The sequence below is a fragment of the Lithobates pipiens genome, unplaced genomic scaffold, assembly GCF_037356315.1.
Source record: "Lithobates pipiens isolate NorthernLeopardFrog02 unplaced genomic scaffold, aLitPip1_a1.2 Scaffold_22, whole genome shotgun sequence".
NCBI classification, from domain to species: Eukaryota; Metazoa; Chordata; class Amphibia; order Anura; family Ranidae; genus Lithobates; species Lithobates pipiens.
Genome location: NW_027507784.1, coordinates 262,149,130 through 262,216,313, shown reverse-complemented (window position 1 = coordinate 262,216,313; position 67,184 = coordinate 262,149,130). Strand labels below are relative to the sequence as shown.

The 67,184-nt window shown below is 43.3% G+C and overlaps 1 protein-coding gene across 1 annotated transcript; it reads right to left on the bottom strand.

The window, feature by feature from the left end:
• Nucleotides 1-22,960: 22,960 nt before the first annotated feature.
• Nucleotides 22,961-65,145, bottom strand: LOC143925723 (vomeronasal type-2 receptor 26-like). Its single transcript, XM_077450177.1, has 6 exons — nt 64,931-65,145; nt 55,231-55,522; nt 39,801-39,937; nt 39,024-39,036; nt 24,128-24,251; nt 22,961-23,868 (listed from the first exon to the last, which is right to left on the bottom strand). Exons 1-6 carry the CDS (start codon nt 65,143-65,145, stop codon nt 22,961-22,963), a joined length of 1,689 nt encoding a protein of 562 aa, XP_077306303.1.
• Nucleotides 65,146-67,184: the final 2,039 nt, after the last annotated feature.

The window sequence follows — 67,184 nt, the reverse complement described above, 5'->3', positions numbered from 1 at the left end:
AAATATTATTTATTTTTTTTCAAAATTGTTGCTCTTTTTTTGTTTATAGCGCAAAAAATAAAAAAAGCAGAGGTGATGAAATAACACCATATGAAAGAAAAAAAAGGATGTCAATTTTGTTAGGGTAAATCCTTCCGGGGTTGAAATAAGGGGTTAACTGACAATTGCGCAACACTGCAACGTTGTGCCCAAATAAAACTGGTATATATATATTTTTTTTTATTTTACTTTCTGCTTATAAAAAATATCCAATAAACAAATGTCAAATATCAAATTTCTTCCTCAGTTTAGACCAATATGTATTCTGCTACATATTTTTGGTAAATAAAATCCCAATAAGTGTATATTGATTGGTTTGTGCAAAAGTTACAGTGTCTACAAACTATGGGATAGTTTTATTTATTTATTTTTTAATAGTAATGGCAGCGATCAGCGATTTTTTGTGGGACTGCGACAAATCGGACACCTAACTGACACTTTTGGAACTTTTTGGGGACCAGTCATACTGGTCACGTATATACTGTATGTTAATTTTGTGATACCTTGTATGCTAGAAATTGTTTTTCCTGAAGTTATATGTGCAGCCTGTATTGTAAAGCAAATATTAATATACTACACAGTTTAATTGTTTTCTTGGATCATACCACAAAGTAACCTTAATAGACAAAGCAAAACAAACAGCTGTTTATCAAACACATATTTTCAGTAAAAAATGCACACACATGAATTTTAGGGCAAACAAACATAATATTAGAACTATTTTTTTTTTTTTTTGGCTAAAACATAAAAGATTGGGTTGTGTTAATTAAATAGATATCATACAAGTCAAGCCTTAAAATTTTGCAAGCTCGTGAAGTTACATAAAATTGTTGGTATCCAAATTTGAACATAGATGTGATGCTTAACCACTTCAGCCCCGGACCAATTGTCATCCTAAGGACCAGAGGTCTTTTTACAATTTCGCACTGCACTGCTTTAACTGGTAATTGCGCGGTCATGCAATGTTGTACCCAAACAAAATTTGCATCCTTTTCTTCCCACAAATAGAGCTTTCTTTTGATGGTATTTGATTGTCTCTACGATTTTTTTTGTGATATAAATGGAAAAAGACCGAAAATTTTGAGAAAAAAATAGATATTGATCTGTTCAGATTCTATACCACTACAGGAGGTTTATGCTTTGCGCGTGGGTGTTAGCGGTACTGGCACTAACCTAGCGCTGCCTGAAACCTAATTGATATCACCCGCCGGGTGACCAGGGGGTTAAACCTTTATTGGGTAATAAATGGTGGGTGCCCTGATGCTATAAAAAGCAAACTAACTAACCAGAGTCAACCATAACACTTATACAGTGATCACTGGTGAAAGGATTAACTAGGGGCAATCAGGGGGTTAAAATCTTTATTAGGTAGTATATGGGGGTCCCTGGCGCTATATAAAAACCTGACGGGGAACCTAAATAACTAACTGGCTAACCAGCGTCACCAGTGGCACTTATACGGTGATCGCTGGTGAAAGGGTTAACTAGGGGCAATCAGGGGGTTAAAACTGTTATTGGGTAGTATACGGGGGTACCTATGCTATAAAAACCTGGCGGTGAACCTAAAAAAATAACTAGCTACCTAGCGGCACCAGTGACACTAATACAGCGATCAGAAAAACAATCGCTTAGTGACACTGGCAAAAGGGGTGAAAGGGTTAACTAGGGGCAATCAGGGGGTTAAAACTGTTATTGGGTAGTATATGGGGGTACCTAGCGCTATAAAAACCTGGCGGTGAACCTAAAAAATAACTAGCTACCTTGCGGCACCAGTGACACTAATGCAGCGATCAGAAAAACGATTGCTTAGTGATACTGGCAAAAGGGGGTGAAAGGGTTAACTAGGGGCAATCAGGGGGTTAAAACCATTATTGGGTAGTATATCGGGGTACCTAGCGCTATAAAAACCTGGCGGTGAACCTAAAAAAATAACTAGCTACCTAGCGGCAACAGTGACACTAATGCAGCGATCAGAAAAACGATTGCTTAGTGACACTGGCAAAAGGGGGTGAAAGGGTTAACTAGGGGCAATCAGGGGGTTAAAACCATTATTGGGTAGTATATCGGGGTACCTAGCGCTATAAAAACCTGGCGGTGAACCTAAAAAAATAACTAGCTACCTAGCGGCACTAGTGACACTAATGCAGCGATCAGAAAAACGATCGCTTAGTGACACTGGCAAAAGGGGCTGAAAGGGTTAACTCTAGTTGCAATCAGGGGGGTTAAACCTTTATTGGGGGGGTAGGGGGCTACCCTGGACCTAACACTAACTGCCCTGACAGTTTTTACTGTCACAACTGACACTAAATGCAGTGATCAGTAAATAAATGATCACTGCAATCAGTGACACTGTGACTGGGAGGAGGGGGGCGGGGGGGATCGGGGGGCGATCAGGGGGGGATTTGTGTGCCTATGTGTACCTACATGTCAGTGTAGTGTTTGGTGCACTTACTTTCTGTGTTCTCCTCGCAGTCCGGTCAAAAAGACCGCCCCGAGGAGAATGACATCACTTCCTCCCTGCCTGTGTTTACAATACACAGCGGGGAAAGCTTCTCATTCGCCAGGAGCGATCGAGAGGGGATGGCCAGAAACCAACGGCCATCCCCTCATCCCGGATCGCTCCTGAAACGGACCACCGCATCCAGCAGGAGGGGGTCCGAACGTGCTTGTGCCTGTCGGTGCCATTGCGCCGACGTACATTGCCATGCGGCGGTCCTTAAGTGGTTAACTACATCGGCAGAATGGCACGGACAGGCATATTGGCGTACAGGTACGTCCAATTTTAAATGCCGCCCTGCCAACGCGAGCGCACCGTCGTTGTAAGCAGCATCTCCCTGTTCTGCCTAGCAACAAATGATGCTGATCTCTGCTCCATGTGATTGGAGCAGAGATCAGTGTTCACTAAAACAAAGCCCAGCCCCCCACAGTTAGTAACACGCCCCTAGGAACACTTACCCCTACACTGCCAGTGTCATTTACACATTAATCACTGCATTTGTATAGCAGTGATTGCTGTATAAATGACAATGGTCCCAAAAATGTGTCAAAAATGTTCAATGTGTCCACCCTAATGTCGCAGTCACAATAAAAATCGCTGATCGCCGCCATTACTAGTAAAAAAAAAAATATTAATAAAAATGCCATAAAACTATCCCCTATTTTGTAAACGCTATAACTTTTGCGCAAACCAATCAATAAACGTTTATTGCGATTTTTTTTTTTACCAAAAATATGTAGAAGAATATGTATCGGCCTAAATTGAGGGAAAACATTTTTTTTATATATTTTTGGGGATATTTATTATAACAAAAAGTAAAAAATAATGCGTCTTTTTCAAAATTGTCGCTCTATTTTTGTTTATAGCGTAAAAAATAAAAAACACAGGGGTGATCAAATACCACCAAAAGAAAGCTCTATTTGTGGGAGCCACGTCGCACAACCGCGCAATTGTCAGTTAAAACGACGCAGTGCCGATTTGCAAAAAGTGGTCTGGTCTTAAGCCAGCAAAATGGTCCGGTCTGTAAGTGGTTAAGACCACATGGATCTCCAAACTTCGGCCCTCCAGTTGTTCAGGAACTACAATTCCCACCATGCCTAGTCATGTCTGTGAATGTTAGAGTCTTATGCCGTGTACACACGACCGTTTTTTTTCCTCGGAATAAACGCTGACGGTTTTTCCAATGGAGTTCCGACAGAATTCCGCTCAAGTGGTCTTGCCTGCACACGATCACACCAAAGTCAGACCGTCTAGAACGCAGTGACGTACAACATGTACGATGGGACTAGAAAAAGGAAGTTCAATAGCCAGTAGCCAATAGCTGCCGTCTCATACTTGCTTCAGAGCATGTGTAGTTTTTGGTCTGTCGGAACAGCATACAGACGAGCGATTTTCCCGATAGGAATTGGTTCCGTCGGAAAATATTTTAAAAATTTTCTATTTCTAGGTCCTTCAGAATTTTTTTTTAAAAAAGTCAGATGAGGCCCACACATGATCGGAATATCCGATGCAAAGATTACTTTTTCTGCCGGAAAGTCCGACCGTGTGTACGTGGCATTACAATGCCTCATGGGGCGTGTAGTTCCACAAAAGCTGGAGGGCCGTAGTTTAGAGATACCAAGTTATCATGCCATGCCAACCTACACCAGGCCTGATGGAACATTGGTAATTGTTACACCTTGGACGCTCTTATGACCATTTAGGATACAATTTTGGTGCAATTGGTGGTTCGATTCATGTCTTTTAGGTAATATACATATTGTGGAGTTTTTTAAGCAATGTTTGTTTATTTTCTTTTATGAAAATGTTTTTTGTTTGCGATAAAGATATTTAACTTTTAATCATGTGAATCTCATTCAGGGCTGTCTTTAATATTGATTGGACCCTGGGCAAAACATTTCTCGGGCCCACCCCATGCAGTTTCGCTCTCCACCTGCTCTGAGACATACAATAAATAGCAACTAGACTCAAAATCAGTTTACTGAATCAGATCAGGCAGCTATTGCGATTGGTTGCCAGAGGTTACAGTGTATCGTTACCGCTCACTGACTGGTTGCTAGAGGTTACAGCACACATCACGGCTCACTGATTAGTTGCTAGAGGTTACAGCACATGATTTCTGCTTGTTCATTGGTTGCTAGAGATTACTGTGGATATGACCTCGGGGGACATGATATACATATCAATGCCACCGCTATTTACATATTATTGCCACTGCTATTTACATATGAATGCTGGTAATTTACATGTAAACACAGGGTCTGCAGGTGAGTCATCTATACACAATAATAGGGCAGAGCTGGGCAGCATTAGTAGCAGCACTTCCCACTGAGATATCAGAACACAGCACGGGACTAAAACCTCAAGGGATGAGGGAATTTAAACCAGGATAGTTGGCAAGTATGAGGCAGCTGCTTTGGGCCCCACAACAATGACAGGGCCCAGGGCAGCTGCCCCTTTTGCCCTGCCTTAAAAACGGCCCTGATCTCAGTGCCTATAAAGTCCATTTCAATGTTTTAAAGATAGTCTTTCAACCAAACTAGGATGTGGCACATTTCTACCAACTTTGTATCCACTGTACCACCCTGGGGTGATACAAAAAAATCTGTTTCTAATCATAAATAATGGACCTAGAATTATTGTTCTCACTCTGACGTTCATGGTGATACTTCACATGTGTGGCACAATTTATGTTGTATGTATGTTTTATGTTACATGTAGCGGCGGTTCCTGAAGATCACGCGCTATTCGTTTTTTCAAAGTTAAGGTTATACCTAAACTGCAGTTTGGTTTGGGTACAATTGTCTAAATTTGGACTTCAGCATCAGTCTGCCTAGACTATGAGATGTTCAGCCTGGCCACAGGGGCTACTGTCTCTTCTGGCAGGCATGGAACTATGGTCTGGTTAGGTGCTTAAGTTACTCTCTCTCGGAAGCCTGCCCAGTGGGAGTGGCACTCTTGCTGTGCTTTCTGAGAGAAGGTATTTAAGATGCGGATGTCACGTGGTATGGGGTTCCGGTCCAGAATAATGTACTGACTTAATGGTCCTGGTCCTCCTGACCAGCCCCCAGGAAGGCTATGGCCTGGGGTGCAGATCCACCCGATTTTGATGTCTCTGGGCTGGCTAGCCCGAGGCAAGGAAACTAAAGGAGGATTCTGAGGTGGTTGGGTGCCGTCTCTGGTTTGAGAGAGACCCAGTGATTTCAAGCATTCCAGGGGAAGACTCTTCAGAATAACACCACGTACGGGTTGGTTTCTTAGTAAGAGCCTGGAAGGGCTGAAGTACCCAAGAGAATCTGGTCTCGTGGATATTGCCAAGCTGGCTGAAAGATCCAGGTATCCTATGAGTGTTCTTCAAGTTTAGTTTCCCTACCTGTTCTACAACAAAGTCTGTGGCAGAGACTTGTTCCTGAGTAGACACTTTGTTGGTTGCTAGGACTTGTGAGAGAAGGACTGTCCACCTTGAGTGAGCATCCAGTTGTGAATGGCTATTCTCTGGATGCAGTCAAAGTAAGCAAGTTCTTCAATATTTTGACTTTGACATTAAGAGTACCTGAACTTCCTTTCCAACCCTCTGATCCCAATTTAAGAGACTGTTCATTGTCTACGCTTTGCAAATTAAATCCATTCAAGTGGATCTGTTGTCAGTCTCTCGCGTTACTGGCCATCTACCACGGGACACCCCTAGACATGAAGCGAGTAGAACAGAAGGTAACGGTAAGTCCAAATCTAACCAGCAGCTCCTTCGCGGTAGTGCTACATACACATAGGCATGGGCGTCCGCAGGTGGGGGCAAGGGGGGTCAAGTGCCCCCCCCCCCCCTGGAATCAGGGATGAGATCTTAAATTCAACACAGTTCCATCCCTATCGGGGTGCGGGCAGCCCACACCCATGTGCAACCCACCAGTGGGGTGACACCATCAAGGTTCTGCCAAGCCCCCCTATCAGTGTAGCGTGACTGCAGGCTCTTTTCCGTGCTCAGTCCAGCAGAGAACTCGGCAGCGGTGCTATCAGGTTTACCCCGGTCACCCCCTCCTTTCTCCTGTCAGGGAGAAGAGACGACGGCTCTCACCAGGTTCCTCGCCCAGCTTCCTGCCCGCTCTGTTCCTTCCCTATTGGCCATAACTGTTCCTGCCCGCTCTGTTCCTTTCCTATTGGCCATAACTGAGGGACAATCAAAAGAGACTAGGAGAGGAGAGAATCATAGGACATGTAGTCCCAAAGATTGGTGGCCCCATTTTCCACAGGGAGGAGGATACAGCTTGATCGAGAGATTGAGAGACTGTAGCCTGAGAAAAAAGCTGAGGGAGAGGGTGCTACAGGAAAAAGAACAAGGATTGTGCTGGGCAGAAGCCAGAGAGAGAGAGAGCCACGCTGCCCAGCGCCACCAGAGAGAGAACTACACTGCCCCATGCCACCAGAGAGACCCATGCTGTCCAGCACCACCAGAGAGAGCCATGCTGCCCAGCACCACCAGAGAGAGAAAGACTGAGTCACTGCCAGGGTACATACATGCTACACTACTGACCAGAGTCGCCCCCGTGGCGCGTGAGCGATCTTCCAGCCGGAGGGATCACTGGTGTTGTTTCGCTGGGTCTGGTAAGAGGGCCTGTTGGCCATTATCCATTACCTATCCTAGGGATTGTACTAAGTCTGCAGTCTCTGACCATGATAATCTGATACTGACATTGTCGAAAAGGGGCGGCGCATGGGTGACCCTAAAATTATGCCCCCCCTTGAAAAAAGTTCTTCGAACGCCCATGCACATAGGGGGTTATTTACTAAAGGCAACTCCGCTTTGCACTACAAGTGCAAACTACAAGTGCAAAGTGCACTTGAAATTGCACTGAATGTGCACTTGGAAGTGAAGTTGCTGTAGATCTGATGGGGACATGCAAGGAAAATAAAATACAGCATTTTAGCTTGCACATGATTGGATAATAAAATCAGCAGAGCTTCCCCTCATTTCAGATCTACCCCTCAGATTTACAGCGACTGCACTCCCAAGACCACTTTCAGTGCAGTTTCAAGTGCACTTTGCACTTGTAGTTTGAACTTGCAGGAGAAAAGTGGATTTGTCTTTTGTAAAATAACCCCCATAGGCTTTTGGTAGAGTTTAAGAGCTGCTGTGTTTAGGTGAGGTTAAACCTCCCTCTCCTGAACAAGGAAGAATCACATTCAGAATAGGGATGTTTTGACTGCCAGCTGCAGGAAAATTAAAAACACTACAAAAATGCGCTTTGCCTCTTTACAGCATTTTGCTTTTTCCCTCAGCCACGGCCAGGATATGCTGGTGTACATGTAGCCTTAAAATGGAACTGACATAATACATGGCACTTCCAGGTTCATTATTTGCAGGGGGAATCAGGTAATTTATGTTGCCAGATCACCTCCTGCTCTCACTGTGGCGGGCCATGCCTTGTGATCCTGGGCTTCCTGGAAGAGTGCAACCACCACAGATGCCCTGTTGTACTGGGCTCAGGCACCATCAGCTAAACATGGGGGCCCAGAGCAGCTTTATTGTTCTTGTTCTTGTTTGCCTAATTGCCTAAATAAATGGATTTTGCTGGATTTTAATGGATTTTACTAGACCAACCCCCCCTCCCCCCGCTTCTACTTGCTTACCAGGTCATAAATTACATTTCCCTGGGGGTCCTATCAGGCCAACAGAGGGGCCCAGGAGATGGGAGCAGAAGAGGATTTTTTTCAGTTTTGGGGTGATGGCAGATAACGCCAGTGCTGCTGCTCAATTGAACTCGGGGGGGGGGGGAATCGTGGGGTTCGGGAGGCCCAGTCAGGAAGGCTATATGAGGCTTATGATTTCTATCAGCGGCCCTGCAGGTGTTATCTGTGGGGGAGACACTTTTCAATGAAAAAAACAAACCTGCTAGAGTGAACGAGTGAGTGAGTCTCTAGTTAATCCCCACAAACACTAGTTAGGTGCTAGCCCAGCTTGCATGCTATATAACACAAGGAAATGATTCTTGATGGCTGCACTTCCAAAAATCATTTTATTGAAGCTTCATATGACAAGTGGTTGACAGATGACAGATCTACCGGTTTGTCTCCTGCTCCATCTGTCAACCACTTGTCATATGAAGCTTCAATAAAAGGATTTTTGGAAGTGCAGCCACCCAGAATCATTTCCTTATGTGGGGGAGACACACCATCAGAGCTACCAAAAAAAATGATCTAGAGCCGCCCCTGGTCACTCTTTATTTGAAAGCCCTTTGCTAACTCTAAAGTCAATAGCAAGCTCACAGTTGCAAGAGTTGGCTTTAACCCCTTGCATACTGCAATGATCATAAACATACATTGGTGGCCAAGGCATTAAATTGAGTTCAGCTTTCTAAACCCTACAACAAAGAAAATTATGATATGCAAAATGCAGCAATACATAATAACCAATTAGTAGCAGCCATTCTTTTACCATACTACCATTAGCTGTACATTGGTATAAAGGAGAGACTGTAACTCTTGAATTCATCATTGCTACTTGTACTGCCCAGCCTGAGTGTCAATAGAAACATTTTTTTTTTTGTTTGTTTGTTTCCAGTTACGTACTTCATACAGAACATGCCAGTGACTATCAGCATCTTGGGGACTGTCCACCCAGCCATTAGACAGTTGATGGTGAAGACTCCTCCGATGATGATGTCTCCATCCTGAACATATTCATAATCTTCGTATGCTGACAGAATCTGGAGGTGACAAGATGATAATAGGCTGTAGATCGGAATCTGGGATAATATAACACAAAGAAATACAATTTTCCACATTGTTTTCACCCAATGAAATGTTTCTATAGACCTGACATAAACCAATGCTGAGTAATAGGCTGGACATCACACTGGGTGGTGTGCTCTCCGGTGTCTGTGCAGCAGGTTGGAGGTGCTCTGCTTATAAAGACATGTGTTACCGAGTTTAACAACCCGTAGAAAGAAAAATAGATCTTCCTATTGTTAGATAAAGCATATGTCTGCTTGAGAGTTACCTGAAAAAAATATATTCTTTTAAATGACATTCTAAAAGCTGTGCAGTAATTGTATTTTTCTTTCTTTTCGTATCAACTTGTCTTTCTCTCCACCATATGCATAGCTCCCAAATGTCCCTCTTTCCTCCTCATTTGTCCCTCATTTTGGTCTGATCTATATAGTTATATATAAAATGCACCACTAATCTATCAAAAAGTTTTTCCCAGTGCTAAACCTTTCATCCAATTTCTAAATTGCTGCTTTTGTAAATTTCAGTAGCCAATATAAATGAACAGTAATTGTAAAAAGAAGCACTTGTGGGTTTAACCAATCATTTTTTTTTTTTACAATTCTCTTTTAAGGGAGCGTGACAGGGGGCGTGCCCTATGCCTACCTACTTTTGCCAATAGGTGTCCCTCATTTCCATCTCAGAAAGTTGGGAGGTGTACATATGCACTTTAACCCTTTTGCTGCCAGACATGCCTCACACTCAAATTGTGTGCTTTTTCATGACATCTTTATGAATAGGCACGTGATTTGAGTGTGAAGCTTATCAATAGTTTATCCTGTACTTCTCTCCAGACTGTGAAGACATTAAAGAATTCGTTTTGCATCAGCTCTGTCGTGGTGTGCGCCCATTTATTAATTTTCTTTGGAGAGCCAGGGCAGGCACCTACGTGGAACTGCAGTCAACATACTCACCCGAGCGTTATACATACTTCATTTGGATGCAGCGCACATTCATGGCGGTGATTCTAGTCCTAGACTAACTGGGTATGCACTGACCACATAAAAGGAGGATGATAGCAGAAGGGGCAGGGGAATAAAGGGGTCCTGCCTGTATTATAAATATTACGTCAGGGACAATTCTTTGAGATGTTCTTCTACTGGCTATCGTTGGGGCCTTTAAGAATGTTGGTGCACTTAACAACAATTCTACTTAAACTGCATGCAGCATAGGAACAGATTAGGTACAGTATAGTCTCGGCACAGGTACAGCTTAGGTGTGGTTAAGAGGTGGTAAAAGTTCAGTATAATGTGGAATAGAGTTAGTATAGGATTGGAATAAGTGCAGTATAAAGTGCAGTATGGGTGTGGTATGGATTGGCTACACTTGGTGACCTGCTCTGAGAGGCTCAGCCCCTGCTAGCAGAATCAGCAATGGACGAATAGCCCTCTCACAAGTCCCCAGGATGCTGTGATGACCTCTCGCTGTAGTAAGTGGGCCCCCTCGGTCTCTCCCTGAAAGCCTCCAGTGATGAGTGGGTGAGCGGACACTCCAGTCTCCCTGTGGCAGAAGTGCAGGTGCTGTGATGTGTGTGGTACTGGGCTACCTCCAGGTGTCCTCCCTCCCAGTCTCACACCTGGATCTCTGCTGGTATGGTCTCCAGCTGGCAGATGAATATCCAGACAGAGGTGCTTTCGCTTTCTCTAACTCCTTTGGTGCCAACAGAAAGTACTTTCCAAGGCAGTTTAATAAAAATGATCTATTCACTCCTACTGCACAGTGCCTATTGGGAGCTGTAGTTTTACCATTATAGTGTAGTCATTATATGGCTGTTGTCCCAGACTAATACTCTTTGGACTCTCTGCGCACTGCGTTGAAGTTTATGGGCTTGCTTGGCTTTAGCTCTCCCCCCAATGGCCAAAGGAGGATAATGCAGCTTAACATCAGTACCTCAGTAGAGGGAGAGAAAAATAAAGGGCAATGTCTCCTTCTCCATATTTCTGTAGGCCAGCACCTAGATACATAGGTAAAGCACTGTATAAATTGTCAACGCTATATAAATACCTGTAATAGATACATCTTTTGACTTTCTAGTTAAAGGCTGCTTTCTAAGATCTAAGGGGTCTGAAAAGGAGGTCCTCCGCAAATGACAGTGGTTAATCTGAAGAAGAATGAAGAGCGTTCAAGTTTTTTTTTTCCCAATATAATTTTATTGGTTAATTTTCAAAAATACAATCCAGAACAAGAAATACAGTATGAGAATACAATATTCTATACAATGAACATAGTACAACAACAATCTGTATAAAGTCAGCAAGTCCTATTCATACAGTTGAATGACACGAGGTAATGAAAGAGGAGAATGCTGTTCCTATTACATCGTCCTTTTTCACTGTAGTGAATCCATGGTGACGTTGTAACTAAAACCTCTGATCGGCTATGGGAGAGGCTCCTTGCGACGTGTGAAAGGCCAATAGATAATTCTAGGAGTGAATAGAAATCCTACTGTGTTCTACGAGAGTAACTATGTCGACTCACTTTACTAGCTATGCCCTACTCGACCTCTGCACCCCTTACGGGAGCTTTCTGTACAGAGGGAGCGGGGACATATTTGTTCTTTCAATACATCATAAATCAAATTCTAGTAAGTCGTGTGTAACCTCCTGAGTGGTTAGGCCACATTCGGTATTAAGTCAATACATCCGTCTTATAGATATATTCCCTTAGACTCGAGATAAGAGTAGCCAGTCCCATAGAATGTCTATCTGTAATAGTACCCACTAATGTATTTCATAATGTATTTATTTCCGAGCGCTATAATTATACCCCAACAGGAAAACAATGTTGAGAGAAGGGGCTTAAGGAATTCGACCAGGGTTGCCGAATCGCGGAGAGGTTTTATAATCAATCCAGCACATCCATAATGCAGTGTATTTAGCTGGGGTGTCATGTGCCTGATGGATTAATTGTTCCATTTCAGAGATTCGCTCAACCCTGGTAATCCAGTCTGTCATCGTTGGAGGTGTTGTAGTCCTCCAGAAAAGAGGGATGCATTGTTTAGCTGCATTAATCAAATGCGGTATGATCGAGTTCTTAAGGTTAATGTGTAAAGAGGGCGAGTAATTTAGTAGAAATTGCATCGGCGTGAACTCTAATGTTCTCGTTGAAATTTCTGCTATTAGTTTGTGAATGTTTTCCCAAAAGGGTTTAATCCGTAGACACTCCCACCAGATGTGTAGAATAGTTCCTATTTCCCGGTTGCATCACCAACATAATGGCGAAACAGAGGGGAAGAACTTGTGTAGTATGTCCGGCGTTTTGGTACATCTCGTGAAGATTTTATATGAGTTCTCTTGAGTTGACACGTTAATCGAGCTTTTATGTATATTGCGAAAGATCAGTTCCCACTCCCCGTTCGAGAGATCTAAGTTTAGGTCTCTCTCCCAGTTGCGCACCGCTCGTAAATTTTTGGGATCGTGGTCTCTGAACAATAATGAGTATATCTCTGAAATTAGGTGCCTGAGAGGAGACGTGCTCAAACACAGAGCTTCGAATGGGTTCAGATGTCTACTCCATTGCGATAAGTGGTTGGCACTATGGAGGAAGTGTCTGAGTTGTAGGAATTTAAAAAATGGAATATCATAGCCTGGGAGGGATGAACATAACTCATTGTATGGGAGAACAGTACCATCGGATATTAATTGTGAGGCTCGCAAAATTTGGTTTTTAGGGCCTCCCGCAACTTCTCGTACGGAGATTCCCGGGGCGAAATCCGGATTATTAGATAGAGGAGTCACCGGACCCTGCGAAGTATTCCAGTGCAGTTGCGCGGCTACATCTCTGAACACTCGCATAGAAGCGCCTGTGAGCGGGTGTAAGATATAGGCACTGGGTGCTTTGCCCTCCGAGATCCATGGCAAGTGCATTACAGGAGTAGGGTCAAGGGAGTCTTCTATGGTTATCCAGTCTTTTAGCTCTTTGTGTACATGCCAATCGACGATTCTCGTAAGATGGCAAGCCGAGTGGTATCTACGAATGTCGGGTAAACTGAGACCTCCTAGAGCTTTAGGTAGTACCATTGTATCCCAACTTATTCTCAGAGATTTGGAGGCCCAGATAAAGTTTCTGCACAACCTTTTGTACGTTGTAAAAAATAGTGCAGGAAGTCTAATCGGAACCGCTTGCATTATGTATAAAATGCGTGGCAAGATGTTCATTTTTATGATGGCTATGCGGCCAAACCAGGAGAACTTGCCAATCATCCATTTGGCAAGGTCGTTTTGTAAGGACTGAAGAAACATTTAATAATTTAGGTCGTAAAGGTCGTCTGGTGAGGAAGTTAGATGGATACCTAGGTACGTGAGGGCTTTAGGTTCCCAGCTAAATGGGAAATTCAGCTTACAAAGGTCTACCATGGCCGAGGGGAGAGAGATGTTGAGAGCCTTCGATTTTGAAAAATTAATTTGTAAATTGGATATTTTGTTGAAAAGTGTGAAATCTTTCAAAACATTCGGTAATGTAATTAGCGGGTCCGAAAGAAACATAAGGATATCGTCGGCGTACGCCGCTATTTTATATTGATTATGACCAATGTCGATGCCTTTAATAGCAGTGTTCTCCCTAAGTTTTGGCAAGAGGGGTTCGAGGGTGAGGATGAAAATGATCGGTGATAGCGGGCATCCCTGTCGAGTTCCGTTCGACACAGAGAAGGCGTCCGACAGGCAACCATTAATCCGTACCTTAGCTGTGGGAAAAGAATATAGCATTGTTACCATCTGTCGGAAGTGGGCAGGGAGTCCTAACATTTCTAATGAGGCAGCCACATAATCCCAGGCCACCCTGTCGAACACCTTCTCTGCGTCCAACGATAAGAAAAAACCTTTTTGTTGAGTCTTATTGGTAAGCCAGTGTTGTATATGCAGAGCTTTTATCGTATTGTCCCTGGCTTCTCTTCCGGGAACAAAACCTACTTGGTCCAGGGAGATTAATTGTGGGAGAACCCAGAGGAGACGGTTAGCTAATATTTTGGCAAATAATTTCACATCTACGTTTAAAAGCGAGATGGGTCTGTAATTCGAGACAATGGTATCGACCTTCATTATCGGGTTTCGGAATCAACGTTATATGAGCTGCTAGTAAATCTTTATTGATGGGATCTGAGGGGGAAAGAGAGTTAAACGTGTTCAGCAGGTGAGGGGAGAGCGTCTCTTGAAAAGTTTTGTAATAGCCAACAGTCAAGCCATCTGGGCCCGGGCTCTTGCCAGGCTTTAATTGGCTCAGGGCTAAAGTAAGTTCTTCAGTGGTAATCTGTCCGTCTAAAGATTGCATGTCGTCTATCACCGTCCGAGGAGTCCCGTATTCGTCAAGGAAGTCTAGTATTAGTTTTTGTCTATCGGTGGCCTGTACTGTCGAGATGGTTGGGGACAAATTGTAAAGTTTCGAAAAGTAATGTACGAATTGTTTCGCAATTCCATCGGATGTCACATGACTCTTTCCTTGAGGTTCTATGATTTTATGTATAGTAGCCGCTGCTTTCTTACGTTGTATTGCTTTCGCTAGAAGTTTACCCGATTTGTTACTAAATTTGTAAAATAGCTTTTGTGAGAGAACATATTTCCTTCGTAGTCTTGAGAGCAACTCCTGTCGGAGTTCTTCCCTAGCCTGCAGTAAATGCGTAAGCGTAGTATGTGCCAACGATGCTTTGTGCATCCTCTCTAGTTTATAAACTTTGTCGTATAACTCTTGTAGTCGTTGTTTCCTAAGTTTGTGTCTGTGCGCGGCTATGGATATAAATTCTCCCCGTAAAACACATTTATGTGCCGCCCATATGCTCGACTGCTTAGTGTCCCCTACTGTATTTTCTCGGAAGTATTGTGATAAGCGAGAGGATATTTTCTGAGTAATGTCCAAGTCAGTGAGTAAAGAGTTGTCCAGTCTCCAAATTGGGCTCGGGGTCTGTGAGGTAGATAGGGTTAACGTCATAGCTATCGGATTGTGGTCCGAAATAATCATTGGTTCTATGGATGCGTGGGTAACTAGCGTCAAATCGTTTTGAGAAATGAAAAAATAATCCAAACGGAAGTATTTGTCGTGTGGGGAGGAATAAAAGGTGAAGTCCCTGTCATTTGGGTGAAGAGTACGCCATGTGTCATGTAACGTCAGTTCTTGCAGTTGTGTTTTGATAGCTCGTAGAGCTCTATAAGTAAGGGATGACGTTCCGTTAGATGAGTCTTGGGTTGGGTTTAAAGTCACATTGAAATCCCCCCCGAGTATGAGCATACCTGCTTGGAATTCAGTGAGGGTATGAAGTGTCTCTCGAAAGAACGCGACTTGACTCTTGTTCGGGGCATATATATTCGCTAATGTAATCTGCCTATTGTGGATAGTGCCTTTAAGGAACAGATATCTGCCCTGTGTATCTTCTTTGATGTCAGTTACTTTCAGTGGGCAATGTTTAGAAATCAGAATCAAGACGCCTTTAGATTTGGAGTCGTCTGTCGTAGCGTGATAATACGTGGGATAGTGTCGGTCATACAGTTTAGGGATGTAGTTCGTACGAAAGTGAGTCTCTTGTAGGAATACAATATGCTGTTTGTGTTTTTTAAGGGTATATAGTAATTGTGACCGTTTTTGTCGGGTATTTAGTCCTCGAACATTAAGCGAAGTAAAATGAATTTGTAGATCTCGGACTAGGGACACCGTTCCCAGAGGAGTACTTGGATTGTGGGCTTGAGAGGCCATGTTACTGTTCAGATATTAGGACGCCAATTGTTAATGTTAATCTGTAAGAGAAGTGTGAATGTACACACCGTAAGGTGTAATGTAATACAGGAAGTAAAGAGAAACCAGGATTGTGTGACAAGATGTAATGATAAAGGATATTACTCTGACCTATACTACGTCAGTACAGGCCAGGAGAGTACGGTGACGTGTGTCGGATCCGTATCCGTAAATAACGACACAGATCCACCCACGACAACGTTGGGGGGTCGACCAGGGCCTAACACCAATACAATAATCTCAAAATCAGCGAAACTACCGCTGAACTCTCGAACGTTATCTACTTATGGGGAGATTATGAAACATAAGTGTAATACCGGGCTTCCCTACACAAGGTGCGAATAATGCCGGAATATGCACGAATCCACCTAAAGACTATGCACTCTGTAAAAACAGTGGATAGAGTAGCCCCATGTACATTTATAAACACATATACCGGTGGTGATGAGGGTAGGTATAGGAGACAAGAGAGGTCCAATTGCGCATAAAAGGGGGAACTGCTTCGCAGCATACTAATAGCATAGAAGCCAGACATTCGGTTAGTCGCCGAATCCACATATGAAGTGCATTCCTTGTCATGGCGTTTCTTTACAATGAACCTCTATCTCCGACGCCTAGACCCATCCGCCCAATCTAAAAACAGTAGTCTTAAATCTAAACCTTCAGAGGGGTCTATGACCCAGTAGAGACACTATTAGTAAGTAACTTAATCACATGTAACACCAGAAGTTACGAACTATGTTAAATTAACATTCATATGGAACAAACATTTGTGTGAGCTTTAGATCACATTCTGAACATGTTGATGCGACCAGATACTCCCACCAAGATGGGCCTGACAGGGATGGTTCTTGAGGTAACCAGTTGGGATCACCAATCAAGTTTAAAATCTTCGCAATACTCGCGTTGAGATACCTCACTCATAGTCATTTCTCAACCAGACATAAACCCCAAATTGGTGAGGTATCAACTAATGGCCAAACTACAAATTTATAGTTATGGAGAAACAAAGGGGTGAACAGCGAAAGGATACCAACTCTATCAGATTGCTAAACGTATCAACAAACTGTGTGAGACCCGGTAGACTTGAGCAGAGTTACTCATGCCGTAGATCCGATGCTGCCAACTCCCCGAGCTGCTCAGGAGTGAGGCGTCAGGTAAGTCTCTCCAATTCGCGAGGTCTCATCCCGATGATTCAGAGTGATACATTCCGGGCATCCGAGGGCCATTACAGTGTGCGGATCATCTACCGTGTGGTCAAAGGAAAATGTTCCGGGTGCAAGTCGCAAAAATGAGAGTAGGATTCTTTAGGAATGAGAAACACCCACAGTCGAGTGCCTGTGTTGTGCGACAAACGGACAACCACGTCGTGTGTTCAGTTCTCACGGTCGAGTGGAATTTGTTTCCTTCTTTCAGCCAGTATAAGGGAGGTGATCTAACATATCGAATGAAGTCAGAGATATCAGCCTCAGACGAACGGGGCGAGCTTATGCAACTATGCAGCAACTGAAAGCTTAAGTCAAAAGAACAGAGTGGAGAGAGGAGATCCCCACTCCGATTGGAGGAGTCAGTGTCGCCGATTTCCCGATCAGTAATCTCTGCAAGCCCTACGGGAGCGCGGGGACTCTTCAGGACTAAAACCACGGCTATCCCTGTGACAAGAAGAGCGAGTTCTGTGTCCGGATGAAGACCGTCTCCTACGGGGTCGTTGTTCTTGTACTTCCATTCGTTCTTCGGATGGCGGAGATGAGCGCCTCGATGAATAGGTGCGGAAGTCTGCGTACCAATTTGGTACGTCCACCAGCGGAATGTCCAGTGATCGGCAGAAGTGTCGTAAGTCTTCGGGTAATCGTAGAAGTGCAGATTTACCCCTATGTGTGGCAGAGAGACCAAAGGGAAACTTCCAACGGTATTGTATGCCATGGGTGCGCAAAACTTCCAGTAAAGGTTTCAAGTCTCTGCGGTTTTGTAACGTGATGGCCGACAAATCTTAAAATATTTGGATAGCTACACCTCTGTGTAGAAGCTGTTGTTGGCTCCTTGCTTGTCGTAAGATCTCCTCCTTAAGCCTATAGTCCACGATACAGCAGATAATATCTCTAGGGGGGTCAGTCTCCTTTCCTTTGGGGCGTAAGGCCCTGTGGATTCTCTCCATGTCTATACGAGTATCTTTAGGCCGGTTCAACAGCGAGTTGAAGAGAGTCGTTACCTCCTGCTCCAAAACGTCCGGTTCGATGCTTTCCGGTAACCCTCTAATCCGAATGTTATGGCGGCGGCCGCGATTATCAAGGTCTTCGATGCATCGTTGTGTCTCCCGCAGTTGGATTGTGTGATGATCAATCTTTCTGGTGGCTTTACGCAGTACATTTTCATGTTGCGCGGAAGTTTTTTCCACCTCAAGAACTCTGTCTGCGAGCGCGTGTATGTCGACTCGAAGGTCCGCAATGGCGGCTGATAGCGTGTCCTTTATATCGGCCGCTATACATCTCAGATCTTGGATACTGACCGGTTGCTGCGGGGATGATTCTCGGTTTGTATTGGGTACTTGGGAGGACTCCCAAGAAACCAGGATGGCATCCGATCGTGGCGGTGTAGAAGGTTGGTGGTGTGTTTGGCGGGAAGGCGCCATGTTGCCTCTCTGAGAACGGAACATTTCAGGGATATTATGAGTGTTTCCACCCGAATGTCCCCTAGGCGACCGGTATCTAGACGTCGAGGTGTTGCGGGATGCTGTCCCCATCTCTTTGGCCGGTAATCGCTACTGGATCTCACCGAGAAAGCTGAAGAAAGAGAGTCAGCGGTAGGAGCAGTTCTCTCACGCGTCCATCTCGGTGCTCGGCCAGGCCACGCCCCAAGAGCGTTCAAGTTGTATGATTGACATTTCATATTTTTTTTCTTTATAATAGTAAAAATTCTATCCAACACATTTCAGGGGCTTTTCTAATTTCCCTTCATCAGGGCTACAAATAATACGTACTGCGCAGTCCGAAACTGGTGTTGCATACACACGGTCGGACAAAGTTTCGTTACAACAGGACTACGCTCAGGCTAGTAGCCAATAGCTTTGGTCTCGTAATTAGATCTGAGCATGCGTGGCACTTTGTCCGATCAGAATTCTCTACAAACGATCGGGCAAAGTCCGATCAGATCATGTCGTCTGAAAATTTTATATCCAGCTCTCAAACTTTGTTGGTCGGACAGTCCGACGGAAAAAGTCTGATGGAGCCCACACACGGTCGGATTATCCGACAACGTGGTCCGATCGAACATTTTCTGTCAGAATGTCCGACCGTCTGTACAAGGGCTAAGAGTAGGGGATCGTCTGTATATAAATTGAGGGTAAATGGGGAGAACAGTGCTTAAAAACCCTATCCTTCCTTAGAACTTCCCAACACTTCATGATTATTTTCTGAATTTTTTTTGTGCTGTATGTTGTAAATTTGCATAATCTTATATTCATGTTTATTCTCTTTTCTGTTTTAAGAATTATTGTTTTTTTGGTGCACAGTGTGATAAAAAGATAGATTCACTCATTTCAAAACCAAGGATTAGCACTGAACTATTTAGACAAATGGTATTTATACACACTTCAACTGCTTCCGGATCGCCCCGTGCCGATATACTGCGGCAGGGCAGCCCCGGCTGCACAAAATCATACACCTGTAAGTGATTTTGTGCACGAGATTTGGGGCATGCAAACGTGCCCCCGGCGACCCGCTCCCGCTGTGATTGGACACTGAGAGAGCCAATCAGTGGGTACGGTGGACACAATGTCCGCCGGGACCTGCCGACCGTTCACAGGAAAGGGAAAACAGCGGTCTGCCTAGGTAAACAAGGCAGATTGCCTTTCTGTGAGAGGGAAAGAGAGAGATCTTGTGTTTTTATGCTAAGCAGGAACACGGATCTCTGTCTTTCCCCAATCAAAGCACCTCCCCCCCACAGTTGGAAAGCACCCCCTAGGGACACAGTTAATCCTTTGATTGCCCGTGATGTTAACCTCTTCGCTGCAAGTGTCATTAGTGCAGTGACATGGCATTTTTATTTTAGCACTGATCACTGTATTGGTGTCACTGGTCCCCAAAAAGTGTAAAAAAAAAAGTGGCAGTTAGATGTCTGATTTGTACGCCGCAACATCGCAGTCCCGCTAAAAATCGCTGATTGCCCCCATTACCAGAAAAAAAATCTAAATTCCAACAAAATATCCCATAGTTTGTAGATACTGTAACTTTTGCAATATCACATTTGCATTATAAGTCGCTGATAACCGACATTAATGGTAAAATAAATAAATAAATCTATCCCATAGTTTGCAGACGCTATAACTGAATGAATGAATCAATGAATATACGCTTATTGGGATTTTTTTACCAAAAAACATGTAGCAGAATACACATTGGCCTAAATTGATGAAGAAATTAGAATAGAATTAGAATTTTTACATTTGGTTATTGGATGTTTTATAGCAGAAAGTAAAAAAAAATATTGTTTTTTTTCAAAGCTGTCGCTCTTTTTTTTGTTTATAGTGCAAAAAATAAAAACTGCAGAGGTGATCAAATACCACCAAAAGAAAGCTCTATTTGTGGGGAAAAAAGAGCATCAATATTATTTGGGTATAGCGTCAGAACATCAATATTATTTGAGTACAGTGTCGCATGACCACACATTTGTCAGTTAAAAATAACACAGTGCTGTACAGAAAACAATGGCCTGGTTAGGAAGTAGGGGTGTAAACCTTCTGGGGCTGAAGTGGTTAAAGGGAGTGGATTCTGGTAGCTATTTGTCTTAATATAAGTATAAAAATCTATGGCAAAAAAATTAATAATAAGCAGAACAACAAAACAAAGCAAAAAAAGAACAGACTGACAGCTAGAACAAAACAAAGTAGACTAGGCATATCTCACTTACATATCTGTATTGTTGTTGTGTTCATATATGTACTGAAAAAATGACATGTTAAAAAATACAGCTTTGTATTAACCGTTTGACAACTGGGCACTTAAAACCCCCTCCTGCCCAGACCAATTTTCAGCTTTCGGTGCTCTCACACTTTGAATGACAATTACTCAGTCATGCAACACTGTACCCAAATGAATTTTTGGCCTTTTTTTTCCCACAAATAGAGCTTTTTTTTGGTGGTGTTTGATCACCTCTGGGTTTTTTATTTTTTGCGCTATAAATGAAAAAAGACCAAAAATTTTGAAAAAAAAGATTTTTTTCTTTGTTTCTGTGATAAAATTTTGCAAATTATTTTTTTTCCATAAATTTTGGCCACAATTTATACTGCTACATATCTTTGGTCAAAATAACCCATATTAGTGGATATTATTTGGTCTTTGTGAAAGTTAGAGAGTCCACAAGCTGTGGTGCAAATCATACAAAATTGATCACATCTGATGTACTGGTGGCCTATCTCATTTCTTGTGACCCGAACAAGCCAGGAAAGTACAAATACCCCCCAAATTACCCCTTTGAAAGTAGACATTCCAAGGTATTTAGTAAGAGGAATGGTGAGCTCTTTGATGTTGTCATTTTTTTCCACAATTCTTTGCAAAATGAAGATTTTTTATTTTTTTTCCACAAAATTGTCATTGTAATAATGCCCCAAAATAAATTCTGCTACTCCTCCTGAGTATTACAATTCCACAGCCTGGCCACTTAGAGAGGCCCAACATCATGTGTTCTAGGAGCATAAATTACACATCTAACTTGTTGACTACCTATTACACTTTTGAAGGCCCTGGAGCACCAGGACAATAACACGTGACACCGACGTGGCACTGATGACAGATGGCACTGATGACAGATGCCACTAATACGTGGCACTGATGACACGTGACACTGATGACAGATGGCACTAATATGTGGCACTGCTGACAGATGGCACTTATTCGTGGCACTGATGACGCGTGGCTCTAATACGGGGCACTGATGACACATGGCACTATTACGTGGCACTGATGACAGATGGCACTAATATGTGGCACTGATGACACGTGACACTGATGACAGATGCTACTGATACCTGGCATTGATGACACGTGACACTGATAACAGATGGCGCGTGACACTGACAGGTGGCACTGATGACAGACGCCACTGATACCTGGCACTGATGACAGATGGCACTAATATGTGGCACTGATGACACGTGACACTGATATGGCACTGATGACAGGTGGCACTGGGGACAGATGGCACGGACAGGTGGCAGTGGGGGCAGTGGCAGTGGGGGCAGTGGGGAAAGGTGGCAGTGGGGACAGATGGGCACTTTATTTTCTTTTTTTTTTTTTCTTTTTTTTTTTGCACTAACCGCTGCATCTCACAGCGGTTCATCTCTCCCTCCTCACACGCTGTCTGTGTGAGGAGGGAGAGGCGGCGATGAGAGATGATCTCATATGTTTATATATGAGATCATCTCTCATTGGACACGCCGATCACGCTGTAAACGGCCGCTGTGATTGGACATTTACAGCGATCTGTGACTGGCTGTGTCCGAGGGACATGGCCAGCACAGAATTTCCCCGATGTGCGCCCGCGGCAGCGTGCAGAGGGAAGTAAACAGGAGGATGTCCAGGGATGCCCTCCCGGCAGTTAGCATCCGCGCTGTAGCCATATTTTGGCTATAGCGTGGGCGCAAAGTGGTTAATGTGTGCCTTTTATATCTGTATGGAGTTTAAACTTTAGGTTTTATGGTACCAGTATAATGTTTGTGTCTTATGGCCATGTTTGCATTTATTTATTTTTCTGTTTCTAATGGTTTGGAAACATTCATATCTTTATGATTAGATTACTCATATTTGATTTTTATTTATTTTTTTGAATTATGTTCTGTTACACTATACACTGTATAGGAAAATCAGCTATTTTATTTTCATTTAAAATAAGTAATGTAACATTTACATAACCGTCTAAATTTTTTGATGTCTTAAAGTAAAAGAAAGTTCATATATTTCCTTTACTGTGCAGATAGCCTTTTGAATTCAGTTCTGGCCTACAGAGAATTATAAAGCATTTTGTAAGAAATATACAGTATAAGAGACCATTATTGGAAATCAGTATGGCGAATATCTCCACAGCCACTGTGTATTTCCCTTTGGTGCTCAGATAGGCCGGGATCATGGCAATCCAGACACTGCAGAACACCAGCATGCTGAAGGTGATGTATTTGGCTTCATTAAAACTGTCCGGTAATGTCCTGACAAAAAAAGCTATAATAAAACTAACAGAAGCCAGGATCCCCATATAACCCAGGACAGAGTAGAACCCGATAACTGACCCTTCATTACACTGAATGATGATCTTCTCCTGGTAGGAGTGTGTGTCCAATTCCTGGAAGGGGGGAGAGATGGACAACCAACTACCACAGATTATAACTTGAACAGAAGAACAAGCTAAGACTATACAGGTGGGCAGTTTTACTCCAATCCATTTCCTCCACATGCTGTTGGGTTTGGTGGCTTTGAAGGCAATGCAAACCATAATAGTCTTGGCCAATACAGAAGATACGGCTATTGTAAAGAGAATTCCAAAAGAAATTTGGCGTAGCAAGCAGGTTACATCCACAGGGCGACCCAGGAAGAGGAACACACAGAGGAAACCCAACATGATGGAGACCAGGAGGACAAAGCTGAGGCTCTTGTTATTGGCTTTCACAACTGGTGTGTCCTGGTGTAAAATAAAAATGGTGAGTACTAGAAGAGTCTTCCCAAAACACAACAGTGGGAAGGTTATAAAAACTAATGAGATTTTGTCATCAGTGAAGGAAAGAAAATCTACTTCTTTGGGAATACAGCGAGTTTTGTTCCCATTTGGCCATCCATGATCGGGGCATTTGATGCAATTTTCACTATCTGGAAAACAAAATAAAATCAATAAACACTGTGATCACTTACATAGTTTGTACTCATTTTACAGGAGTGTACAGTTTTAAATTGTGACATGTTGGGTATCTGTTTACTCAATACCTCTACTATACCTTTAGAAAATATATAATAGTTGAGAGTTCTAAGTAATTATCTACATAAAATGCTGAAAATGTTAAAAATGCCCTGGAAAGCAGGTGGTCAAAAACAAAATAAAACACTCCCAGTAATACCTAAAAATCATTACCTGTAATATTTGATATTTCTCCATATGAACACAGGACACAGCTATGACAACAATATTGTATGGAGAAGCCAGGAACTTTCCGGTATCCAGGGGAACAACTTTCAGAGCACTGAGATTTTGGAACCTAACAAAAAGCAACACGTTGTATTATGTACGGAAGTTCACTAAATGTATTTACAAAATCAAGTTTCCTCATCTACGGTGGACACTTTACACGTAATGTGGCCTCACCTCTATCTTACTGTTTCAGATAATACTTTTTCTCCTGTGGAGAACAGTCCTGGTGCTGAGATTGTTCAGCGTGTGTACCATCTGCTGACTGTGGACTCCTCTAGAAATCTTTTTATTTGGTTACAGCAGCTCTACAACATTTTTCTCTGATTAGCAGATTACCAAAATGTTTTTAATTTTTTTTTTTGTTAATGGCGGCTTACACTTATACCTAAATAGATTTATTATCTGGAATATTTGACTTCAGTTAATCACTTTTCAAAATGATACTTATTTTAGCTTGTGGTAGCTTTTTCTTCCTATGGGTTTTCTTCTCCACAGAAATGTCCAAGTGGAGATAACCATTCATAAGGGGGGTTCTCATATAGCTCACCATTGGGGCCTCCCTTGTGGTGATACCCAAAAAGCGGTATTGGTAACCATTGTCTCTGTTCCTCCTGGTACCTCAATCTTCTCACCTGCAGCATTTTCATATTTCTTATAGTCCTCATTCTTATTTTTATTTATATTTTTACTTTTAGGTTTATTTAGATGCTTATTCTTGCCACAGTGCTGATAAATAATCATTTGAATATATTGTCAACAACCCGCAGAGTCAAAGTCAAAGTTTGGAAAGGGTTTCTGTTTCAGCATTACTTCATTTTATGAGTTTGGTGTTGAGGAACTCAAGTGGCCTGCACAGAGCTCTGATCTTCACATTATTTATCAGTTCACCCAGGACCATTTTTAAGGCAGGGCAAAAGGGGCAGCTGCCCTGGGACCTGTCATTGTTGTGGGGCCCAAAGCATTTGCCTGATATTTGGCAACTATCCCAGTTTAAATTCCCTTGTCCCTTGAGGTTTTAGTCACTTGCTGTGTCTTGAATACTCAGTTTTGTTACTAATGCTGCCCAGCTCTGCCCTATTGTTGTGTACAGATGACTCACCTGCAGACCCTGTGTTTACATGTAAATACCGACATTGATATGTATATAGTGATGACATTCATATGTAAATAGCGACACACTGGCAGGATTCATTTGTAAATAGAGGTGGTATTCATATGTATATCATGCCCTCCTGAGGTCATATCCACCATCACCTATACTGAATGCTGCCCACTGAAGAGGTAAAGCAGCATACATGAAAGTTCTGCCTAAAACTGTGGCCATTAAGCCTATCATCAGCCTGTTCTGCAAAGGTAAGCAAGTTGGTGGGGGAAGGGTAGTGTTCGGTACACAGAGGTAGGCATAGAAGGAATTACAGTTTGGGTGCACAGGTGAGCAAGGAGGGGATGCATGGAGGTAAGCGTAGCGGCGGCTCCTGAAGTGCTTTTTTCAAAGTTAGTTATGCCTGAACTGCAGTTTGGTTTGGGTACAATTGTCTAAATTTAGACTTCAGCATCAGTCTGACTGGACTGTGAGATGTTCATCCTGGCCATAGGGGACACTGTCTCTTCTGGCAGGCATGGAACTATGGTCTGGTTAGGTGCTTAATTTACTCTCTCTCAGAGTCCACCCAATGGCCCTCTTGCTGTGCTTTCTGGGAGAGGGTTTCCCAGTCCAGAATGATGTACTGACTTCATGGTCCTCGTCCTCCTGACCAGTCCCCAAGGAGGCTATGGCCTGGGGTGCGGATCCACCCGATTTTGATGTCTCTGGGCTGGCTAGCCCAAGGCAAGGAAACTAAAGGAGGATTCTGAGGTGGTTGGGTGCCGTCTCTGGTTTGGGAGAGACCCAGTGACTTCAAGCATTCCAGGGGAGGACTCTTCAGAAGAAGACCATGTGAGGGTTGGTTTCTTAGTAAGAGCCTGGAAGGGCTGAAGTACCCAAGAGAATCCGGTCTCGTGGATATCGCCAAGCTGGCTGAAAGATCCAGGTATCCTACGAGTGTTTTTCAAGTTTAGTTTCCCTACGTGTTCTACAACAATACCTGTGGCAGAGACTTGTTCCTGAGTAATCACGTTGTTGGCTGCTCGGCCTTGTGAGAGAGGGACTATCCAACTTGAGTGAACCTCCAGTTGCGAAGTGCTATTCTCTGGATGCAGTCAAAGTAAGCAAATTCTTCAACATTTTGACTTTGACACTAAGAGTACCTGAACTTCGTTTCCAACCCTCTGATCCCAATTTAAGAGACTGTTCATTATCTACATTTTGCAAATGAAATCCATTCAAGTGGATCTGTTGTCAGTCTCTCGAGTTACTGGGCCATTTACCACGGGACACCCCTAGATGTAAAGCGAGGAGAACAGAAGGTAGTGGTAAGCCCAAATTTAACCAGCAGCTCCTTCGGGGGTAGTGCTACATAAAAAAGGTGGGTGAAAAGATGAGAGGAGGCATTTAGCGTTAAAGGGGAGGGGGAGTGGAGAGGATGGGGGAGGTGTGGAGTGCAGAGATTAGCATGGGTTTAATGATGCAAAGGTATACTGGCATGGTGGATAAAGATGTAGGTCTTGTGTAGAGTAGCCCATTCATTTCAATGGGCTGCTCTATGCACTACAAATGCGGAAGAAACTCCAAAACCCTTTTCCAAAATCACACAGTGCCAAGGCACATGTCAGCAGATGGGTGAGGGTGTCATTAACAATTAATGACACTACTGTGTATCTGCTACAGGGCAGCACGTTTCTGTGGTGTCAGAAAATCGATTTTGCATGCTTTCCCAACACACAAAAATGTGAACGCAGGCTAAATGTCTCAATTATATTTGTGGTCAGTGTAAATCTTCTCATTACATTGGGGCTTTGTGTAGAATCCTTTCATTCACACTAGTGGCCAGTGTGAAGGTCCCCCTAAAATTGGTAGTCAGTGTAAATCCCTCCTTACATTGGTGGTTACTGTGAATGCTTCTATTACATTAGTGGTCAGTGTAAACCCCTATTACATTGGTGGCCAGTGTTGAAACTCCTCTTTATATTGGTAATCCGTATAAAAAAAATCAGCATTTGCATTGATCACACGCTCCCCCCCCCCAGCACTGCCACTGGGATCCCTAGGAGTTTTCTGCCACTAGGAGCCCTAGGAGTTTTCTGTCTATTAATGGCCCCCCTCACCTCCCCAGTCCATGGTGTGCATGCACTGAGGAGATGATGTGCTGTAACCTCTAGCAACCAATCAGTAAGCAATAATGATGTGCTGTAACCTCTAGCAACCAATTAGTAAGCAGTAATGATGTGCAGTAACCCATAGTAACCAATCAGTGAGCAGTATTGATGTACAGTAATCGCTAGCAACCAATCAACAAGCAGAAATGATGTGCTGTAACCTCTAGCAACCAGTCAGTGAGTGGTAATGACACACTGTAACCTCTGGCAACCAATCGCTGTCTGATCTGATTCAGTAAACTGATTTTAAGTCTAGCTGCTTTTTATTGTATGTCTCAAAGCAGGTGGAGAGCAAAACTGCATGGAGGGGCCCAAAAAAATCTTTTGCCCAGGGTCCAATCAATCTTAAAGATGGCCCTGAGTTCACTGCATGGTTTCCAGAAAGCCCACAAGAGACAAAAGGGAGTTTAGGGAAGAGAAAATGTTATGTCTAACCTAGAGAGAAAAAACTCTTTCATTTTTCTCACTTTACCTTGGGTCAAGAAAAGTCCTTGCTGGGAGGGCAATAGTTTTGATAGTTGATAGTTAAGATTACGGCACACAAATGACGCACATTTTCAAGACTTCTTTCTGTAGCACCTCACAGAATCTCATATAGCCTTACCTGATTTTTCTTATTTTTCAATTTAATTAAAGTAGAATTAATTGCAAGTTTCCAATAACCAAACCCATCACTAAGGAAATTCCCAACAGATCTTGTAAACAAACTCCCATTAACAAAAACATGGTTCTGAATAGTAAACTGTGTTACAAGGTTTTCATTTCCTTTTTTTGCACCGGCTTTTGCATTTAATATTGTTTTTAAGCACCAGTTCAACTACAAAGTAAAAACATTGCATATTATATTACTTCTCACTGTTACTGAACTACTACATTTAAGTTGATGTAAACCAAATTACTAAAACTTGTTCACATGTCCACATCATTTCAAAAGTAATTTTCAATAATTTTTTAATCTGCAGCTTTCATGTAAATAATTCCTGGGGATCCTGCCACAAAGGTCCTTGTTTAGGTACTTCCTGTTATATAGTGACAACATCTTACCCTGTCTCCCAATTGGGCTGCTGAATTATCACCTTGTCACATGAGATTCCACCAGTGACTAAAATTGGCTATTTCAGCACACATTACCCAAGCATGGTCCACTGTTGTCACCAAAAGTCAGGTAGGCTGAAATTTTGCCTAAGGGTAGGGTTCATGATGTGTAGTGGGGATGTGAAGAGATGGATGCCACACACTTTTGAAAATGTATTAAGTTTATTAAGAGTAATAGACTCTTGAGACAGAGGTTTAGAGTCACAGTACACTAAAAAATATGGCATGAATTGCAGCTTTAACCTCCCTGGCGGTATGATTATTTCTGATTTTAGGTGCTGAAAGCGGTACCATTATTTTGCATGGAAATTTTGCATTTTATATTGTAGGCCTGCAATTCTTAGGAATAACTCATCCCGGGTATGATAGTAGTTTGAAACACAAAATCATAAATTATAATATAATAAATAACTATAAATAATTATAACAAATAACAATATAATAATAAAAAATATTCAATAATGTAATCAAATCAAAAAGACAGAAATCATTAGATTTAGTGTTTGATGATGAATTTCCCCAGAAATCGCTATCGCTCAATTCTGCAAGTGATTATAATTTATTATCGCTGTTTACTAGCTGGTCTATAACCACTTTTGACATAAAGGAACACTGTTTGGTTGCTATGGACAATCTCCAAATTCCAGGCAGAAAAAACTGTATTTATAATATAAATCTACATGCAGGGCACTGGACAGACCACTAGGGACAAAGGGGGTGTGTCATTTTTTATACAGTATTGTAATCTGTAAGATTACAGTACTGTATGTGTATTGTGTGTTTTTACTTTTTTGAATTTGGCGCCGATCTCCGCTCCCATGAGTCGTAACGTCGCAGGGAATGGAGCTTAGCGGCACTCGGGCACTGTGTGAATCGAGCGGAGGACGGCTTGCATTCCGAAAGAACCAACAGCCCCCGGAACAGTTTGCCCATATCCAGCTGTTTGCGGACTTATCTCAGTTCACAATGCAAAAGCGCAAATCCTTACTATCAGTGACAAAAGTACTCTGCAACCATGATATCCCTTACCGCTGGGGATACCCGGTGTCAGGTCACCTTGAGGTGAGGTGATAGATGCACACCGTAGGGATCAGGAGTGCACCACAAGGTTGTGGACCCTACGGATGACTGCTGCGGACGGGAGACAGGTCCCACCGGGGTTAGAGCGTAAGATTCCCTGGGGTGCGGAGTCTAAGAGCCAGCAGGTGTTCACCAGAGCCTCGAGTGGTGAGGATGGACTTGGCTGCAACTGGCTCCAGGTCGCGACCCCCAGCTCACACCCACAGTAGGCAACAGGAGGATAGGGATGGTGAGGGACAAAGCCAAGGTCGGGGCCACAAGCAGACAAGAATAGTCGGGGACACGCCAAAAGGTCAGGATCACAGGCAAACAGGGATAGTCAAAGACATGCCAAAGTCGGTAACGGAAAACAGTAGAAGAGCACACAGCAGGTAACAGGAAGCTAACACACAAAGGAATACACAATGGTTGATGAGCCCTGATGGCCTGCAGTGCACAGGTTAATATAGGGCTCCCTGATAGGGCCTGGGGTGGAGCCATGCTTAGAGGAGAGGTTATAAAAACCACCAGGTGGAAGTGGCTGGCCTCTTAGTCTGAACACATGAGGGGAGGTAAGCAAACACAGGAAGATCACTGCATAACCATGACACCCGATTAAGCTTACAGTTGCACATGAGGGCAAAACCTCTGAAGTTACAGATATCGAAGAAGGTCTTGCTTTGCTTCGTTCGCTGGACATTCTCCCTGCTAAAGTCTCAATGGAAGCCCCCATGCCATCGAAGTTTGACTCTCAGTTTGACTGGCAGGCTGTGTCTCAGAAAAAAGCGTCCAGAAAAGCGACCATATAACTTCCCGTGTTCAAGTCTCAACACTCATCTCATTCATTTGGTTCCTGAAATGTAGAGTTTTGGAGTACCCAGCTTGCTGGATTCCTTTGTGGTATTACCCCCCCCCCCCCCCCCCGACTGTTATTGGGCAGCAAGTCTCCCCTCGTAGTCATGTTAGACCTTTTTTTACACCGCAATGCCTCATGCTTTTTCTCTTTTTTCCTCTATTTTATTTACGCCACTTCTACCTCTTTCTCCTTCCTCCTCCTCCCATGGTTGACCCCGAGCTGGATATACCCCACCCTTGCCTTACAGATGAAGATTGGTGACCTACTCTGCTCATCTTACAGCTCTGATGTGGATCGTCCCTCTATTAACGACGAGGATAAGGTACTGTTGACATCTTTTTTTTTACACCACTATGGCTCTTAAAGTGATCTTCTTTAATGTCAATGGCCTAAACCACCCAGCTAAAAGATCCTCGGTCTGGAGAGAAGCACTCAATCTACAGGCCGATGTACTGTGTCTTCAGGAGACCCATTTCCAGGTGGACAGCCCTCCTTACTTCCAGCATAAGCAATTTCCCCATGTTTACTTAGCCTCTGCCTCCACTAAGAAAAAAGGAGTCCTAATTGCCATTAGGGCACATTGACAGCTACTCATGTTGATCCAGATGGCAGATACATCATATTGTTGGGAACGCTTAACAACAAACCTTTCACCATTGCTAATCTCTATGCTCCGAATTCCCACCAACTCAGATTTTTTAAAAGACTGTACAACAAAATCAACTCCATTCATCAAGGCTCTTTAATTATCTGTGGGGACCACAATTTAACAGTTGATTGTACGATGGACTCCTCTTCTGCAGTTAAACGTCCCCCCCAAATCCATAACAGACCCTTGTCCGAGCACGCTACCCGGCCGGCCAGGAAAGGGAGGCGAGCGAGCGCCCCCCCCCCCCCCTCCTGAGCCGTACCAGGCCGCGTGCCCTCAACATGGGGGGGTGCCCAAAGCACCTTGTCCCCATGTTGATGAGGACAAGGGCCTCTTCCCGACAACCCTGGCCGCTGGTTGTCGGGGTCTGCGGGCGGGGGGCTTATCGGAATCCGGGAGCCCCCTTTAATAAGGGGGCCCCCGGATACCGGCCCCCCACCCTATGTGAATGAGTATGGGGTACAATGTACCCCTACCCATTCACCTGTAAAATAAAAGTACCAAAAAAAACACAACACACGAGATAAAATACTTTCTTGCACAGCTCCGGGGGTCTTCCGTCTTCGGGGGTCTTCTCGCCGGACTCCTCCGCTATCTTCTTGTAGCTCTTTTGCTAGCGGAGGAGTCCGGCTTTCTTCCTCGCCGCCGGCCTCTTCTCCCGTCTTCGGGGGTCTTCTCGCCGGACTCCTCCGCTATCTTCTTGTAGCTCTTTTGCTAGCGGAGGAGTCCGGCTTTCTTCCTCGCCGCCGGCCTCTTCTCCCGACTTCGGGGGTCTTGTCCCCCTCTTCGGTTCTTCTGCCAGGCCACCGCGCCTTCTTATAGCTCTTTTACAGGCGGTGGCCCGGTCTTCTGTCGCCGCCGTCGCCGCCGCCTTCCGTTCTTCTTCTTCTTCTCCAGGAGATGTTGCCTCGACGATCTCTCCGGCCGGAATGCTAGGGACGCACTGCGCGGCCACTTATATAGGGACAATGGGGCGGTGTCACATGGCTTTTTGTCACATGGGTTGGTGTCACATGGTGACCCCGTCCCCTTACGATGTCATAGTCCCCATGTGACATCAACCCATGTGACCAACCCATGTGACATAAAGCCATGTGACACCGCCCCATTGTCCCTATATAAGTGGCCGTGCAGTGCGTCCCTGGCATTCCGGCCGGAGAGATCGTCGGAGCAACATCTCCTGGAGAAGAAGAAGAAGAAGAAGAAGAAGAACGGAAGGCGGCGGCGACGGCGGCGACGGCGGCGACAGAAGACTGGGCCACCGCCTGTAAAAGAGCTATAAGAAGGCGCAGTGGCCCGGCAGAAGAACCGAAGAGGGGGACAAGACCCCCGAAGTCGGGAGAAGAGGCCGGCGGCGAGGAAGAAAGCCGGACTCCTCCGCTAGCAAAAGAGCTACAAGAAGATAGCGGAGGAGTCCGGCGAGAAGACCCCCGAAGACGGAAGACCCCCGGAGCTGTGCAATAAAGTATTTTATCTCGTGTGTTGTGTTTTTTTTGGTACTTTTATTTTACAGGTGAATGGGTAGGGGTACATTGTACCCCATACTCATTCACATAGGGTGGGGGGCCGGTATCCGGGGGCCCCCTTATTAAAGGGGGCTCCCGGATTCCGATAAGCCCCCCGCCCGCAGACCCCGACAACCAACGGCCAGGGTTGTCGGGAAGAGGCCCTTGTCCTCATCAACATGGGGAGAAGGTGCTTTGGGGTGGGGGGGCCGCGCGGCCCCCCCTTCCCCAAGGCACCCCCCCATGTTGAGGGCACGCGGCCTGGTACGGCTCAGGAGGGGGGGGGCGCTCGCTCGCCCCCCTTTCCTGGCCGGCCGGGTAGCGTGCTCGGACAAGGGTCTGTTGTGGACTTGGGGGGACCCCCACGCCGATTTTTTTCGGCGTTGGGGTTCCCCTTTAAGTCCATACCAGGCGGCGGGGCCAGCGATGTCTCCTTCGCGGGCCCCGCCTACCTGGATACCCGCTCGAAATGAGCGGACTTTTCTCCGGGCGGGAAAAGTCCGCTCATTTCAAAAGTATGGCGGACTGGCACACACACGGGCGGATTGTCCGCCGAAATGCGAGTCCGACGGACAGTATTACGGAAATTCCGAAATACTTAGTCCGCCAGACTGCACGCTGAAAAAGTCAGCTGAAGCCCACACACGAGCGGACTGTCCGCTGAAATGTGTTTCGGCGGACTAAGTAGGCCAGACAGTCCGCCCGTGTGTACGCGGCTTTAGATTATTTCTTTTAGAACAATATGACAAGCATGTCCAATCTTTAAAATTAACCTACTATTCCTCTGGGAACAGGGCAGGTAAATTCCTGGCCCAGAGGCTTAAATCTGCCAGGGTCAAAGCTCAGATCCCATTTTTGTACCACCAGACTAGAAGGCACAAAATATTTAACCCCCAAGAAATAGCCGAGTCCTTTGCGGAGTACTACTCCACCTTATATAATCTGAAAGATGATTCCAGCACCCCCCCCAACCAACTGAAGAGTGTATCCAGGCCTTCCTAGCAAAAAATTAAACTTCCCTCTCTCTCACAAGCACATCTTCTCTCCCTAAATTCCCCCATCACTGAGCTAGAGATCACGAGAGCTATTAACTCACTTCTTATAGGTAAATCACCTGGCCCTGACGGCCTTCCTAACAGTTACTACACATTTTTTCAAAGTAAGGTGGTTTCGCCCCTGCAAGAGATGTTCAATGCTGCAATGTCCTCTGCCTCGTTTCCAGCTGAGATGCTTAAGGCATACACAATCACTTTGCCTAAACCAGGTAAAGAACCTAATAACCCCGCAAACTTTAGACCGTTATCTTTACTCAACTCTGATGTCAAGTTATATGCAAAAATCTTAGACTGTTACCTATTTTACCTATGTTAATTGGCCCTGACCAATCTGGCTTCGCTCAGGGAAGACAGACATCAGACGCTACAAGACGGGTGCTGGGGATAGTGCAATGTGCTAGGTCCTGTCGGACGCCTTCTCTGCTCCTCATCTCTGGATGCGGAGAAGGCGTTCGACCGGATACACTGGGGATACATGGTACATGTCCTGCGGAGGTTCGGCTTCTCGAGTCCATCCTCTCGGCCATACTTGCCTTATATTCTTCCCCTTGTGCCCAAGTCTAAACCTCTAACATGATTTCTTCTACCTTCTCCATTACCAATGGCACCAGACAGGGGTGTCCCCTTTCCCCTTCAATTTTCAATCTCCTTATTGAGCCATTGGCCGAGAGGATTAGATCCCATCCAGATCTCCATGGTTTTCCCTATGCGGGACTGCTCACATGATATTAACCTTTTCGCTGACGATATAATTCTGTTCATAACCTCCCCTTCCACCTCCCTGCCACATGCTCACAACACTCTCAAAGAATTTAGTGATATTTCTTACTACAAAGTTAATTTTACGAAATCGATAATCCTGGACCTGGGTATTCCTCCTCCTCTAAAACGCCACCTCCAAGAACTCCTTCCATATTCTTGGAGTAACTCATCTATTACCTACCTAGGCATCAAAATTACGAATGATCCCCTTTTACTAGCGGATACCAACTACTCTGAGTTGATTAGTAAAATTACCATAGAAACTAAGTGCCTAGCCAATATAGAGTTATCTTGGTCCGGACGTCTAGCAGCGTTTAAAATGCTGATTCTACCACAAATCCTATATGTGTTTAGAACTCTCCCCGTCCCCCTTGCCAGGCCACACCTCAGAGGCTTAAATGTCCTCCTTTCTCAATTTATCTGGAAACTTCGAAAACCTAGATGCTCTAAGACCCTTCTTGTCAAACACTGAACGGTGGGGGGGGGGGGGTGGGTTTGATTGATATCCAAGACTACTATAGAGCTTCACTCTTGACCCAACTTAAAGGTTGGCTCAACCCAGCAGCACCTTCCCTATGGAGAGAGATTGAACAATCCTTATCTCCTGTCCCTGATCTCCGATCTCTACTATTGATGGATGGATGGAATCCTTTCCCTATGCATGGCTTACCCCCCACGATTCAAGCTTCCCTACTGGTCTGGAGAGACCTCAGGAAGGTTCAGATCGCACTATCTAACTAAATACCAGTTCCTGTGCCCATCACGATCCTTTCCCAGATGATCCCCAATCTTCCTACACAATCCTGGCAAGCAAAAGGAATTAGGCTGATAGAGGATTTGTTTCAGGGGGACACTCTTCTCTCATTCTCATCCCTTCGAAACAAATATTCACTGGCGCACACAGAATACTACAGATACCTCCAGTTGTCCCACCTACTTAGATCACTAGGTACGCACAAAATCTACCTCCCAACAGAAATATGGTGCTATTGCAACACTTCTCCAACCCCCCAGAAGGGTATCTCCTTTTTTTACAACTTTTTCCAACATAAATTGACATTTGTTAAGTCTCAACCCTTCAGGAAATGGGAAACAGATCTGGAAACAACTATCTCGCCCCCGCAGTGGCAACACGCTTTCCGCTCGATATTTAAGGCCTCTAGATGTGTCAACCACTGGGAGCTGTCTCAGAAAATAGCTCTCAGATGGTATCTCACTCCATATAGAATTTCCAAGTTCGGATCCCTCAACTCTCCACTATCTTGGCAAAATTGTGGAATGGTAGGTAATCTGGTCCACATGTTGTGGTCATGTAAACACCTAATCAGTTTTTGGAACTCTGTCTTTCGCCACATCTCAGATCTAACTGGTGTTCTGACCCATCCTAATCCCTCCCTGGCCATATTAAATATTGGCATTGATAATTTCCCCCCTGACTTCAGAACGGTAATAACACATATCTTGTTGTCCGCACGGTCATTGATTGCTAGGAATTGGAAAACTGATAAAGCACTGAACGTTTCAGAAGTGTTATGTATCACCCAGTCACATTATATTTTTGAATCATTGTTTGCTATTAAGAATGGTAACAAACAAAAATTCGACAAACAATGGGTAATCTGGTCTTCCTGGTATAAACATAATGCATGATGTATCTTCGCTTAGTCCCAGGGACTAACATCTCCTACTGAACTCTCATCTCCTATCTACACCTTGCTCTGCTTTCTTTACCCTTCAGATTCTCTTTTGTTGGCTCGCGGACTGACCTCCCCCTCCCTCCCCCCCTTATTTCCTTCCCCAACTTCTATTCCCCCTTACTGTCATCTCTTCCTCTTTTCTTTTAGTTAACCAAGCCGGTAAGCTATCACACACGGCTAGATCTTGGTTAGAGACTCAGCGTGTTGTCCTTCTGGACTATTTGGATAATGAAGTACTGATGTGTACAGCTAATGATATATGAAACGAATGCTGTGTTTACCTGCTTGTTAATGCAATATTCTGTAATGTCTATCTTGAAAATTTCAATAAAAACTATTTAAAAAAAATAAAATAATGAAGAACTTGCTTACTTTGACTGAATCCAGAGAATAGCCATTCATAGCTGGATGTTCACTCAAGTTGGATAGTCCCTCTCTCACAAGGTCTAGAAGCCAACAAGGTACTTAACTCAGGAACAAGTCTGCCACAGACGTTGTTATAGAACATAAGACTCTGCCACAGACGTTGTTGTAGAACACGTAGCAAAACTAAACTTGTAGAACGCTCATGTCATACCTCGATCTTTCAATCAGCTTGGCGATATCCATGAATTCTCTTAGGTACTTCAGCTCCTCCAGGCTCTTGCTAAGAAACCAACCCCTACATTGCCTTCTTCTGAAGAGTCCTCCCCTGGATAGCTTGAAGTTACTGGGTCTCTCCCAAACCGGAGACTGTACCCAAACACCTCAGAATCCTCCTTTAGTTTCCTCACCTCGGGCTAGCCAGTGCCAAGACAACAAATCCGGTGGATCCGCACCCCAGGCCATAACCTTCCTGGGGGCTGGTCAGGAGGACCAGGACCATGAAGTCAAGACATCCTTCTGGACCGGAACCCCGTACCACGTGACATCTGCATCTTAAGTACCTTCTTCCAGAAAGCACACCAAGAGCGTCACTCCCACTGGGCGGGCTCCGAGAGAGAGTAATCTTAAAGCACCCAATAAGACTGTAGTTCCATGCCTGCCAGAAGAGACAGTGCCCCCTGTGGCTAGGCTGAACATCCCATAGTCCAGTCAGACTGATGCTGAAAGTCCAAATTTAGACAATTTTACCCAAACCAAACTGCAGTTCAGGTGTAACCTTAAATTTAGAAAAACATAGCGTGTGCTCTTCAGAAGCCGACGCTACACAAGTATGTATGGGAAAGCTGTAGACAAGACAGCACTGAAGCCTAGCACAGGCTCGGTTTAAATAGACCACTTGGTACCAATGGGAGCAACAGATGTGCATGCACGAGCAGCACATGTGCCCGTGCATGGGAATGTGCACAATTTCTGTGTGCATGTAAAAGAAAATTAATTAACCTGTGCCTATGCAGAGGACACTGTCTAGATTAGCCACCCTGTCTGCTGGTATATCCTTCCTGACACCTTTCTTCAAGCACAGGAGCAGGCCTGGGAGGTTGGATACAACAACGTGCACCCTCCCAGGCAGAGCCAGGGAGGTAAGAGAGCTTCAAAAAAGGTTCCCCCAAATATTTATACCTTTCTCCAGCATACATGCCTAACAATAAACCTCTAAGGTGTTAGCCAGGGAGGTATAAATATTGGAGCCTCTTACACTAATTCCAGGGACAATACCAAACAGCAGACAGAAGCAAACAATAATCAGAGCTTAGAGGAGAATGAACATCAAGCAGAACTATCAATTCAGCTCAGGCTAGCTACAACCTGACAGAACAAAATTTAAAGTGACTTTAATTTATGCCTATTTTCTCCAAAAATAATTCATACCCATCCTCTACTTAAAGTGATATTATGTCGCCTTTAAAAAAAATAAAAATAAACATGGTATATTTACCTGCTCTGTGCAGCAGTTTTACACAGAGCAGCCCTGATCCTTCTCTTCTCAGATCCCTTGCCGGCGCTCCTGGCCCCTCCCTCCTTCCGAGTGCACCCACAGCAAGCAACTTGCAATGGGGGCACCCAAGCAGGCTCGCTTCCAAGCTTTGGCTCTGCATGTCCATTCACACAAGGAGCCATGGCTCAGCCCCACCCCCTCTCTCTCCTGATTGGCTCAGTGGCTGTAATTGACAGCAGCGAGAACCAATGGCTCCTGCTGCTGTCTCAACAAATGAAGAGGCAGAGTCCCCAGAGATGCGAGGCACTCGTGCACATCGCTGGATTGAAGATAAAATACCTTGAGCCTTTACAAGCACTTAAATGGCCCTGTTATCTAATGTTTTCATGAAATTATTTCTCATTGTGTTTATCTACCTCTCCCCCTTTTTTTTCAATTTGTTTCAAACAAGTAGTGTACACTAGTTGTAGTTTTGTACACTGATTTATGCAGATAAAAAATCTCATAGTCTATAGTCCATCTTGAGAGTGAGCAAGCATGGGTGACTTCATTGTACCATACAGTGGGAGCATGGAGAAGAAATGTAGCAACCCTCTACCAGCAAGTTTGATCACATCAGTAAAAAAGGGAATTTGGAGATCTGGAGGTGGCTGAGAGCAATAGAAGGGAAAGTTGCTTAGGGCAGGGAGGCTAAACAAGTATAAAAAAACAATAATCATTTATGATACACAGTGTTTGATCAAAATAAATGCCATTTAACATTTACTTGAAGATACTAACTAACCAGCCTTCTAAAGTAGCACCATTCATTTTTTCTGATATGTAAATATATTGTATATCTAGACAAGCAGCAGTAAGAGAGAATCAAAACACAAAATAGGGCAGTGCTACCCGAAATATAAGTCCAACAAAAAAATAAGACCAAAAGGAAAAATGTATTGTACAGTAGTGCCATGTGCCAGAATCTTCTGTGATCATATAGGTGATGACCCTCTTTCGCAAATAATAACATACACTTCACCCAGTGTTTTGTGGGTCGGCTCACCTCTGTATTGGACCTGTATAAGAGATTAAAAAAGCTTAATCCACCTTAAAGAGGAACTCCGGACGACCTTCCCATTTTTTTTTGCCCCACTTACCTTATGGTGGTAACTGGACATTTCAAAATAGATCCAGCATTGACCCACTGAGATAATCTCATGCCCAACCACAGCTCCGTCCCGTGCTGCCATGTTATCTCGGACGTCATCAAGAGGTCCGCCGCCTCTTCTGGGTTCAGCGGGCAGGCCTCTCAATGACACGCTAATAGGCCCACCCCCTCCTCCTGTACTTGAACTAAAGGCTATGCCTCCTGGGGTATGTGACATACATATCCCGGGAGGCACATTGGGCAGTGCGTGCATCATTCGTCTAAGGCAAGTGACATGCATGGGGAGGCATGGAGGATTTGAAAGAAAAAGACGTAAGCGAAAGGAAAAAAAAGATGCCCTATCCTTGCAGAGGAAGGGAGGAGGGGTGGAGACGTGGGATCATTATCGGGAGGGTGAAGGTCCACTTCAAGTAAATAGCAGCACTTCCTGTTGCAGGCTGACAATACTAAGCTGATGCTTTGAAAATTGCAGCAGCGTTGTCATGCTATTGTGATCACTTCTTTAGTTGGCCATTGGCTATACCTGATACAAACAGTAAACTTAAAGTTTGTCACCTATCATAAATTGTGACTCATTGACACATATCCCCCAAAGGATTCTAATAAAAGCCTAATCTATTTTTTGGCCACATTTGTGCTCACCTTGTATCTATATTTCTCTTTATCATCTACCTGACCTTTAAGACAATAATAAGTTTGGGATGAGTGCAGAATTTCCAGAGCATTGACCATGAATTCCATTGCACGATACACAGGATCTGAAGTTCTGTTAGATGAATAATCTTCGAAGTCAGGTAAATGTTCCTGACCTGTACAATTGTGAAGAGAAATACAGTAAATTTTTTCAAAGAAAACATCTTTTCCTTTATTTCCCGACAAGCATAAAAGTGTTGTCATCCACAGATTTTCAAGTAACTTGTCTTTTGGATAAATCATTGGATGGAAACTATCAACAACATTTTTGAAATTCTTATCAGCTTTGGACCAAAAGTTCAAGGATAAGCTACAATTCAAAATATCTGGAAACTTTTCTATAAGAGCAATATGTGAGGCCCAACTGAGAGTAAGGATCAATGTTACGTTCCTTAGTAATCTTCTGAGTGAGGATTCAAATATTAGATCATGATATGTTCCACAGAGTATGATCACGTTTACAGATAATTTCTCAGTGGTGCTACACAAAGCTTCAAAAGCACTCTTTTCAGGCATTGATACTTTGATACCAGATCTTATTATAAAGGCCACACAAACCTGAAGACTTGATAAAATTCTTAATAACCGAAACTATGCTCTTTCCCCACTTTCATCCTCAGATGATATTATTCCGACCCAAGTCCATCCAAAATGTCTGATGAGTTCTGATATATAACGATATATCATGAAGTCATCCTGGACTGTATGATAAAAAGAGGGAAAACCAGCTCTGTCAAAGAAATAGTCATCAATTGCCCCATAACTGATCTAAAAAAACAGGGATAGGCGTTTCAACATAGGCTATAAACATAGGAGATATGGCTAAGATTCGAAGGACTTAGTAAGATACGTCTTTCTAAAATTAGATTTTAAGGTTCTATGTATTACGGGGTAAATGTGACATTCTCCAAACATTCACACATAAATTCTTTGCTGCGTCAATTAAAGACCGTTCTATAAAGAATAACATATAAAGAATATAAAGAATAACCTGCACTTTCAGTGGGTCAAACAACAGTCACCCTCATTCACTAAACAGTCACAAAAAATATATATTTTCCTGCAGATCCACCAGGCTTGTCCCCCTTTGATGACAGCTGGAGTACCACTAGTGTTTGGTATCCAACTTTGACATAATGATCACATGCAGACTAAGAGCTTCACTGACAAAACAAAGCCTTCATCCTGCAGTTAACCATTGCCACTTTCAGATCAACTGGTCTTTAAAGGCAAAGGTCCCTTTACCCGTAGGACTTGTTTACCCTGCAAAGTGATGGGAATAGTCTTAGGAAAATAGATCAGTTTGAATGTAATACCATGGGGGAAGAAGCAAGAATATAACATTTATATCTTGTGACACCTATTATGTCACCTATGTACTGGAATGCCCATGTGGCCATCAGTACATTGGCCACACACTAAGAGGATTGGTGATTAGGGTTAGAGAATGCATTAATAATGTACATAAGGGTTATGAGAAATATAAATATGGAATAGATCCCACAGGACTAACATTTTATGGTATTGATAGAATTTTCAATCACTGGAGAGGATTTAATATGAAACAATTAAATATGTAATAGATTTAATGATAAATATCTTCCATCCTAGTGGTTTAAACATGAGCTGTTTTATTTCAGATGATTAAATATTAGGGTTACTTCTGTAGGTACATTTGACCTATTCTACTTAAAGGGGATAGTTGGTGCAGCTGTAGAATACAAAGTATTCTATGAATAAGAATTTTATATACTATATATTTTTAAAATGCTTTATATGGTTTACTGTTTTTACGATGTTTTAAAGGTGATTAAGAAATAATTGTCTCAATTGGAATATATGTCTAAATAAGTGCTGAGCTTGAACTGATTAATAAACTCAATAACCACACAACATTTCATTAATATGGAAAAAAAAAAAAATTAAAAATATAAAAGGGATAACCAAACATGGGGCTGCATATACAACATATTGTCAAAAGTATTGGGACACCTGCCTTTACATGCACATGAACTTTAACTACTTGCCGATCAGCCACCGTCATTATACAGCGGCAGGTTGGCTCCGCTACACAAATCGTTTTAGCTGGATGGTGGTCACTTTAAGGTATATAGGGGACCCATGCGCACATCTCGTCTGACATAAGAGCTGATTCACGTACCCGGTGGCTGCAATGTCCACCGGACACCCGCGTTCACTTCTGAGAGAGACAGAACAGAGGTCTGTCAATGTAAACAGGCAGATCTCCGTTCTGTCAGGGGAGTAGAGAATGATCGTCTTGTCCTAGTAATTTGGAACAACGATCGGTCTCCTAGGGAATAGCGATCAGTCTCCTCCCCTAGTCAGTCCCATCTCCCCACAGTTAGAACACACACTGTAGGAACACATTTAGTCTCTTGATCGCCCGCTAGTGTTAACCCCTCCCTGCCAGTGACATTTATAAAGTAATCAGTGGCTATTTTTAGCTTTGATCGCTGTTTAAATGTCACTGATCCTAAAGTGTCAAAAGTGTCTTGCTAAAATTCGCAGATCACCGGAAAAAAATGGCATAAATATATCCCCTATTTTGTCAAAAAAAGGGTTCAGTGAGTTGGCCCACCCTTTTCAGCTATAACAGCTTCAATTCTTCTGGGAAAGCTGTCCACAAGGTTTAGGGGTGTGTCTATGGGAATGTTTGACCATTTTTCCAGAAGAGCATTTGTGATTTCAGGCACTGATGTTGAACAAAAAGACCTGACTCACAGTCTCCATTCTAATTCACCCCAAAGGTGTTTTATCGGGTTGAGATCAGGACTCTGTGCAGGCCAGTCAAGTTCCTACACCTTAAACTCACTCATCCATGTCTTTATGAACCTTGCTTTCTGCACTGGCCCAAATCATTTGGTGGAGGGGGATTATGGTGGGGGGTTGTTTTTCCGGGGTTGGGCTTGGTCCCTTAGTTCCAGTGAAGGGAACTCTTAAAGCGGCAGCATACCAAAACATTTTGGAAAATGTCATGCTCCCAACTTGGTGGGAACAGTTTGGAGATGGCCCTTTCCTATTTCAACATGACTGCACACCAGTACACTACACAAGGTCCATAAAGACATGGATGAGTGAGTTTGGAGTGGAGGAACTTGACTGGCCTGCACAGAGTCCGGACCTTAACCTGATAGAATACCTTTGGGATTAATTAGAGTGAGAGACTGTGAGCCAGGCCTTCTCGTCCAACGTCAGTGCCTGACCTCACAAATGCGCTTCTGGAAGAATGGTCAATCATTGCCACAAACACACTCCTAAACCTTGTGGACAGTTTTCCCAGAAGAGTTGAAGCTGTTGTAGCTGCAAAGGGCTAGCCAACTCAATATTGAACCCTACGAACTAAGACTTGGATGCCATTAAAGTTCATGTGCAAGTAAAGGCAGGTGTCCCAATACGTTTGATATTATAGAGTATAATATGATAAAAACATTTTAGTGGTATATGTATGAAATACTGAACTAATTAAACCAATAAAAACATGTAATAAAAAGTTGAACAAAATAACCAGTGCAAAATAACATGAGTGAAAATTCAAAACTTCTGTGCAATGTCTGTGAAAAGTCCAAAATATCCAAATCTTTGTGAAATAGTGCACTTCAAGTGATTGGCCTTCACCATCCCCTTAATCCCCTAATTTTTGACCTGCATTACAAATTTCAAACATGTATCTTTCTTTAAACCAAGATAAAACAAGGTGCTTTGACAATGGAATCAGTAATAGCAACCCTCCAGTATGCTTCAACCTGCATGAATCACAAGTATTGTTAAGGAATCTAATGTACATAATGATAATCAGAAAATGTCTTTTTGCTTATGTGTATACATGTTCCTTACTTATTATGTAGTATACAGATTGACTCTCTGTTAGGAGTTTAAAGATGGCGTCTATACCCTACATCCCACGCATTAGAAGAATGCATTTGAGATAACAGAACCAGCTTCAACCAAACTTGAAGCATCAAGTTTCTTCATTTCTCTTGTATTGTAACCAATAAGATGTACCAATTAGACTGACATAGCAACGACGTATCTTTCTGTATAAAATATTAACACCGCCCACGAATAAATCAGAATTTAGAAGTAGCCGAGCTGAACGTATCTCAGAGAGTGTTTACTTCTAATGTGCATGCACATTTATACTTTTTAATTGGAAATAGCAGCAGATAACCTCGAACTAGTTTGTAGTTCTTATCCATTTCATCTGGCGCCCGAGCGTGGGGGCTTTCAGGCTTCAATCGAAGGGAGACCGCATTCCAGGACTGAACAGCTGGCCAGATCAGAGAAGGGGGTTAAGTGCGCAGCCCTAACAGTACGGTAAGCATATTTATTCTTAAAAAAAAAAAAAACGAAGGGGTAAAGGTGCGCTATGGACCCTAGATGTATTGAAAAAATACACAAAAAGTGAACTCCCAAAACGCAGTGAAGTCCAAAGTAATTAAGCTAAGATGGAATGAAAATGAAAAACTATGTAAAATATAAATGCAAAATACCAAATACCAAACAGATACCCTAGTGGTGAAGAACAGGGGCTGCCACTACCTTTTAAATCACCCAAAAGGTGAATGGCGTAAATGTATGTCAAAGGTGGTAGTCACAGCGCACACCTGCTACTATTTATGCTAATTACAAATATTCGCTAATCAATTTGTTGTATGTGTACCAAGTTTTGTGCGAATATGTGAAAAAGTGGAAAAATTATAATAATAAAATAATGATAAAAAATAATGATAATAAAAAAATGTGACAGAGATATATGCGTAATAATAATAATAAAAAGAAATAAATAAAGAATGTGACAGAGATATATGCGTGATAACCCAAAAAATCATTAACATATGGGCGAAGGTATTAAAATTATTCCGTGCCTGGTGCACAATATTTAAGTAAAGTGCACAATACTCCTAAAAAAATACTGCTATAAATACTATTAAAGAAGTGTATAGTGCAAAGCATTAATTACAAAGTGCTCATTGAAAAGTGCGTAGTGCTCCAAAGAATACCTGAAAAAATACTGGAAAGCCAAAAATGTCAAAATTTAATTACACTCTTCATGCGATTATAAAATCGCTAAGTGGAGACATGCAGAAAAAGAGTTGAGAAAAAAAAAAGCTAAAAATATTAAATTTATGTAAAAAGTCCAACATCAGGATACCATAAACAATAAAGTTTCAATAAAACTCCAATAAAAACAAATAAAAGTTCTTCTTAAACACAAATTCTTCTTAAACAAAAGTGACAATGTGCTTCAAGATTCCTGGATGGCAACCGGTGCAATTGTGGTGTAAAAGGCAGTAATCCGCACTCACCAGCTCCCCATCCCCTTATGGGGTTAATGTTCCTTCACAGTGTGAGCCCCTGTGTCGCTATGTTTAGCTGGTCCGGTTAGGTATCCAGGGATTTCCTCATAAAAAGTAAGATGGGGCAAACATAGTGTGATCCAGTATATAAAATTTTATTTAATTGTTTGTTAAAAACTACTCACATAGTGTAGAATAAAAAACGGCATTTCAAGTAGTCCAATGTAAATATCGGTCTGTTTGTATTCACCGCCGCCGCCGCTATGCACGAGTGGATACACCTTAGGCCACGCCCTACGCGTTTCGTCATCGGACGTCTTCTGGAGCACTATCCACTTCTTTAATAGTATTTATAGCAGTATTTTTTTAGGAGTATTGTGCACTTTACTTAAATATTGTGCACCAGGCACGGAATAATTTTAATACCTTCGCCCATATTGTTAATGATTTTTTGGGTTATCACGCATATATCTCTGTCACATTCTTTATTTATTTATTTTTTATTATTATTATTACGCATATATCTCTGTCACATTTTTTTATTATCATTATTTTTTTATCATTATTTTTATTATTATCATTTTTTCACTTTTTCACATATTCGCACAAAACTTGGTACACATACAACAAATTGATTAGCGAATATTTGTAATTAGCATAAATAGTAGCAGGTGTGCGCCGTGACTACCACCTTTGACATATATTTATTCTTACCATTGTACGACTTCTCTGGTTGGGCCGGTTGATTTTGTCTTGTTGGCTCCTTTCGATTGTTCAAAGAGGCAGGTAACTTATTTCTCGCCTGGAGCTGTTTTAACAAACCTGCTAATGGTTTTCTGCTGACTATTATCTGTTCAGTGTCTGTCATTCTGAAGGACTGCAAATTTAGCAGACTGAAAGTGCAGCTGCAGGCGTGTGTCCATCCTCACCCCTAGATTCTACCTCTAGTGGTGGGGTGGAATTCTGCAGGCGTTTATAGACGGGTTACTCGAGGTTGGCTGTGTAGGACCTCTGAGGGTTAATCTCAAGCTGCGAATTAGGGCAGTTTGAAAGAAGGCTTGCGGAAGTGGCAGTCTTGCAAATGTCTATAAACGTTCTTCTTGGGTGAGCTTTTCTTGAGGGTTAATCTCAGCTGCGGATTGGGCAGACTGAATGAAGGCTTGCTGGAATTTGGCAGTCTTGTAACTCAGGTGAGCTTCTCCCGAGAGCTATCTTTGCAGTTCAAAGAGTGTCAGGTGTAATGTCCTATCCTGAGTGTATTTGTGGATTACTGTTTGCCATACACGAGGAGGGTTGGGGATTGGTGAAGGTGAGAGAAGGTGGCTACCTGAAGGATCAGTTGGGCCATAAGCCACTGCTCCCCACCACCTCTGACGTGCTAGTTTTGACCCTCGAAGAGATAGAACAGCCAGGAACCTGCGATCGCTCGCAGGGATGCAAGCCCCCACCTCAGGAATTCTTTGATAAGACAGCAGTCAGAGCAGTATTAACCCATTAGTTGCCTGTATTCTCCTCTTAAGCCGTCCGCTGAAAGAGAGAGAGAGAGAGAGAGAGAGAGAGAGAGAGAGAGCGAGAGAGAGAGAGAAGGGAATGCTAGCATGTGATATTGTGAAGAGGAGAGAAGATGTTGCAAGAAGCAGAGGAATGGCGTGTGCTGATAAGAGAACAAAGGGGCGCTCTGTTTGATAACGGCTTATTGGATGTGGCAGAAGCATGGTACAGGACGGCAAGGGCATTGCACAGAGGGTTGGATAGAAGAGGAAATCAAGAAAGATGCCAATTGTACTATGTATGTGTATCACAGAGTTGATAATGTTGCTGTACCGCCCCCATATACTAAAACTGGAACAAAGGATGAGAGGGACAACCCTGCCATCCGCCTTACACCCACTCCCTTCTCAAAACTCCAGCCCAAGCACAACCCACTGTGACAACTCCACCCAGAAGCCATCTTAGTGCACCCATGCCCTCACTTTCTGGCCAGCACAGTGCACTTCCTGCCGGCGGCCATCTTGGTACACCCAGTAGGCCCAGCCATGGCCTATACCCAGTTCTTCCTGTTCTAAACCAGGATGGTTCCTACCACACACCTGTCTTCCCTAATATGGAAGCACTACCTTCACAGGCTGGGTATGTTAATGATGAAGAAGCGTCCGAATGGGAAGACCAACAACAGGCAGCAAGGCCACCTGCTGATTTAACCCCCAATCCGGCTCTGGACTCACAGTTCCGAGAGGATCTCAAACGTATGCTGACAACCATAAGAAACAGTGCCCATTCTCAGCCCCCGCCCCAACACCAGTCTCGGTTACCAGAAGGGGCACTGGTGATGTATGTTGCTTTTACCCCATCACAAGCAGCAACCTTAGTGACAAGTCTGCCTAACCCAGAGAAACAGCCAATGCCCTTCTACTGCAGGATAGTGCAGATACAAGAAACTTACTAAGCTGCCTGGAGAGACTTGATCAGCCTATGCCAAATTAAAGCAGGACATGTCTTTTGGCCGGTTATGCAGGCGGCCCTACTATGATGTCTGCCTGACAAGTGCCACTTCCTACACCTCAGGCGTGGAGTTCTGTGCACAACTCCGCGACTGGGCAAAGGAGAAATTGGCAGAACAGACCACCACAATCCAAGATATTGCCCAAGATAAAGGGGAGTCTGTGGAGAAGTATCATGATAGACTCATACAGGCCTTTGATGATCTGAGCTTCTCCCTCTATGAAAAGACACACACAATCATGTTATCATCTGCTTTTGTCTCAGGACTCAGAGAGGATATCAGAAAAAGCCTGATGGTGGCTCGCCCTGAATATCGCTCAATGAAAATGCCAGATTGACTGTTGGTGGCCAGAGGAATAGAAAACCAAAAAAAAAAAAACAACGCCCCTCATGGTAACATAAGACGAAGATCCCACCTACACTCGTCCACCACCACTGCCCAATACCAGGGAAAAGATCATCTGTTACAACTGTGGGAAGCGGGGTCACACCAGAAGAGCATGCAGAGCCCCAAGACATCTGAGACAAGACAGGGATCCCCGTGAAGGGCAACATGGACATGAACCTCCATCACCACACACCAACTCACGCTAGGAAATGGGCAAATCCGTGTCACCCCTTATGACAGTGTCCTCAAATGAGACTGGGGGACCCCTAGCAAAGGTCACGTTACCTATACAAGGAAAACCTACCACTTTTCTCATTGACATGAGTGCAGCCAGGAGTGTGTTGAGGGCTGAGGACCTGCTTGATAATTCTTTCCTTTCCACTATTGATGTTTCCTGCGTGGGAGTGGATGGGGTGCCCCGCTCCAGTTCACTCACTGAGCCTCTCCAAGTGGGGACATTTCCTGATTTGCTTGCCAGATTTGTGGTGTCCTCTACATGTCCCTTGAATCTACTAGGAGCTGATGTGCTGTACAGACTACAGGCGTCAATCATTTTCACACCTGAAGGGGGGGTGAAGTTACATACTCCCCTATCCTTGGAAGACTCATCTGCCTTGTGTTCTCTGCCTCTCCTGATGACACTTCATGAAGCAATAACTCCAAGTTCAATACCGCAGGAAGTACTTGACAGAATTCCTGCGTGTCTATGGTCCACAGGCCCAGAAGACATCGGTCACTTAAAAGTGCCACCAGTTTCAGTCAAGTTCAAAGAGGGCGCATCATTGCGCGGGAAACCACAATACCCCCCCCCCCCCTAAAGTTAGCTCAATCTGCAGCTATTTTGAAGCATGTCAAGGCCCTCATGTCAAATATAGCCCTGATACCCTGCGCATCTCCATGCAACACACCTCTGTTCTCTAGGAAGAAGAGAACCCCTAAAAGAGAACAAGCTAGTTGCGGGGGTGTTCCTGACTGTAAAGTACCTCACAGTGGTGGACCATGCAAACGCTCTCTTCAGTGTCCACCCTCACCCCTCCTGCTGGTACCTTTTGCATTCACCCATGAAAACAACAACAATAACATACCTAAACAGTTATGCCAGAAGGGGCACAGAACTCTCCAAGCTAGTTTGCAAACGCTTTGGCTATCACCCTTGACACATAACAAGAGGATCACCTGGAAGTGATTCTCCTCCAATATGTTGATGACCTTCTCCACTGTGCAGCTGACTTACCCACTGTTGAAGTCACCTCAGAAAGCCAGTTGTGCTATCTTGCCAACCAGGGTTGCAAAGCCTCAAAGCCCAAATTGCAGTGGTGCTCAACATCTGTCATTTTTCTTGGACACTGTCTTGTCCCATGGGACAAGACACCTCACTGAAGACAGGGTGAAATCAATCTCCGACATCCCACTGCCACAAGGCCAGAGGCCCCTTCATTACTTCCTTCGACTAATTTCCTATTGCAGAGCATGGATTCCAGAAGGCTCCCTACTGATGCAAGCTTTGTATGATGCCCTGAAAGCAGACCCCTTCCAGATGTCTCCTGAAGCAATATCCAACTTTGAGGCCTTCAAGCACACCATCTCTGGCCCTAAGGCTCCCAGACTACAACAAAACGTTCAAGCCCTTTGTATCCGAACATCTGGGACATGCTACAGGTGTACTCATCCAATTACACGGCATCTGTCTACGCCCTATAGGATATTATTCCTGTCAGTTGGATGCAATAGCAAGAGGAGGCCCATCGTGTCTGCGAGCTGTCTTTGCTGCACAAGCCTTGTTTGACAAAACTTAGGGCTTAGTCCTCGGACTCTGCCTCGTTCTGCTTGTTCCCATGACATTGCTCCCATACTCAACCAAGATCCAGCTGAAACCTCCGTCCACTGCCAGACACTTGAGACTCCTGAGTTCCTACCTTCTAGACAGCATTACTCTATTACGTTGTCAAACACTGAAACCTACCACCCTTCTTCCACTTCTCGAGGGGGGAAAGGAGGAGGAGTCGAGTCTTGACTTGTCACCCCATGACTGCATCAAACGAATGCGGCTGGAAACCACGCATCTCCCCACCGTGAGTGAAATACCCCTGCAGGATCCAGGTCACCACTGAAAACTCGGTTCTCCAAACTGAAACCTTATCGCCGGTGACGTCTGCACAGGTGGCAGAGCTGCAAGCACTTACTACAGCATGTAAATTGGCAGAGGAAAAGAGCCAACATTCATACGGACTCAAGATATGCTTTCAGCGTTGCCCATGATTTTGGTGTCATCTGGAAGGACAGAGGGTTCCTGACGGCTGAAGGAACACCTGTGAAACATAGCTCAGCCATCAAGGACTTGATGGACACCCTGCTTTTCCCAACCCAAGTGACTAGTCTAAAAGTAAAGCACATGACAAACTCAACTCAAAGGAAGCTCGAGGCAATCTAGCCGATTCAGCTGCCAAACAGACAGTCAGTGGTCCACGGGAAGTGGACAGCAGGGTGGTAGAAGAAGACCACTCTGTGCTTATCCTACAGACTCTCCCAGTGGACCGAGTTTATCTGAAATAATTACAGGAAGCAGCAAGTCCGGATGGGAAGGAAAGCTGGAAATGGAGAGGAGGAACTCTCAGAGATGGACTATTCGAGTGCAACAAGAAGCCTTGCCTACCCAGGAGTATGTACCCAGCCATGGTGCAATGGGCAAATGGAGCTGCCCACTTGACAAAGACTCTTATGAACTTATGAGTTACTCCATTGACCAACAACTTCTGCAGATCATGCACTATCTGCAACAAATGTAACCCAGAATGTACAGAAAAGGCACAGAAGAAGCACCTGGCAAAAGCTCTATACCTCTTCCAGAGGATACAAATTGATCACTCCCAAATGCCAAAGGAGTGACAGATTCGAATACGCCCTAGTGGAGGTGGACATGACTGCCAGGACCACAGCTAAGGAACTACTGAGTGAGATAGTATGTAGATTTGAGGTCCCAGAGGTGATAGAGAGCGATCAGGCCCAGCCTTCACAGTAACCCTTACAAAGATTAGGGCAGCACTCGGGGTTCAGTTGGCTCTACACACCCCTTACCACCCTCAAAGTAGCGGGAAGGTAGAAAGGATGAATGGGACACTAGAAAAACAGTATGTTAAAGATGGCCCAAAAGACTAACATGAGTCAGCCAGACAGTTTGCCCATTGCCCTGTTCAGTGTCAGACACACACCCCGGGGGGGAAACATGCCCTATCCCCTTATGAAATGTTGTTTGGTTCAGCCCCAGACTTGGCTGTTACTTTCCCCAACAATTACAATCTGATGTGTTGACTAATTATGTAACCGCATTATCACGAGAATTAACCCAAATACATGTCCAGGTGTTTTCTTCCATTCCAGATCCTGAATTAAATACAGGAAAACACCAACTACTGCCTGGAGATTGGGAGCTGGTAAATACATTTGTGAGAAAACATTCTCTTGAACCCAGATATGATGGTCCATTCCAAGTTTTGCTGACCACAGTCACCTCAGTCGAATTGGCCGGGAAGAACATCTGAATACACGCCTCCCACTGCAAGAAAGCTCCAACCCCTGAGGACAAGATCCCGCCCACTTCATGACGACCATGCTACATATCCTTTTTCTGTTTGGTCTAGGGGGAGGCCCAGGAGGTGGCCATCACAAAAAATGATAACATAATTACATTTTGGTATAACTCTTCAGGTACACATGTGACCACCTTTACCTTTGATTACTGTGACATAGTACCTTATCCGTTTGACTCTTTCGTGGCAATGCCATTGGTACAGTGACATCCCTGATGGTAAGGATATATATATGTGTGTTTACGGACAGTTACCAGGGCCAGAATTGTGGTTCCTGGGAGGGACAGTGGGTTGGAACATAGGACCAGATTAGAGGGAATCTGGACCGGTGAAGGTGCCCTTAAAAAGGTCATTATGCCCCTCAATATCCTAGCAGAAGATACTCCTGATACATACACTGTCTCAGCACACAGTCAGAGGAGGAAGTGAGCAGTTCTCTCCGGAAGCTTTGACCCTCATGTGTACATAGATGCTATAGGAGTTCCAAGGGGGGTCCCTGATGAATTCAAATCCAGGGATCAGGTAAAAGTTGGTTTTGAGTCTTTGATCCCCATAATAACTGTGAATAAGAATGTAGATTGGATCAATTACATAATTACATTAAAAAAATGGGAATCTGCTGCACCTACAGACATTAATGTTTCTGTGGGTTGACTGCTCCTGACAAAGCCAAGTAGTGATGAAATGTGTGGAGTGGAGCTACTCATGGTGAGGTTATCATTGACTGAGGAGGGAGGTATACACCAGTGTTAATTTCATTGACTAAAACAACCAAAACATTTCTGGTCATACCAGTCAGAGGCTTGGGACCAAAAGTTCAGAATAAACTTCCGATAATAGTTGACAAAGCCAAGAAAACAATGCAGAGGACGTAAACCCACGGATCGGGGGCCACTGTAGGACTGCTGAAAGTTTTTCTCTGGGTCCATCGAAAAACCAGCAGTGGAAATGACATAACTCAGGAATTTACCCTGTTCACGATGGTCACTGTGGAGAAATAGGAGCTGGCAATTAGCCGACAGCTAAACGGCCAGCTTTGAGAAGGAAGGGCTGAGCCCAGCCCTGACAGAACTCTTTGCTCATCCCATGAACTTCATGATTTAAGCCATGTCCCTGCACTTCCTGTTTGCCAGATTATTTGTCTCTCTCCAGCTAATATTTTGCTTCTTTGCATACCTGCAACTCTCCTTATCTCCACTACCACTGATTATTGACCTTTGGCTTGTTTTTCATCTACTCTTCTACTTGATTCCAACCTGCAACAACTTTCTACCAACCTTTGACGTGTTTACTATGCTTTCTTCTTGATCTCTACCTGCTATACCTGCTACTGAACTTATGGTTAGATCCCAAGGATAGCAACTTGGTACTAATACACAGTAAAATCCATCTCCACCATCAGGAGCCCTGGTGAACACCGGTTAGTGCTTAGGCTCCATACCTCAGATGAGCCCACGTCATCTGCCAAGGTGACCTGGTGTTGCAATTTTCCAGCTGTTTGGTGGAAGCCTCTCTACTGCTATTGATGCTGGCCCCCGAGTTTGATCCCTGACTGTGACAGCTATCTTATGCTCAATGCTAGATGGAACAAAGGTACATGAGAGTGTACCATGCCAGGGGGAACACCCTAGCAAAGTGCCTTGTTCTGATGTTCATGAGAATAAGGGTCTCTTTCCCACAACCCTGGCTCTTGGCTGTGGGGGTCTCTGGGTAGGGGGAATTACTTCATTGTACTTAAAAATCAAGTGGTGATGTGAAAACCCAGTTCTTGAGATGAGAACATATTTGTAAATTATTGATACACTATTAGATGCTTATGGATAGATTGTATACCACCCAGCCATTTTTAAGGCCATGGTCCAACTTTATAGCAGAGTCAACAGTTGATGACAATACAAGCTCAAGGAAATTTGGAGTGTTGAGAAGATTTTTTTAATATGCCAAATCCTGTGCTTGAAGCTTAATATATTGTAAAGAGTGGTGGTGGCTATGCGGGAAGACTGTGGCCAATTTGTTTTGTGATGGGAAGAGAATGAGAGTAGCAAAATCATGTTTACTAATGATTATTGATTATCGGTCACTTCTTTAGTGTCTCTGCCCTCTGACTGAGCAATGGATGTAGTGGAGAGATTTCTCAAGCATTTTTATATATATTAGGGCTGTGGAAATTAAAGATGAATTCCTCTATTAATCTATACATTTTTTTGATCGATCAAAATTGTTTTTGATTGGTACTCACCTCTCCGCCAGCTTCCGGGACTTCAGGGAGTTCCGTCTGAGATCCGGTGACATCATGGACATCAACGTGACCAAACTCCTCCCCCCTTCCCCAAGTGCCTCCATCTGCTAATGAAGGGAAGGGGGGGGAGTCCGGTGACATTGAAGTTCTGATTGAACGTACCTCGTACGGGGAGGAGCTGCGCATGACGTCACCCGCTGCTGCCCTTTGGAACTAACACGATTGTTGGCTTTACATGCTGTGTTTTTTATCAATTTTAAAATAAATCTTATACTTAAGCAGTGAGCACTTAGATCTTTTCTTTTTACCCATGACCTGGCTTCCTTGCTGAGATCTAAGGAGACGTGAGAGAAGTTTATGGTCCGTGTAAACCTTTTTGATACCCGCTTGCATGACCACCTGTTTGCACAGGGGTCTATGCCATAAGGTGAGAGTGATTAGTTAGACCGGAGGTGGAGGGATTGTCACGCTACTGTGCAAAAAAAAAAAAGACTTACGTCAGTGCTATAGTTTGAATTTAAAACGTATTTGTGTGAACTGTGAAGTTAAGTCATGGATTGTGGAAACTAACTAGTGTCGGGTGATTGTATATAGTGTATACCACATTTACCACTGACTAATGCAGAGTTGCAATGCAAGGAGATCAGCTAAAAGTAGTTGGACCTGTATGTGCGTTATAATTAAATGAAATTAGTCGATTAAAAAAAATGGATTAATCGAACACGAAAATTTTAAAATTTGTAACAGCCCTAATATATATATATATATATATATATATATATATATATATATATATATATATGTATATATATTTTAAGTTGTACCTGTATGTAGGCAGGTGTATTCTGCCAAGTGGTTAGGAGAGGAATAGTGCACACGCCTGTCAGGAAAAATGGCTAGTGGTAGGGAGAGGTTATTGGCAAGGAGGGACAGATTAGGGACAAGCCATACTTCAGTGAAGCCTACACTTTGGGTCCAGATTCCAGCCTCTGAGACAGATGCAGTCAGTGCATCTGAATCCCCTGTGTGTGTTTCCCTGGTGTGGTGCTCTTCTGTTGGGTTTCCTGTTCATGAATGAATGAATGAATGACTTGTATAGCGCTTGTATATGTTCAGTTGAGCCTTTTCCTTTAATACAAAGTGCTTTATTCTACAACCAAGTTCTGTATCATCACTTTTTGCGCCATGCTGCGCCTACCCACATGTATGCTTATCTATATGATAGATATGCTGAACCTGTTTAATTTCATGAAAAAACTTAAAAAATTTACATGCAACAAAAAAAAAAAAAAATAACAGATTAGACACAGGGGAAAACAGTCAGAACAGATCTGACACAACAGACTTGAGTCATAATTCATGTTATTATACTCACTTGCACGTGGTTATACACAGATAATATCTGGGCCATAGGCAGGATTGTGGTTGAACTCTGGTCTCCAATAAAACCAGCTAATTTCCAATGGTCTCGGCAGGAATAATTTGGGATAGTCTCTCCAGGTCCAGATAAAATCTGTAAAACACTTTTTATGGCTTTTCTGGGATGAGAACACGAGTCATAAAGATGATATCCTAGGGTCATATTAGGCAGGATTGTTGGGTTATTATTCAATTGGTCAATGGCAAAAAGGAACATTTGAAGGTTCTTGAAGTATTGTTGCAAAGGTCTGTTAATATAACGGATTAGTAAATCGGCTACAAGAGGTCATCATCAGCTTACTATAGACGAAAGGTTTAGTGAGAAAATGGAAAGGAAGAAAGCATTTTCCAGTTGCTCACATATGATCATAGCCATGTCAAAGGTCAGCTGCCCCACCCCTTTCCTCACCACCCAGGCTGCTTACTTGAATAATGGCCTGGTGTGGATTTTGAGGCAGTCTGGTGGCTGTGGGGGTCTGCAGACAGGGGCCTTATCGGAATATGGAAGCCCCTGTAAAAGTAAGGGGGCCCTCATGTTCTGCCCCTCATTTACAAAAGAGTAAACAGTAGACATGAACCCCTCATTGTTCGGTTCACAGCAGAACACCCAAACAGGGAAAAGTTCTCGCTGTTGCGATTGCAGACACCAGGCTGTTGAAAAAAAATAAAGAAATTTTTTAAAGCGCCCCTTTCCCCATGTGCTCGCATGCAGAAGCGAACGCATACGTAAGTCCCGCCCACATATGAAAACGGTGTTCAAACCACACATGTGAGGTATCGCTGCAAAAGTTAGAGCGAGAGCAATAATTCTAGCCCTAGACCTCCTCTGTAACTCAAAACATATAACCAGTAAAAAAAATTAAATCGTCGCCTTTGGGGATTTTTAAGTAGCGACGTTTGGCGCCATTCCACGAGCGTGTGCAATTTTGAAGAGTGACATGTTAGGTATCTATTTACTCAGCGTAACTTCATCTTTCACATTATGCAAAAATTGGGCTAACTTTACTGTGGGGTTTTTTTTTTTTTTTTTTTTAAGCATTTTAAGCACAAAACAGTTTTTTCTCCCAAAAAAAAGCATTCGAAAAATTGCTGCGCAAATACCGTGAGAGATAAAAAGTTGCAACGACCACCATTGTATTCTCCAGGGTGTTTGCTAAAAAAACATATATAATGTTTTGGGATTCTATGTAATTTTCTTGCAGATAAATGATGATTTTTACATGTAGGAGAGAAATGTCAGAATTGTCCTGGGTGCTCCAGAACGCCTGATGGCGCTCCCTGCATGTTAGGCCTCTGTATGTGGCCACACTGTGTAAAAGTCTAACACATGTGGTATCGCCGTACTCGGGAGTAATAGCAGAATGTGTTTTGGGGTGTAATTTGTGGTATGCATATGCTGTGTGTGAGAAATAAACTGATAATATGACAATTTTGTGAAAAAAAAAAAAGTTAAAAAAATCTTGATTTTGCAAAGAATTGTGGGAAAAAATGACAACTTCAAAAAACTCATCATGCCTCTTACTAAATACCTTGGAATGTCTTCTTTCCAAAAAGGGGTCATTTGGGGGGTATTTGTACTTTTCTGGCATGTTAGGGTCTCAAGAATTGAAATAGGCCGTCAGTACTTCAAGTGTGATAAATTTTCAGATATTGGCACCATAGCTTGTGGACTCTATAACTTTCACAAAGACTAAATAATATCCACCAATTTGTACTTATTTTTACCAAAGATATGTAGTAGTATAAATTTTGGCCAAAAATGTATGAAGAAAAAATTACTAATCTGCTAAATTTTATAACAGAAACAAGAATTCTGTAAAAAAATGAATTTTTCTACAGAATTTTCTGTATTTTTTCTTTTATAGCACAAAAAATAAAAAACCCAGCTCGCCTGAGGGTAATAGCTCTCGGTAGGACGTTTCTTTTTAATACACCGAGGGAGGCAGCCCAATGGCTAGAAGAAAACAAAAAAGAGTTATAGACCTTTATAAATGGGTTGTTTTTTCATGATTCAATAATTTTATTGTTTGTAACTTGCTGTGTGGGGGATGAGGGGGGTGAAGACAGGGTATGAGATATTAATAATTATTTGCACGTTTATTTTATTCATAGAAAGGTGTGGGGGGGGGGGGGGGCTGTACTCTGAGGGATTGAGGTTAAAAGTATGCATACGGGTGAGTGTGGAGCGGTGCATTTGTGCCCCTCGCTTTGGGTTGGGTTTTTGATTGAAGCACTAAGTAGAAATAGTGCAAGTAAGTGGTGTAGGAAGGTCAGGGGTCAACCCCTAGGGGGGAGCCCTGCAGGGCAAGATAGGAGGGTGGGGAGGGGGGTGGTCCTAATTTTAGGATCTGGGAGGGATAGGGAGGGAAGGTTGGAAAATATTGCACTAATATATGTACACACAAGATTGAGGATTTACCTCCTGGGAGGAGGTGGTAGAAGGTACCACAATTGGGGAGATAACAATCTAATTTATGTTTTTGGGAATGGCACGATTGTAATTGTGTGGGAAAAGGAAAGTTTTTTTTTCTTTCTTTTTCTTTGTTTTAACTTGCCCATTACATAGGCTGATAGGATGAGATGCAGGCAAAAAGAATTAGGGTAATGTCATGAAACGTCTGAGATTTGGGAGATCCGACCAAGAGAGCTGTGGTATTATTTTTCTCTTTCTTTTTCTTTTTTCTTTTTCTTTGTTTCAACTTGCCCATTACATAGGCTGATAGGATGAGATGCAGTCAAAAAGAATTAGGGTAATGTCATGGAATGTCCGAGGTTTGGGAGATCCGACCAAGAGAGCTGTGGTATTATCAGCACTAGAGGGCCTAGGGCCCGGATTGCTTTGTTTGCAGGAGACACATTTGACTGCTGAGACGGTTCCGCTCCTACGTGGCTGGAAATTCCAAACTCAATTTCATTCGCTGTTCTCCTCATATGCAAGAGGGGTGAGCATCCTGATCGACAGGGAGGTGTTGTTTTCTTGTTATAATAGTCGCATAGACACAAAGGGTCGTTACATTTTTTTATATTGCCGTATTGAAAATAACCCATATGTTATAGCAAATATATATATCCCACCTCCATTTAAGCTGGAGATTCTACACAAGTTAATATTATTTACAATGGATAAACCTGATATCCCAGTAATAGCAGTGGGGGATTTTAATGAAGTTCTGGACAAGTCCTTAGATAGATTTCCAACGGTAATCTCAACAACCGCGGGGAACGAGATGAGACTATCTCGTTTTCTACATGAAGTGGGACTATGCGACCCGTGGCGTACTCGGTACCAGTTGGAGCGACAATATTCATGTTTTTCAATGTCTTTTTTTACTCTATCTAGACTCAATATGGCCCTGGTGAATAGCCAAGCTTTGGCCTTGGTGGAAGCAGTACAATATGGCCCAAGGGGGATATCAGACAATTCCCCTTTAACATTGACGCTTATTGTGGGGAAAAAGCAGTATCTTGGGCAATGGAAAATTGATCCTTCATGGTTAGAGATACTAGACGAGCCAGAGCGATTAATATCCGAACTGAAATATTTTATTCATATTAATGCGGGTACTGCATCGGTGGGAGCAATCTGGGATTCACTAAAAGCCTTTTTAAGGGGACTCTTTATCCAGCAAATTGCTGGAAACAAAGCTGAGATGAGGAACCGGGAGGAGGAGGCTAGGAAGACTGTGTTAGAGGCAGAACAGCAGTATATTGTCAACCCAACCCCATTTACTCAGAAGGTATGGTTAGAAAAGCAGCAAGAGTATAAGATGACTATTAGGAAAAAGATAGACAATAGACGTATACTTCAGAGACAGGCGAATTTTGGGGAGAGAGAAAAAGTGGGCCGTTTATTGTCACTACTGGTTAAAACAAACACTGCCCCTTCAAAGGTATTAGCGGTTAGGACTCCACAGGGGGAGATCACCTCTGAACCTACTATTATTAAAAATATATTTCACCATTACTATTGCTTTTTATATAAATCTCAGAGGGGGGAAGAGGGGGAACGATGGTTGCTTTTATGGGAAATATAAGCATACCAACATTATCAGTAGAAGACTCTATGATAATGGAGGCTCCAATAACTATTGATGAACTTCATAAAGCAGTGGCGGAGATGTCCAATCTAAAATCACCAGGATCTGATGGGATACCTATTGAGGTTTATAAGAAATATGGCAAGGTTCTGTTGCCAGAATTGCTGGAGGCATTGACTCAGGCTCTGGCGGTGGGAACGCTACCTTCCTCAATGTTGGAAGCTACCATAGTGGTTGTCCCCAAGGAGGGGAAAGACCCGATGGATCCTGCTTCATATCGTCCGATTTCGTTGTTATGTACTGATGTAAAGATCTTAGCGAAAATACTGGCAACACGCTTAAAAAAGATTATTCATAAGCTCATCCATCCTGGTCAGTCGGGATTTATCCCAAACAGGTCTACCAGTATTAACATACGTAGAGCCCATTTGAATATCCAGATCCCGGCAGAAGATGGAGGCCCCAGGGCCATATTAGCCCTGAATGCAGCCAAGGCTTTCGATTGTCTCGAGTGGGAATATTTGTTTGAGGCACTTGATAGATTTGAGTTTGGGCCAACTTTTATCAAATGGATAAAGATGCTTTATACTAATCCAAGCGCAAAAATAAAAATTAATAATGAGTACTCTGATGGGCTTCAATTGGAACGAGGTACGAGGCAGGGTTGCCCCCTTTCCCCGCTACTTTTCGTCCTGGCAATGGAGCCATTGGCCATAGCCATTAGGACTAACCCAGATATTCAGGGATTTAGGAGAGGCCAGAGAAAGGAAAAGATCGCATTATTTGCCAATGATATTTTGCTCTTTTTAGGAGAAGTTCAAACTTCGCTAAAAGAGGCTATGAAAATGATTAGGGAATTCGGCCAAGTGTCTGGATTGACTATCAATTGGGATAAATCTGCAATACTTCCGATAGATATGGGGGCCACTGATGCAATACGAGATACTTTTAATTTGAAGGTGGTGGAGAAAGTTAAGTATCTGGGGGTTTGGATGGCAAGGGATGTAAACGGGTATCTGGAAGATAACTTAGCCCCTCTCCTGGTGAAGCTCAAAGATAAGGTGGATATTTGGAGCCACCTCCCCTTATCGATGGCGGGACGCTGTAACTTGGTCAAGATGGTCTGGCTTCCCCAAATTCTATATTTTCTCCACAACTTGCCGATATGGATTGGTTCGAGGTGGTTTAAGAAAATAGAATCTCTGATTAGAGATTTTATATGGAGAAAGAGGTCGCCTAGGATCAATCTACGGACATTGCAGCTACCATTGGAGGAGGGGGGATGGCGGTTCCACATCCTAGGCTTTACTTTTTGGCGGCACAGATGCAGCATTTAGCAGGAGCAGGAATATCAAGCGAGGGTATGCCTCGCCATAGACTGTTAATGTTAGGATGCCTCCACAATACACTTATTGAGGCCCTCGAGGCAAACTCGTTTGGTATAAGTTGCCCTACAATCAACCAGATTGTTAAACTTTGGAAAACAGCGAAGGCTATACTAGGATACCAGGGGGTATCTGTATTGGCCCCTTTATGGAACAATAGAAACCTGGCCGAATTAGCTAAAGTTGAAGGATGTAGAGATTGGGTGAATCAAGGTATAAACCAACTAATTCAAATATTTCAGGGTTCAGAAATTAAATCATTTAATAGTTTAAAATTGGAGTTCTCGCTCCCGAACTGTGCGTTTTATAAATATCTCCAGGTCAGACATGCAGTCCAGTCACAATTTGGACCTCAAAAGGTTCAGTGGATCCAGATGCCTGTATTATCACAAATTATGTCCCAGGACACGCTTAAGGGACTGATTTCCTATATGTACGCTAGATTAGGGGATAAAATGTTGGATCATAGAGCCTTGCTCAAAAGTAGGAAAATATGGGAGAATGACGTGGGTCCCCTGTCCAATTCCGACTGGGATCGGATAATTGATTATGGAACCAGAGTCTCGATCTCCCCTTCCCAGAAAGCTTCCCACCTTTTTTTTTTTTATCGAGTATATCATACCCCTAAGAAAATGTTCAAATTAGGTTGGAGAAATAACGACCACTGTCCTAGATGTGGCTCGACGGGCGACTTCATCCACATGTTTTGGAGGTGTCCGAAGTTATTTAGGTATTGGACACAGGTTATAGATCAGATTAATAGAATCTTTAATTTAATATTGAAAGCAACGGCCAGGACTTGTCTCCTGACTATACCTGAGGGTTTTACAATCCCCAACGTTACTAAAATACCAGTGATTAGATGTCTCTTCCAAGCAAGGAAGTTAATTGCTCAACAATGGCATTCACTTTCGGGCCCGTCAGTTGAAACTTGGTTGGCAAACATAAAAATGACAATTGGCAATGAAAGGGTCTTTTTCACCCAACAGGGCAATAATAAGAAGTTTATGAGTTTATGGGGGTCTAGTCTGGGGAAGTTGGGTATCCTACCATAGGTAGATGGGCTGCAGCTTTTGCACGGAAAACTGACTTTCCCCACGAGTGTCTGGTGTCTCTTTCCCTCTGGATGGGACCTTTTTATTATCTTTGCATTGTTATTCCTTTTTATTCCTATATGAGTGTCTCTCTCCTTACATGAAGGGTGGGCCCTTCCTCTTGTTTCTCTTCTTTTTAGCACTTCCCTGTTGACCTCTTCATGACTCTGTTTGTCAACTAGAGAATGATATTGATATAGAACTGGAGAGAGGAGGGAGGAGGCTAGATCCAAAATGAGTGTACGATGTGATCCTGTGGAGATTGAGGGGGGGGGAGGGGGGAATCCGGGGGGTGCTGGGGAGGAAAATCAAATCTAAGTATAGGATGACAGGGTAATAAGTATAGCTATGGTACATATTTTGAGAACACCAGGGATGGGGAGGTTTTCCACCACATTGTTCATTTATTTTTGCTTGTTTGTATTTTTTAAATATTATGTAATGACTATGCGATCACAAGGAATCTTAGCGAAAATATATGAAACTAATTAAGCCACGATGATTGGGAATTATAAACGAGACACGAGTGAGCGACAAGCTGAACCTAGTCTCTGATATAAAAATACTGATGTGGCAAAAAAAAAAAGAAAAAAAAAAGGATGATGTGACCCGCTTCCCGGCCCCACTCCTTAACAAGCAGATTTAACTGCGCCCTGATTGGGCAAAGCTCAGTGAATTGCAGGGTGTTCCGCGAACGGCTGAACAGGCAAATGTTTGGCCCAAAGTCATGCTCGGGTCGAGCCATTCACCCATACCTAGTAAACAGACACACAGACACATTTTGATGTGTTTTTTTTATTGAAAAAAAATCTGTTGATGCAAATCCACCTCCTCCTGAACCATAACAGGATGCCTTCTGAAGCTCCCCCGCCTGCTGCAAGGCCCCTTACCTCCATGTTGATGGGGATAATGCTTTAACACCACAGCCAGGGATGTGGGGGGAAATTATCAAAATCTGGAAGCCCCTATTAAAATTGGCTGGTTCTACATCTACATAAATGGGAATAGGTTGAAGTGTACTCCATGTTACTCATTCACAAAAATATCCCCCCACACACAGACTCCCATATCCTTGAGGCCAGAAATATGAGGATACGGTCATTGTCTCCATCAAAATAAGGTGCCTTGGGCATGTGGCAAGGTATGGTTAAGGAGAAGTAGAGCACATTCTTGCGGCCCCCATTTCCTGGCCAACCAAGCTGCATGCCTGGTTAAAGACCTGGTATAGATTTAGAGGAAGATCCCACACTTTTTTTTTTAAAACAATATGATGTGTTCCTTAAAAAAATAATGATGTGAGGCCATCCTTCAAAATCCATGCCAGACCTTTATTCTGTGGATGTCATTGGTTGTTAGACTACCAGTCACTGCGAAGTTATTGGTTGGTATGGTTAAGAAAAAAAACACCAGCCTGCACCTCCTCCCCCAATGCAATACCCCATAGAGGGTCTGTTATGGATTCTAAGAGGGAATCCTCATAAAAAATTTTTATTCCGCTTGCCAACAAAATCACAAGACCCTTATTGGAGCATGGAACAATCTGGTTGACCAGGAATCGAGGGACAAAGAGCCACCTTCTAAACCATACCAGGGCACATGCCATCAACATGTGAAACATACCTTGGAAGGGGGGGACACCCCTGGCAAAGCACCTTGTCTCCATGTTGATGAGGACAAATTATTTTCTCCTCAACCCTGGCTGGTGGTTGTGAGGGTCTGCGAGGTAGAAAACTGGAACCTAAAACCCTCCTAAAAATAAGGGTGATGTGTGAATGAGTAATGGGTACATGGAACCACTGATTATTCATTTATAAAAAATAATATCTTACACCCTATCAAAAAAATAAACAAAATAAAACAAAAAAAATCCCACAATTCTAATCCATCATCGCCATGTCTTTGTTCACCCATGTATCAATATGATGAGTGAAACCTGACGGCTCTCCAAAAAGAAAGAAAAAACATGCATCTGCTCCTGAAGATTGCTGACTACAAATTACATCTCCCAGACCCTAAGCTCAATGTAAACAAAGGGGAACTACCAAATATGGGCATGACAATACAGTATCTGGTGAACAACATGGATACCCCTTCCTTTGTTTACATTCTGCTGCAGGCAGGTAAGCAGGAGCGTATGTTTATGTGGGCTTTTTGTTTTGGTGGGCATTGCTCATCTTGATTGAAGTGGATATACATTGCTGAACAATGTGATTGATGATGGATTTATACTGCATGACTTACTTACTTTGTTAAAGGTAGCGTGTGTGTGTTATTTTACGCTGTAATTTTTAGTGAATGAGTTACAGGGAATTATTTCCCTATTGCTCTTTCACAGGGGTGGTGGGATAGCTTCTGATGACTCACATATTTTAAAGGCTTCCAGATTCTGATAATTGCACTTCCCCCAACCACCAGGCCAAGGTTCTGGGGAAAAGGGCCTTGTTATCATCAACATTTAGACAAGGTGCCCCCGTCAAGGCAATCTCCCCTTTTGAGTGAATGCGGCCTTCTACGGTTCAAAAGGGAGGGGGTATGCTGGCTGCCCCCTTGTTCTGATCTGCTGCCTCCACTCTTGGATAAGGGTCTGGTATGAATTTTGGAGGGCCCGTTTTCTTTTCATGTTTTTTTTGTCGTTCTTGCAATTGACACTCCTTTAAAATTCATACCAGACAACTATCAAGTACATGATATGAATTTTGGGGGAAACTACATCTTTTTTTTTTTTTTTTTTTACTGAGAGAAAAAAATGTACCGCTAATTTTAAAAAAATCATTCATCCAAAAAAACAATACCAGATCCCTTATCCTTATTGAGACAGGCAAAAAACAAAACAAATAAATACTCAATAAAAATTCAGAGTAAAATAAAAATCAGAAATCTTCACAATCCCTATCAAAGTCCTTATCACATTAGAGTCCTCATCACATTTTCCCTTACATCAGGTTGAAGCAGAGACAATAGCCAGCCTCTGTTGATTTAAATCCTCAATCTGTGTACAGGGATAGGCCACTGACCCTAGCTGCAGGCCATATAAAATCTTGTAGTAGGGTGGATGTGGCCCACAGGGCTGTAATTTGGGGACCCCTGCCTTACAGGTATGAGTTTCAATAGACTTTTATTTTTTTGTTCAAGTTACATACTTTAAACAGATCATGCCAGTAACATTCAGCTTCTTAGGGATCTTGTACCCGGCCATGAGGCAGTTGATGGTGAAGACTCCTCCAATGATGATGTCTCCATCCTGAACATATTCATAATCCTCATATGCCGGTAAAATCTGCAGGTGACAGGCTGGTGATGGGCTGCAGATACCATTCAGGCATAATATTAAACACAGAAATGAAATAAGCCACATTGTTTTACAGAATGAAAGGTTTCCATAGCAGTGGCGGCTGGTGAAGTTTTTGGATGGGGGGGCGCAAGACCCCGCCCATAATGACCACGCCCATCATTTTTGGCCCCTCCCACTTCTCACAAACCACGCCCCTTATGTAATCCACCTAATCCGTCCCCTGTATTCCACTTCCTTCCACCCATAGTGTCACGAGTATACAGCTCAGATCACAGGACAGAGTATACAGCCCCAGAATCACAGGACAGATTATATATCTGGATAAAATATTGAAAATGTCAATGTTTAAACCAACTGTTAAAGAATGCAATAAAAGTACCACGAATCAGTGATTTTTTTTTTACAACAGAAAACAAACTTTATTGTACAACAAACAACAAAAAGACTCAGAGTAAAGGTGACTGAATACAAATTCACGTTAGCAACAGTCCAACTATTTGAAAATAAATTTTGCTCTCCTTTCTTTCTGGCTTGCAAATTTCTCAATGACCTTCTGGTTGAAGTCAGTCATCTCTGTCACCACTCTCTTTTCCATTGACAGCATGGCCAATGCATTCAGCCTTTCCTGGGTCATGCTATTTCTCAGAAAAGTCTTTATTCTTTTTAAGGTTGAGAAGCACCTCTCAGCTTCTGCTGTGGTCATGGGTGTGGTGATGAGGATCTTTAGCAAAGTCACAGTCTCTCTAAATACATGAGCAAGATTGTTGCCCACAAACAGCTGGAATAGGTCCAAAGCACCATTACACTTTTTGAACTCTTGTGTGCGGTAGATGAGACCAAGCTCTGTCTTTAACTTATTTTTATTCAGAACTGGATAGGCCTTCAAAGTCTCACTCAGTGCATCCTCGGGAAACTCCACTGCGTACTGTTCAAACCTGTCTGCTTGAAGCAAAGTGGCACTAACAAGGTGTTTTGTGAAGGAGAAACGTTGCATGGTGTGCAATAGTATGGTATCACAGACCTATAGAGTGAAGGATAAAAAACAAAAATTAGGCAGTGATGTCAATTAGGGGTGTCAATGTCATCTCTGTTAGCTCCCTGACCATCATAAATGCATGCAACCTGACATATTTACTAAGAATTTCTTGTCCATGTGTATGGAGTCATAACTTAAAACTGGTCATTTTAAAATGTTCACTTTAAAGTTATAAAGGGAGATCAGTTTCAGTGGTTTGGAATCCATAATTTCTCAGCACTCCATACACATGGACATTGGACAACAAGACATTCTTAGTAAATATGTCAAGTTTCATGCATTTCTGATGTTCAGGCAGCTAACACAGATGAAGGTTGTAATACTAATGTTATCCACTAGAGGGAATAACAAATCCTTTTAGATCACATCATTTTTATATGACTATTGTAAGAAAAATATTTTTCTTTCCAATCTTCATATCTATAAGGGAGCTATCAAAAAGACAAATATTGCAACAAATAAACACTCACCTCAGATGCAATGCGTTTATGGTCTCCTGGATTCAGTGAGCCCCGCCTCTTCGGTTGAGAACCACCTTGACTGCTTTCGTCAACCAGGGATGGGATAGAATCTCTGCAAAATGTATTAGCAATAATAATTAAAAAAATAATAATAATAACAACAACAACACATGGAAAAGGAGGATTATGGCTGCTACCTGATCATCTGTATGTCCCGCTGGAACTGCTGGATGCTCCCCTTAATGTGGACTGAATCTATGTCCTTCTTCTGGAGTTTGGCATAAAGGAGGTCAACATGCGGCATAATGTTGTGGAAAAGCGCAAGAAAATCCTGATCCTCCAGCAGCACGGCAAAGCCTGCTGCTTCTCTCATGGTAACTGAGTCAAAATCACCTGAGTCTCTTATGGTTTCAAAACAGCGGATGAGGTCCTCTCTGTGCTCAAACACTGTATGGACGGCACGGCTGTGGAAGTTCCATCTAACACTGCTTGATGTTGGTAGTCTATGGGCAACTACTTTATCAAGTACATCTGTGCGCTTGGGTGATCTGGCAAAAAAGCTGGCAAATCCTCCAAGGTTTGAAAAAAAAAGTCTCACTTTGGGC

Coding starts and splice junctions, on each gene's coding strand:
- LOC143925723 (XM_077450177.1), bottom strand. CDS start 65,145: ATGTGGCTTATTTCATTTCTGTGTTTAATATTATGCCTGAATGGTATC. Junction 55,523..64,930: donor ACTGGCATGATCTGTTTAAA/GTATGTAACTTG, acceptor TTATATTAACAG/ACCTTTGCAACAATACTTCA. Junction 23,869..24,127: donor AGAAATATCAAATATTACAG/GTAATGATTTTT, acceptor TTTGTTTTCCAG/ATAGTGAAAATTGCATCAAA.